Source organism: Mytilus galloprovincialis, chromosome 11, assembly GCF_965363235.1.
Source record: "Mytilus galloprovincialis chromosome 11, xbMytGall1.hap1.1, whole genome shotgun sequence".
Classification (NCBI taxonomy): domain Eukaryota; kingdom Metazoa; phylum Mollusca; class Bivalvia; order Mytilida; family Mytilidae; genus Mytilus; species Mytilus galloprovincialis.
In genome coordinates, this window is record NC_134848.1 from 14322561 (window position 1) to 14394649 (window position 72089).

At 31.8% G+C, this 72089-nt stretch overlaps 1 protein-coding gene across 2 annotated transcripts; it reads right to left on the bottom strand.

Moving 5' to 3' along the window:
* Nucleotides 1-1928: 1928 nt before the first annotated feature.
* Nucleotides 1929-35690, bottom strand: LOC143051016 (growth hormone secretagogue receptor type 1-like). Of its 2 annotated transcripts, none has more exons than XM_076224087.1 (3): nucleotides 35285-35690; nucleotides 4850-4890; nucleotides 1929-3355 (listed from the first exon to the last, which is right to left on the bottom strand). In XM_076224087.1, the coding sequence occupies exons 2-3, from the start codon at nucleotides 4887-4889 to the stop codon at nucleotides 2385-2387; spliced, it is 1011 nt and encodes a 336-aa protein (XP_076080202.1). In that variant the 5' UTR covers nucleotide 4890; nucleotides 35285-35690; the 3' UTR covers nucleotides 1929-2384. The 2 variants fall into 2 exon arrangements, with proteins under 2 accessions (XP_076080202.1, XP_076080203.1); XM_076224088.1 differs by lacking the exon at nucleotides 35285-35690 and adding an exon at nucleotides 20581-20718.
* Between the last annotated feature and the right edge of the window lie 36399 nt (nucleotides 35691-72089).

The window sequence follows — 72089 nt, forward strand, 5'->3', positions numbered from 1 at the left end:
TCAATGTCACATTGGCATTCATACCACATTTTATAAAGACTTAAGTCATTGACCACGATATGTTACAAATAAAATGTTCAACCGAGAAAATGTTTATGAAAAAGGGGGAATGAACATGAGACAATACCACGTGAATAAAAGAAGTTTCCAAAACACATTCGAAAGACACCATGAACATTGTCGCGGCAGTGTGTCTAGAAAAGTCTCGAGTATACATTATAAGCAGAACGTCAATCATGTTTCATTGGTAATAAAACCACATCTCTTTTTTATAGAGACCTCTCAATAACACCTGGTTCGACAAATAAAATTATCAACCGGGAAATTGTGCTCGATTAAAGAAGATATGGGACATATATAGTTAGGGACATCAAAAGTTTAATGAAGGATAAAAAAACTTAATTCACATAGTTTTTTTTCACTGACCCCCCAACCCCCCTCTTAACTTAATTTGGGAAAAATTGATTGACCCATATAGATATATGTAAAAATCAATGTCAGATAACCACATCTAGCAGCAATTCGCTCCCTCCCCCTTTTCACCCCCAAACTATTTGAATTAAGTTGTTTATCTTACATTGATCTTTTGATGTCGTCCTTTACGTCGATAGCCTTCTGGCAAACACAACCAAAATACATAAGGAAGGGCAGCACAGAGTAATATCACGATGGCATGAATAGACAAGTTATTTGTTTTGCACTGAAACGATACATGTCTCGTTGGCATTCATTGCACATTTCTTCTTTTTCATAAAGATTTAAGTCATTAACTCTATCGTTTACAATTAGAATTGTCAACCTAGAAAATGTGTTCGAATAAAGGGGGAAAGAAAATGAGATATGCAACAGCCCGCTTAAAAATTATGCAATATACATCTGAAAGGCAACATAGAGAATTGTCGCGGTGGTTTGTCTAGAATAGTCGCGAGTATGCTTTTAAACAGAAATGATCTATGTCTCATTGTTTACCATACCACATATCCTTAGTTTTATAAAGATCTGTCGTTAGCATTAGATTCTACAAATAACTGTATCAACGGAGAAAAAGAGTAGGAATAAATAAAGATATAGGACGAACATCTATCAATAATACAACAGCCAAATGGCAAATATAGCCGAAAGACATCAAAAAGGCTTCATAGAGTATTCTCGCGGAGACGTGTTTAGAAAAGGAGTGAACAATTACACAGAAACGATAAAAAATCTGTCAGTAACATGAAAGTCTATAAATAACACTGGAAATTGAGAAAATGTGCACAAATGAATAAATACTGTCTTCTGATTGGTTAAAATTATTATTTTGATTTTCAATGTTGTCAATTTTGATGGCTTAGCGGATTGTGCAATGTGAAGAGTCAAAAATTAGTTTTATGGTTCAATAAATTCAAAATAGATAATAGCCATTCACTAAATAAAAAAATGTATGTGACACGCATACGTCAATGAGGCCATTTAACAGCCAACTGGCAAAAAATAACCAAAAAGAAATCAAGACAGCGTAAATGTTTTTTTCGCGGAGGCATGTCTACAAAAATAATGAACAATTGCACGGATACGATCAACGATTGGTCATTAACACTAGATGCTACAAATAAATAGAAAACAATTATTATATGACACACGATAACTAGTGATGTCGACACATTTTACCTTATCTGTAAGTTCCGCCTTTGTCAGGCGCACAATTTAGATGATAATGATGATGGTGATGGATAATTGTTTAGCGTCAAGCAAAAAATTAAATACAAATCCAGGACGAGAACATAATAATGCAATATAGGCATTTCATAAGATCACTTATAATAGGATTTCATTTTGTATGCTAAATAATAAAGTTTAAACAAAAGGCTACAAGAAGGGTATATTAGTCTTTAAACAACTATCACAACAGGGAGAAGTCAGACATATCATAGAAGTCAGAAAAAAAAGACATTATATTTGTTTAATTTTGATTATTCAAGTGTGGACTTTGTACAGTAACAATTGTTTGATCTATCATGTTTCAAATACTTTTCATATTTCTGGCTTAAATTACTCTAAATAATCATCTCTATAACATTTATCACTGATAGTTTCACACGGTTAATGATAAATTAGATTTTTACGAATAGCCATTTAACAGCAAACAGCTAAAACATAGAACATACATTGTAATTATATTACAACATATATTTTGATATGCACATGCACAATAAATGACAACATAATGTCAATCGGCAACTCTCGGGTGAATCCGGTGCTCTTCTATCGCTAGATCGAGAAACGGAATCGACCGAATTAGCGACGAGTAATGGTACTTATTAAACGTTCCTATCATATTTCACACCAAATAACACGTCAAAACGATATGTCACAGATATGTCATAGTGTATGTCATATATGCACTATTGAAGTTTCATAACCTCCTCTCTTGTTCTTGTAGAAGACATACTGAGATGTCGTTCTCTTCGGAATATCCTCTTAAGTTCAAGTCGGAAAGATCGACCAGAAAGAATGTATATAAAGAAATTCACACCATAGTTACAATATGATATAACGGAGACAAACGATTGAAAAGGCATTAGAAAGAAAACCATCTCTATGTCCTGGTTCTCTAGAGTTACCTGCCATACAAATGATATTACCACCAGAGGGAGCATGGTTACGAGATATGTAAATGAGATGGCAAGTAACATCAATGTGGTTTTGTGAGATCGCTCAACAACGCGAGATCTCGTGTTACCGGAAGCAGCCTTTCTCACTCGATGTATTTGATAGATAACCATGCTATTACACACAAGTACCAGTATAAACGGTAATGTTAGAACCAGTGTAAACTGATAAAAATAAATGTGTAGATTTAGATACTCTGAATGTGTGTCCATATCGCCTTCACAGTTACCGCCGACATTTTTTATCATTATGAAACGGAATATTTGAGATATGCACATGAGAACAAAAGTTGAAATGATCATCACAATGGCTCCAGTCTGTGTTCTCAGTATTGTCTTCCTAAACGGCAAGCACATCGCTACAACTCGCTCGGCAGCCATTCCTACAATTAGCCACGACGACATAAGATAACACACGTGCTCATAAAAGCTATAAATTTGACACGAGATGTCGCTGTAATTTGTAAAGACGCCATCTTTCTTTTTGTCATGCATGAGTTGATGAATCAATGCTATCTGTCGATTTATCAAACAGAGGCTGTCAAATACTGCTAAAGCACAGAGAAAGTGACTGTAGGATTTCTTTCGGAGAGATTTGGTCTTCATTAGCAAAAAGGACATTATATTCCCCCCAATTCCAATAAGAACAATAATCGGTGTCACTATTTGCTGGGTCCACCATCCCCATCGTTCTGGTTGGCGACCTACGAAATACAAAATTGAAAAACATGATAGATCTCATAAAAAAATAATATCAGTATTCTTTAAATTTTTAAGCAGTATTCCTCTAATGGTTATATAGATTACTAATCAATCTACATATATTTTGAGTCCATTTGTCTCCATTTTTTCACCATTTTTTGGGGAGTGTTATTCTATTATTCACTTTTCTGGAAATCCCATCTTGACTCTAATAAATATGTTGGTGCTTAGTCATGATAAAGGATGTTTGTGAGTTTTCCTTGAACTCTCTTTATTTTTATCTTGGGTTACTAAACTGACGATAAATTTTACCAATATGAAAGTGTTGAGTTCTTAGATTGGTTTAATGGATATACAACAACTGTTCATGAGACTATATGTATTGTAAAGATGAATATAAAAAAAAGAAAATGTGGTATGATTGCCAATGAGACAACTGTCCATCAGAGACCAAAATGACACATTTTTAACAACTATAGGTCACCTTACGGCCTTCAACAATGAGCAAAGCCCATACCGCATAGTCAGCTATAAATGACTGTTTCGTTTGCAATACTATTTATGTGATCGCGGATCCTTTTTTTTTTTCGCGTTCAGGCTGTTGTGTCCTTTATGTACGATTTAAGGAAGAATCATTTTCGCGATTTTTAAACTTTGTTCGTGTATCAACATTACAAAGATCCTACGTACTTTGACATTTATTCGCAATATTCCTTTACTCACGAAATACGCAAAAATAAATTGGTCTCTAAAATTAGTTCATTAGCATTCAATAATTCAATGTTACATCATATATTTTTGTTAGATATAAAAAGACGTGTATGATTGCCAATGAGGCAACTGTACACAAGAGACCAAATTGACACAAATATTAACAATTATAGGTCACTGTACGGCCTTCAACAATGAACAAAGCCCATACCGCATATTCAACTATAAAAGGCCCCGATATGACAATGTAAAACAATTCAAACGAGAAAATTAACGGCCTTATTTATATAAAAAATGATCGGAAAACAAATATGTAACACATAAACAAACGACAACCACTGAATTACAGGCTCCTTCGCAAGATAATTGCAGATACGCAACTATTTGTAAACGGTATAATTTTTATTTCAATCATCTCAGGCTATTCTCGAAGACCCAGACATAAAGAAAAAAATTAAATCATGAATTATGCTTAAGAACCACTATAAACTGTTCTGCAGATGGAGGAACGAATACTATTCCCAATGTAATCTAGGATTCATATAGAACGTAAAAATAAAATTGAGGTATTTAAGAATTTTAAATCATGGAAAATATATATTACACAGAAAAGGTAAATCAAATGCACCTGTTTTTTTGTATAGTTTTAAAGCCAAACACGACATATAGATTAAATGCCAAATATAGGTTTCTGTTTCGTCACAACTCGGATAATTCCGTACCTTCATATAAAACAAAGAGTAGCGGAATCACCCGAGGATTGCCGAGTCATAAGTTTCACTTACCTATGGCATGTAATGTTCCATTTGTGAAGTTTGACTCCATTCTGAAATGATAAAACATATAATTATTATATTATACACACATACACACACACATTAAATGTATCGAGTGACTAAAATATTTGAACTTGCCATACGTCTTGTGAAGATTGTTTTACGTACATTTAACGTTTAACATTTAATTTGTACCGTATGTTTTGTTGTTGCTGCTGTCTCATTAAGCATGGATGAGATGTCTTCGATATGTGTATTTTCACTAAACAACCTGCCGAAGAAGAATACTGTTTCGACTATAGTAACAATGCTAATGAGACAACTTTTCACCAGAGATCAAATGACATAGAAATTAACGACTCGCCGTACGATCGTCAACTACATGTATAAGAAAAGCCCATACCGTATAGTCAGTCAGTTAAACGCCCACTCTTTACCTTCATAAGACTTAATTATAATAATAATTGTTCAATGTTCAACTGCAAGAACACACAAGTTCAGTCTTCACCTGGAAGTCAACCAAAAATACCCATTTCAAGAAATATTGGACAAATTTCTGGTTGATTTACCGAATACAGGGGGAAATTAGAGAACAGAAGACAAATGAAATAAGGAATAGATTATAATGGGACAAGACATAATCAAGAAAGTATTATGGGGTGCTAAAAAATAAAGAATGAAGAAAGAAAAAATAAAGAAAAAAGGAAATAAAGTATAGAGAAAAATAGTCAAAACCTTAAGAAAACAAGAACGAAAAAGCCCCATAGAGAATAAAAGGCAAACAATTAAGAAAACATAGATATCGTTCAGAAACTAAAGAACAGAAAATTATCGGATTTTTAAATATAAAGAAAATATAGAAAATCGCGTAAAAGTGCAAATAATGCAGAACTGAAGACCCTCATATTGACCCTCTTTTATTCATATTACATCGGTTATGACAATAAATAAATTAGGCTGCGGACAAAATGAAGCTAGAAGGGTTATATTGATTTAACTTCCTATGGTCATTAAGAATCTGGTTAGAAATAATTAAATGTTGTCCTTGTTGAAAAGTTTTATTGTCTTTATTGACGTCAGCTAATAGAATTAATGCAAATCGATGCCGGATCTAATTACGTACGAAAGAATAATACGTATTCGAGTATGCCGTTTTGTTCCTTTGTATTTGTCACAAATTTAGCATTCTATTGGTGTCCGTCGTTCATATTTCATTTAACTACTAACGAAAGAATAATAGGTATTCGAGTTTGCCATTTTGTTCCTTTGTATCTGTTGTAGTTTCAGTATTTTATTTGTGTCCTCATATCATGTTCTACTTTATGTATAGGAATCGAGGAAGGAAACAATAAATGTGTCAAAGAGACAACAACCCGAACACAGGGCAATGTTTGCTAAAATGTTCAGAGGCAAATATTTCATGCATATTTAGAACAAGAGTTGAGAGTTGAAAAAAATTAATTCTTTCAAAATATATGAATTTGATTTTTAATTGAATGGGTGCATTTATAGCAATAGCATTTTTTTAATTGCTGTTTATAAATTAAAGTAAATTATAAAAAGTAAAATCACAAAAATACTGAACTCAGAGGAAAATCTAAGCGGAAAGTCCATAATCACATGGTAAAATCAAATGACAAAACACATAAAAAACGAATGGACAAGAACTGTCATATTCCTGACTTGGAACAGGCATTTTCAAATTGATGACAGTCTCACTTTGATGACAGTCTCATCAAATTCCGTTATATTTACAGTGATGCGTGAACTAAACAGACATAATAAATAAAATAGTCAAAATATGAATACAGGGTTTTTCTCCAATTTCCTATATCAGAACAAAACATTGTTTAAAATAACACAAGACTGGTTGTTGTAAAATGAGTTCCCTGACATGTTTACTTATTATTCGTTTTGGCCTTTTAAGTATGACTTGTAGCAAGGGAGCATCCATTTTACTTCAAAGGGGAGTGGATTATGCGAGTGGATTCATAGTCAGACATTTTTGTTTGTCATCTATTCGACTAGAATATTTCATCAAACAAGGGATAAGATTTTTTTGGAGAAAAAACATACTCCGCCACCCTTTCCCCCTCCTTGAAGTTAAATGGTCGTCCCTTAATACAGGCATAAAAAAATAGCATGTGATAAAAAGAGTCGAAAATGTAACTTTCATTATAGCATTAGTATAATACTCTTCCTGTTACAAAAAACGTGTCCATTGAATCAATGATGTCTACTTTAATCAGTGCTTAATAAAAGTTTCCTTTCCAGTACGTTTTGGTATATTTGCGGTCATTGGGGTTACCATAAATACTAATATTTAATTACTATGGTAATGAGTTCATACAGAGTGATAATCTATTTCCTGAATAGAGAAATATAATGTCACATAAAAGACACTTCCCATGCATTTTCTTTCTTCTAATTATTGGTTTTTTAGAAACAAATTAATTTGTGTATTTTAACCATTGAAAGAGAAGACAGCCTTGGTGGGACAACTAAAATGACTAAATTAGAATTGAAATGCAAAGAAAAGAAAACAAAACAAAACATTTGTAAAACTTTGATTATCAATAAAGCCTGGTACTAACATTATAGTACATAATGCAGCTGTTCTGGAGGAAGAACTATATGGGGGTCTTGATGATTTTTTAACTCCGTATTTTTATTTTTTTAGGCTATTTTGCATTATTCTTTATACGTGTTGTCCGTTATTTTCCATTCCTAATATTTAGCACCCCATACTTTTCTATTATTAAGTTCTTTGGAGTGTATCTTTTTATAATAAGATAAATTCAATAAGGGGACGACCATTTGATATTCGGGGGGGGGGGGGGGGGGGGGAGAGGACTTAGAAAATAAATAGCTCAGCCTTGATAATCACAAAAATAAATCGTTTGTTCTGTGGTAGTTTGAAAATAAATTACCTGACTTGCAATGTATTGAAAATTAATAACTCAGCAGGTCTGATAATAAAAAACCGATCAAAAGCAAATCCTCTTGTAACCCCCCCCCCCCCCCTTTCTAGAATATCAAATTGTCGTCCCCTAACTACTAATTTCCTCTACTGCAGTTGACACACAACGTGTATTACGTGTGTGGTAAAAAACGCATCAGGTTCAAATATTGAAGATACCGACCCGAAGGACGACTTGGCATGCAGATCCTTTGCCCTTCATCCTAGTCAAATCCTAATGCAAGACATATCTATAGTGTGTTTTAGGAAAACTTAATCTCGTCCTGAATATGCAGTGCAAGAAATATTTGCCACTGAACGTAAAGCAAACACCCTCTTTTTAAAAGTGTGTGAATGTGAACGGATGGGTAGGGGTATCCAAACTCTGAGGAAAGGGTTGGGGTCAAACCATATGTTCCTACTCAAATTTATTGGTAGTCAAAAAAATAAGGGGGGTACCAATCCCCAGAAAGCACCCTGGATCTGAGTTGTCTCATTGGTAATCATACTATATCTTCTTATTTTGTATTGAAAGGGTAAACGATGTAATATGTTTCAAAAAATCCAAAACTATTAGGTCAATGTAGATAAACGCGTTCATTGTTTACCTTTACGCATTAATGAGATATACGGCGAGACTGTTTTAAACATTAATTTATCAGATATAAAGTTTAACTTATTAAATACTTTATTGATAAACTCGCATACAGGACAAAATATGTCTTATTATTCCATCCGGGTACCGTTTTTTACAAGTCACGTGATTGTAGTTGAATTACATGGATCGATATCGGGCTCGTGCTAGTCTCGTGCTGGTACTTATATTGCATATACTGTGTTTATCAAATTTCGTGCGAGTACGTAGGTTGCATACCGCGGTATATGTATGAAAACAATAATATAGAAAAAAAATTAAAAATAAAACGCTTCTAAATATATCAGTACTGATGCACTTATATAATCCGACGACAATGGAACAATTAAAAAATTTAAATTCGCGACTTCAACGCGGAACGTATTCAATTAAACAAATATGGGGCAATTTTATAAAGGCATTCAACATCCCTCGTTTTTTGTTTGGTTTTGGAGAGGAATAAGTCGTTTTATTTCAAAAATGTATATGTAAATAATTTGATTTTTCATTTCTTCAAAGAAGAATAAATTGTCTCAAAAATTTACGGTTTGTTTATATTGAATTTAGGGGGAGGTAGCACTGAGGTCTTGTATGTTAATAAAATAAATACTTTTGATGTTATTTTAAGAAGAAACTAATTGTTTTCGAGAAAAAAAACTTAAATTATGCTCCCCTAAACAGGAAACGCCCAAGTGACTGAAAAACTCCTCCACAATTTATTGCGATAGATGCATATTGCAATCAAAGTTAACACACGTATGTAAGAATAATACGATTTTCAGGTGTTTTCAATCAATTTTTCATGTCTCGTCTCAATAAGTTTTGAAAACACATCAACATTTAATTGCTTAAGATTTTTTATCAAAAATGGGGCTTACATTTGAAATTTTACATTATTCAAAAGATAATAATCAAGGTTGGGAATGATAGTATACTTTAAAATAGATATTAAAACTTATCTATTTCTCAATGTTTGACAGAAAAGAGGCTTCGAACAAACATTGGCTTTCATTTATAGAGTTTGAAAAAAGCAATCAATGGAAAATTAGACGGATCAAAAGATTTTTAACCCAGCGTCAAAGAACTCGTATGATAAGAGATTGAATAATCGAAAATAACATATAATAGTATGGATATTAAGAAGTTGTAATATGGCAACATATTTGCCCCATTTTTGCCCCATCCTCCTCCAATGAATTTGAAAATCAAAAAGTATTATAAATCTACCAAAATTACAAAATTCACGCAGAATTTCTAGTCAACAAAAGAAACGATACCATGTACTGTAAACCAACTTATTTTCGCGAGCGATTTATTTTTGCGACTTTCGCAAGTAGAAAAAAAACGCGAATATAAATCCTTATTAAACTACATTAAGAAAATCAGAAAATCGTGAAATCAAATAGCCGCAAAATGGTATAGAAAAGGTAAAACGTGAAATAAAGTATCCGTGAAAATAAGTTGGTTTACAGTATTTTCCATAAATAATGAAATTAAATACACTGCACCGAGGTAAATAATTGCACAATTGGTATATAATGTTTACTGCTTAAAGATGTTCGCTGCTCAGTATCGAAATAAATAACTTTTCAAAAAACTAGCATGTAATGATAGGGAATAAATTGAGGAATAAAAAAAGCCAAAAAAATATAGGGGTCAATGTGCTTGTTTTCGAGATATTAGCCATTGGAATTTTGGTGGGAAAATGTTCTCTCTTGATTTTTCATTGCTTTATCATTGACCAGTTAAAGTTCTCAAATACTATTAGAAAATAAATAAAATTGTATAAGACTTTTACAAATGACTTATAATTAGACATGTAAAAGATTTATAAAAAGAAAAATGGGGGTTCATGGGGATTTTTTTTAAGGCATTCAAATGGATAAAACCAGATGATTCTGAAAATCTGACAAAAATTCCAAAACATGAAAAGCAGACATCCTTAATATCTTTGGATATTCAATAGGAAGATTGCAAAGTTTGTAGGGTGAAGTATAATAAACCATGTCGTATACAACGTTAGAAAAAAACCCGAAAGAAATGTCAATATAAAGGGACTAAATGGGACTTACAGATTAGAGAATAATGGAAAAAAAGGTAAAGAATAAAAAGCAACAAATATAAAGAAAAGAGAAACAAAAGAAAAACAAAGCCGAGAATAATGGAGTGCTAAAGTATTAAGTTTGGAAATAACAGTTAAAATTTATAAAGAATAGTGAAAAATGATTTAAAAACATAAATACTACAAAATTAAAGAACCCCTCCCCTAAATCTATCATCATGACCCGCATAAAGTAAAATCTGTCACCATAGACACGTTCTCACTTATGTTAATACATAGTCATTTCCTAGACATCTTCAAGGCTTCCGAATAGATGGAATAACAGCTTCCGAACAAATGAGAAATCACTACAGGAAATTGTTTTAAAAACTGACGTATTTGTCGCAGTTTACCGGTTTCCAACTATCTTACGCAACCGGCTTTGTTTAAATTTGAGACGATAAGCCTTAAGTAAATTATCTAGCTCACGATTTGTATTAAAATGTGACAGTAACAAGCGATCTCGGAAATATATCTTGGATAATGTTTTCGAAGAGTAAAGCGTAATGATTTTTTATCCATTTAAATTCCGATTCCGCGTCACAATATAGAGCGATCTCGGAAGTATATCTTGGATAGTGTGTCCGAAGAGTAAAACATTATTATTTTTTATCCATTTACAATGATTTAATTCTGATTCTGCGTCACAATATGAACGATCTCGGAAGTATATATTGGATAATGTGTCCTAGATTAAAACATGATTATTGTTTTATCCATTTAAATTCTGATTCCGCGTCAAAATATAGTGCGATCTCAAAAATATATCTTGGATAATGTGTCTGAGGATTAAACATTCTTGATTTTTTCCATTTAAATTCTGGTTCCTAGTCAAAATATAGAACACTCTTTGAAATATATCTGAAGATTAGAAAATTCTTGTTTTTCCATTTAAACTCCCCGTCATAACAATGACTGATCTCGAGAAAATGTCTTCAAAGATAAAAACATTATTATATTTTTCTTTTATATCGCACTTCGATCTAAATCTGAATAAATATTTGCATATTTATGCTCATACATTGTCATTGATAGTTCCATGCAACTAGTCAAATGAAGTTTCTTAGAAGCAGTCTTTGTAAACACGGGTCTAAGGTCGGATAATGGTTTTGTTAAAAGTCCATCGATCGTTAGAGAAGCGAAATGTTGGCAAATTTTAGAGCTTTGCCTTGAAAAAAATAGATTGAAGTAAAAAAAAAACTATCACCTTTGATACCATTGACAAATATAACATAAACAAAATTCTTCATAGAGTCCCCCCTTCTTCCCCCAAAAAACACGTTTTTCTGTGCCTTATAACCAATCCAACGTGACTTAAGATTTAGACATTGGTTGCATTGAATAAGATTCATAATATTCTAACAGGATTAGTACAATTTGATAATATTATTTACGAAAAATCTCCCAAAACAACTCTAGGTACTAAAATCATAATCAGATTCAAACGAAGAATGCCTGAAAAAGACAACATCCCGACCAAAGAGCAGAAACAACCAAAAAGCCACCAATGGGTTTTCGACACAACGAGAAAATACCGCGCCCGGAAAAACCTAACCACGTTACTCTGCTTAACTTTAAAAGCAGAACCAAATGATATCGTTTTAATCGGGGCCTTGTACACCTTCTGTTGTTAGTCTGTGCAAGTTATGTTCATTTTCGGAAAATATATTATTTATTTTTAGGAGCTTACGAAACAGGACGAAAACGAGGCTTGCTGAGCTTTTCTAATGTTCAGTATGCATGTATAGTGTGTATATTTTAATATACATTATATTTTCCGACATTGTACCTGTATTGCCTTTATCCTGCAATTTACGCCCGACACTTCGAAACTTTCGTTGTTAAAATCAACATATCCTTGTTTCTTTTTTTTTTTCAAAGAAAACGATAACTTGCAAGGGCTGTATAGACAGACAAAGTCGTTAAAAATTTCCATACATGTGTGTACCTGTTATTTATAAATATAATAGAAAGCTAATTGCAGGATACATTTTAATTGTTAACCACCTTAAGCAATATTGGATTACAAAAAAAACGTATGCATTTCCCCGTAAGGAACCATAAAATGTCATTAAAAACAATATTACTGTATAAAGCGAAAAATGATTGCAGTAAACCACCATTTAATACATTAACTCAGTAAAATAATAGATTTATTGATTCAATTTTATGATGTCTAATGACTGTAAACTATGTCCCAAACGTACATGGCAACGGTAGCCATTTTGAAAGTTTTTAAGATTGATTTCACGCTTTCGAATGATGAGTTATTATGTCTGAAAGTTTCATTTGAAACAATTATTATATTGAATGGAACATTATAGTTGCTGTATATCATATTTGTTGTTCGTTTATTGTTTTATACAAATCAGTTCGTTGGTGTTCTCGTTATATTTAATAGCTTTAAGGTATTGGTTTTGATCACTGTTTAATACAATACGATGACCTATAGTTACAACTACGTAATTTGGTTTCTGATGTATAGGGGACTTTAAATCCGATACCTTGTGTAAAGAGAGAAAGTGCCACACTCTCTGTACTTTAAGAAACCTTGTAACAACTCTTTGAGAGGATCGTAGGTGGCCTGTTACAACGCAAAATTTCCGTCCATATCCAATATTTGCTGATTTACATGAGCAGTCAATATTTTCACGACATTATTCTCGGATAACATTTACTATACAACCTGCCTATTGTATTTATTGCTAATTTGTTCTCGTCCTAAACATGCATGATATGTTTGCCACTGGAAGTTAAACAGTCAACAATCAATCAATCAATTCTGATTGATAGATGTCTCATTTGAAACAATACCACATTTTCATATTTACAAAGAAACAGGTGATACTTTGCTCAGATACACTTTATGGGTCGTATATGGTTTCGCTCTATTCTACTGTGGATTAATTAATATTCGCTATATACTAATTTTCGTGGATTTTGTGGGTACAGGGGAACCACGAATTTAAATATTCAACGAAATACAGATTTTCCAAAGGAATGTATGCAGAATTTGCCAAAACAACAAATTTGAATATCGACGAATATGCAAGTTGTCATCAATCCACAAAAATCGGTACCCACGAAAATATTGACTCCACAGTATCTATCATAATTGAGTTGTTAGCTGCTTGATTCCAATGGCAAATATCTCATGCATAATGAGGACAACAAGTAAAATCACAAAAATACTGAACTCAGAGGAAAATGTAATCGGAAAGTCCATAATCACATGGCAAAATCAAATGACAAAACACATAAAAAACGAATGGACAAGAACTGTCATATTCCTGACTTGGAACAGGCATTTTCAAATGTAGAAAATGGTTGATTAAACCTTGTTTTATAGCGCTAACCCTCTCCCGTTGATGACAGTCTTATAAATAAAATAGTCAAAATATGGGTACATCAGTCATCATCGTGTAACAATTTAAAAAAGAACAATTTAACAGAACACAAAATATCTATCTACCAACACATTCATTGATTCGCGTGTCTGACGACAGAATTTATTTTACGTCACATATATTTGTCGACTGCGCTAAAGAAGTACTTCCTTAGTTAAAAGGCTAACCACTGACTAAGTATCTACCACATTTTCATAGAAGCAGTGTCTGATTAAAAGTTTTTGGCCTTATATATGTTCACCGATCGTAAGAGTAGCGAAATGTTGACACACTTTAAAAAAGAGGGACAAAAGATACCAGAGGGACAGTCAAACTCATAAATCGAAAATAAACTGACAACGCCATGGCTAAAAATGAAAAATACAAACAGACGAACAATAGTACACACGACACAACATAGAAAACTAAAGAATAAGCAACACGAACTCCACCAAAAGCCAGGGGTGATCTCAGGGGCTCTGGAAGAGTAAGCAGATCCTGCTCCACATGTGGCACCTGTCGTGTTGCTTATGTAATAACAAATCCGGTAAATAGTCTAATTCTAATTTAAAGCTTTGTCTTGATAAAATCGATTGAAGTATACACAAAAATCTCCGTTGTTTCCATTGAAAGTTGTAAACAAAAAATTACTTCATTGAGCCACTTCCCCCTCCCCACGTTTTCCCCCTAAAAAAATTAAAAATAAATTAAAAAAAATGCTCAGAGTACCTTTTATCCAATCCGACGAGAAAGAAGATTTAGACGTTGGTTGCCTGTAATTAGATTTATAATATTCTAATAGGATGATCACATTTTTGATAATAATATTTTACAAAAGATCTTCAAAAATCTGTTAAATAATGCAACTAGGTACTAACAATTTAAACAAATAAAAACGTAGAATACGTGAAAGAGACAATAACTCGACTAAAGAATAGAAACAAACCAAGGCCACTGTCATTTTTAACATATAACTATTCCAATCGAAAACTGATTGTAGTAAACCACTTTTTATTACATTAGTATTATAAAAATGATGGATTTATTGCTTCAAATTTAATGATGTGTAGTGACTGTAAATTATGTCCCAAACATTATTAAAACGATTATTATATTGAATTGAATATTATAGTTGCTGAATATCATATTTGTTGTTCGTTTATTGCTTTATACAAAAACCAGTTCGTTGGTGTTCTTTTAAGTAGCTTTGCGGTATTGTCTTTGCTCATTGGTTTATGCTGCACGGTGACCCATAGCTGCCAACAACTTTTTGTACCTCTATTTTGATGGATAGATGTATCATTTTCATATCAATTTATTTAAAACAGACGATACTGCTCTGAGCTATTTTTGTCGCTATTTAAGCAATTCTGATTTTACAAAACTCTTTCAAACCAGTTGTAGCTATCTGATTAAACTGAACCCTTTCGGGACTTGAGATTGTGTTTGATTTTGGCAGGTATTCGGTTTCATCAGGTTCGCAATGCATAAATGTGATATGATTGGTCTTTAGAACTACAATGTAGTTTGAATTAGACAGGTTTCCGGTTTATTCAGGGTTAGGTTAAACCAGGTTTCACTGTATTAACAACACTTAATCCAATTTGACGAGCCTGCATATTAACACATCCAGCACAGCCTAACCAAGTCCACACTTTAGCAATGTTTTTATTACTACAAAAGTACGCTTTCCAAATCTGAGAATTCAATGGACGGCCATTATTTTCTACCACAGTCTATGGATTCATGATTTTTTTAATGCAATCTTTGATGAAATTAACTTTTAAGTGCAAATTTGATCTATTTTTCACTTCAGAAATGAAAGATAAAGAATGAGTTTCAAATATGTGTAATTTCAATACTATGATGATTGTAAAGTCATTAATTCAGTGAATCAGTTATTAGAAAATCCTAATAAAAGTTAATGACGATTAAATAGATTCTTCAGATTTAAGTAATACGTTTTTAGGTCACGTGATATAAAACGTCAATAAATTGTAAATATGCGAAAGGGAAAAGTTAAAAGTCGGAATTTTTTTAAAACAAACTTTTGAGTTGTCTTCAGCTATGTTGATTTCGCATGCTGAACACACAGTATTTATATACACCCTATGGTTGCTTTTGAAAGTAAAAAAAAAACGGGAACGAGTCTAATTCGGTAGGTAACTTTCGTGTAGAACTCGCCTGTCTTTCTTTACACGAACACATAGATCATAGGAAACTTATTCGTAAATAACGACTGTATGCATTTCATTTAACATGTATGGTCTCAATTTAATGGAATGCATCGGAAATCTACTTTATTTCATGTTAAAAATTGATAAATCTTGACTTCGTTGTATTTATATACACCCTGTAGTTGCTCGTGTAAAGTAAAAACGCGGGAACAAGTATAACTCGGTAGGTAACATTCGTGTAGAACTCACCTGTCTTTCTTTACACGAGAAAATAGATCAAAGAAAACATATTACAGTCATTTCTCATAATTTATAACTAAACTCCATTTTAAACCGTAGATAACTATGAATATGAACAAACGTTGATGACGTCACGGTCACATGACTAAATTATTTCTACGGGCTGATAACAAAATAACGTCAGCCAATCAGAAGACGCGTTACATTTAAAATCAAATTATTCGTAAATCACGACTGAACGAATGCATTTCATCATTAAGCCAGACTATTCTGGTGTCAATTTTTACTATCCTCATTAATGAAATGCATCAGAAATGATATATAGAATGGCAATCTGCTTTATTTTATCTTAACAATTGATTAATCTTGATATTATATTATATTTATTTGTATACACCCTATTGGCGATATGTTTAATATTCTTTATGCGATTTTAAGCAGAGAAACTCATAAGTCAATTATAAACTTACATAGCCATTGTTGCGGGGTTGGCAGGTCCTTTTTCCTGACGTCGGGGTGGGATGTTTTAAGCTCGAGATTTCGGGATTAATCTTTTCGGAATCCGGGAATTATTTTTTTCGAATTTGGGGATGTCGGGATTTAAATTTCATGTTTTTTTTAAGCACGGAATTTCGGGACCAGGACCCCTCCAACCCTCCCCCATAGTTGAAAAAGAAACAGACAAACAGACAAACAATAGTATAGTACACAAAACAGAACGGACGGACCTTACGTAACGACAACACAAGTGAGAAACAAGTTCTATACCAAGATCTGGATAGACTGTTGATGCCTAACTATGTTAAAACTGTTAGCCAATTTGTGGTAGTAATTTTTCATTTATTCGTGTAACTAAAGCTGCCAAGAAAGTACTGCTGACTTTTGGCGGGAAAACAAAACGATCATGTCAAATAAAATTCGGGTGCCACGTCCGCAATCTCAATTCACATCCTCAGTGTTGACAGGTAATCTATTGGGTGTAGAGGGCGTGAGTTGGAATCGCGCACGTGACACTCCAGATCTTAATTGACTTGGTTCGAATTTTCATGATGAGAAAATAAATTACATTTAAGCATTTAATCTTCCAAATATTTAAAGAATTACTCTCCCTCTTTGAAAAATCATAGATCTTCCACTGCACTCAAAGACAATATTCATTTAAATCTTATCCTTGGTTAATTAATGGATAATTTCTGCATAAAGTCTAGTGCAAGGAATGTAGTCACCAAACCTGATGATAGTGTTTGCCCATTAAGAAGGTAAAAGAAAAAGTTTTCCAGAAAAATAAGTATTTTCGAACTGGAGAAAACAGCATTTTTTTAAAAAGGTCGTGGCCATCTTGAAAAACATATTATTTTTCATGGCCAGCTGTTTTTTCTTAAGAAGTACAAAAAAATAATGCTTCATGCTAATTTTCATGCTCGTATCATCATTTGCACAATTTTCTCGATTTTGCTTGCTAATATCTTCCACTATGCTAACTAAACTATATTATACAGGACATGAATTGAATGGAAATTATCTTATGGGGTGATTAACAGATATAAGAAGATGTGGTAAGATTGCCAATGAGACAACTCTCCACAAGAGACCATATGACACAGAAATTAACATATGTAGGTCACCGTACGGTCTTCAACAAGATTTTTGAAAGGAGCTGAATTTTTGCCTTGGTAACTAATAAAAGGTCCCGTTTGACCCCTGAAAGACTTGATTACGTTATATCTCATTATATATGTAAAATGATTAAAAAAAGAAGCTTCTTTAAATTTTAAGAATTTAGATATGAAAAAAACCCACAAGATTATGTTGAACAAAAACAAATAAAAACATGAGCTTTTATAAAAGATAACACTCATGAAAGTTTAATAAAGACGCATACAACACCTGCTTTAGACCTATAGCAACAATAAAAGAAATAGCTAACTTATTAAAAAACAGATCACTAAGTACTGAGAATCAGTATTTCAAATTAAAGTCAATTAAGGTGGTACCCAACACTTTCACTAAAATTAATTTGGCTCGTTTAATTTTCATAAAATTTTTACAAAGTATTTACTTTGACCCTTTAACAAAAATATAAAAAATTGAAAAAATTTGAACCAAGCGTTTTATCAGAAAAATTACACTGGTTATATAGCAGTTTGACAAACACTAATTTTGATCATTGAGAAGCTTTATATTGCCTTCACAACGCAACGTAATTAAAACGTTTAGCTGATATTACAGAGTTATCTCCCTGTAGTGTTAGGTACCACCTTAAAAGATAATGTTCAAACAGTTTGCCTAGAATTTAAATTTAAATTAAAGAAAATAGATAAGTCATTACGACGAAATGTAAACTGCACTTTTTTGTACTTTTTATAATAATAAGAAGAATTACAAATTGATAAGCAGGTGCCTTTAGAACCTTTTACAATAAAAATCACAAATTCACAGCGTTAAAACAGTTTCTAAGTAATTTTCTAACAGTTCGTTTAGAATTGAAATAATTTCAATCAAAGAAAACTGATCAGTCAATATTACGAAATGTAAACTGTACTTTTTTTGTACTTTCTATAAGAATTACAAATTGATAAGCAGGTACCTTCAGAACCTTTTACAATAAAAATCACAGGTGCCTTTAGTATCAATAAAGATGTTAATTAGAAATAAAAGACAATTATAAAGCAATGTTAAAACAGAACCTTCTATAGCAAGAATTACAAATTCAAAGAAATAAAACAGTTTTCTTCATTTAAAATCAGAGAAAATTTTAAGGAAATGTTTTTACAGTTCGCTTAGAATTGAAAATAATTTCAATCAAAGAATATTGATAACTCAATAAGACGGAATGCAAACTGTACTTTTTTGTATTTTTTATAGAAAAAAATACAAATTGATAAACAGGTGCCAGTTTTATAAAGATTTCAAGATTTTATTCATAACCTCACATACAAGTGTACAAGAAAACAATATGATTTCAAACATGAGATAAAACATAGCAAGACAGTATAAAGAATGATGATAGTTATCAATTTAAAGAGAAATTATAGTAATAAATATAAAACAGTACCTTTTATGATAACAGTGTTAAATTCACAGATATAAAACTGCTTCTAAGAGTTCATTTCTCTATTTAAATTCGCCGAAAATTAAAAAGTCATGTTCTAACAGTTTGCTTAACATTGAAAATAATCTCAACCTACGATAAGCCAATAAAAATGCGAGTTAACAGTTCTTTGTTGTAATATTAATTACGAATTGATAAACAAGTGACATTAGTATGATAACAAGAATGATAATTAACAATTAAAGACAATATACCTTTTCATATTACCGACTATACAATTTTTTCGACAGGTTACCTAATCTATGTTTAGACATCCTGGTATTCGGTCCAAGACAATGCCGTAACAGTTCGCTTTAATAGCATTGAAAATAACTATTTCAATCAAAGAAAATTGATAAGTAAAAAAAAATGTTTATAGGACCTTTTTATGATAGGAATTATAAATTAAGAGAAAAAAACTGCGTTTAAGAGATATTTTGTCTGGCGTGCTAAATTATAATCCTGGTACATTTGATAACTATTTAAATCACTGGGTCGATGCCACTGCTGGCAGACGTTTCGTCACCAAGGGTAACACCAGCCAAGTAGTCAACATTTCGGTGTTGACATGAATATCAATAATGTGGTCATTTTTATAAATTTCCTGTTTACAAAACATTGAATTTTTTGAAAAACTAAAGGATTTTCTTATTCCAGGCATAAATTACCTCAGCACATTTTTTTGGAATTTTGGCTCTTCAATGCTCTTCAACTTTGTACTTTTTTCATATTATAAATATTTTGATATGAGCGTCACTGATGAGTCTTATGTAGACAAAACGCGCATCTGACGTACTAAATTATAATTCTAGTACCTTTGATAACTATTTCTGTCTCCATTAAACCTCAAAGAAAAATTAATAAATAAAGTTTTAATTATTGAAAGAAGTACTTTCAATCTTCTAACAGTATTGAAAATAAACATTTAAAAAAAGAAAATTGATAAGTAAGAAAGTTTTAACAGTACCTTTTTATAATAAGAATTATAAATTCATAGAGATTAAACTGCACCAAAGAGCTAATCTCTTCATTTCAAATGAAAGAAATTAAAAAGTAGTATTCTTACAGTTCGCTTAAATAGTATTGAAAGTAATAGACTCTAAAAGATTGCTAATTATAACTTAAATCAAAGAAAATAGATGTCAACAATACCTTTTATAATAAGAATTATAAAATCACAGAGATAAAACTGCTTCTAAGTGCTAATCAGTCCATTAAAAACAATCCGAATTGACTTTATAATTGGGGTATACATATGGCGATACCATTTACAACTTCTACTCAGACAATCATCTGTTTGGCTAGATCAATAACCAACGATCGCTCTTTATAGCAGAGACTTGTTAAATATTGCAATTTGTTCGATTATCATATTTTATCTTTGAAAAAGTTTAGTTGAGCAGATTATTAGTTAATGAAATTACTTACAACTTAAAGACCTTCTATATAAAATTAGCAATGGAAATAGAGAATATGTCAAAGGGGCAACACAGCCAAACCAAATAGCAGAAAACAGCCGAATGGTTCTTCAGCACAGTGAGCAAATTCAGAACCCGAAGGCGGGTTTAAGCTGGCCCCTAAAAAAAAGATGTGTACTAATTCTGTGAAAATGGATGTCATTCTAAACTCCCAAATATACAAATAAACACTCGTGTGCTGCCAATGTATCGTTCATGTGCGACATGTTTAACAATGGCGCTACGATTTGATTTTTATCAGATCGAAATGCTGCAATTTTCAAATAGAAAATACGGCATAGTTCTGATATAACTATTTAACACAATTACCTTGTTTTCATCATCACACTTATAATTACAAAGTAATGTTCCCTTAATTATTGAACATTACTTTAAGCAAGTGCAAAAACGCAAGAGGTTGAGTTTTAAAAACACACAGTGTGTGTGGGCCTAATTTAAGGCCATTTTAAGATGTGTTTAGTAAGTCTTCCTAGAACAATTAATGTTCAATGGAATAAAATTTAGCATTCAAAAGACTGTTTCCGCATGTAATACTATGAACAATTAAAAGTAACAAATCTATGAAACATTTGCCACTGGATTTTAAGCAAACAATAATAAATCAATCGACGTGTAAGTTATATTTTGTATCTTTCGTCCCTCCTTCAAGGTTGAATGATGATATTATGCACATTTATAATCATTAAAACGTTAATGATTTTATTCGTTTTTTTATTACATGAACTATTTGCCACTGGATTTTAAGCAAACAATCGAGAAATGTGTAAGCCCAGGTGCATGACTAGACAAAATATCCTACCACTTAACCTATTGACGAAATAATACTTCCCCTAGTTACTACGAAGGTTGACACATGGGGAGCAATATCAGCTTAAGATTATCCCATTTTTGAGGAGTGTGTCCAGTCGACAAACATTAAGCCTACAAGATCTACATTTTGAATTAATACATGCAAATTGAATATTTACATATTTCTCCCTAATTATTAAGCAATCAATAATCAAGTAAATAATTAATCAATTTAGGTTTGATTTCATGTGTTTGATTAAATGTGTTTAATGCCACTATTTAGCACCACTTTTGAGCTATTCCGTAAAGCCCACTTTTTTATTGTTTGAGGAAGCCGGAGTGCATAAACAAAACCACCGACATTTGATAAAAAAAAATGACAGTTCTCGTCAATTAAGATTGGAGTCGAACTCAAAACTTGTTGTTAACTGGTTAGTGATTTTAGCAGTAACTACTTAGACCAAGCGTCCACTGAGGCCCCTTAATCAATTTAAATATGGACAATAAAGAGATTTAATATGATTGCAAATGCGACGAGAATCAGTGCAAGAGAAATGACAAGCATTTAACGTACGACCTTCAACAATGAGCAAAATCCATATAAAAAGGGAGACGTAAATGGCGTAGGAACAAAATTCTAAACCAATTTCAGAAAATGTCTATAGTACGCGGGTGACCAACTCGCACTTTCATTTTCTATGTCCAAAGGACCGTGAAATTAGGATAAAAACTGAATTTGGCATTTAAATCATAATTATAATTACATTAGATGTATGTTTCATTATAATACGTTATTCTGATTGGCTAACTGCAAATCACGTGTTACTCCTTAAGCAATTGCATTACACAATAAAATGCATCATTCGTGATGACAGGAGGTCCCACAATAAAGTGCACAGGTGAATTAAATAAAAACTTGATAAAAATCGTGTGTTCATGATCCTAGCTAAAAATATAATTATCAGTATTGAATGCTTCTTTTTGTAACTTAATAGGGTTGTAAAAGCGTTGACCGTGAGCACATTTTTAGAAATACAAAATGTACTTCGGTCAACGTTTTACACCTCAATTTACAAAAGAAGCATTCAATTCTTAAAAGATCGTATCATAGGGAACATGTGTACTAAGTTTCAAGTTGACTGGTTTTAAACTTCATCAATGACTACCTTGATCAAATACTTTAACGTGAAGTAGGACAGACGAATGAAAGAACGAACGGACACACAGACAGAAAAATAATAATGCCCCTAGGTGTGAAAACTAACAGCATGATTTAAACTTACATTATTTTTCGAGAAAATAATTATTCTTACGATAAACAACAATAATTGGTCTTTTTATCGGTTAAAAAAAGCATGAAATAGATTTCAAACTTTATGATCATAATTTAATGCATACTGAATTTTTATTTTTTTATTAACCTTCGATATTAATATTCAATCACACTGACTTTCTTTTGAGCTTAAGTTGATATTTTTGATTAATTGATGATTGCTAAACATTGCATTACCGGAAAGGGTTATATATACGATGTTTTTAAAGTATCATCTTATTTATTATTGAGGCCCCTCATGGGGGGGGTCCTAGTAAACACATAATCACCATTGTTTGGCCAATATAATCACATAATCATTAAATATTTGCTTATCTTTAGTAATCAAATAATCATAAACTAAAAATACAGTCCTAGGTAATCAAATAATCATGAAATATTTGGCTTAATAATCAAATAATCATTAAAAAAACGGCCAAGTAATCACATAATCAAAAACCCCATGAGGGCCCTCATTATTGGTAATAGATGAACGATAACTTTTTATGCCAGTGGAAGGAAATAAAGATGAGCATAAAATTTTTACATTTAGACAAAAACAAAAAACTCCCTTACTCTGAAAAAACAAAATAAATCAAAGATAATTTAGTTTTCTATAAAGATGAATTGTCCTTAAACTGTTCTTTTCCATTAAAAAATTATTATTTTAATGACGAAAATATGTATTAAATAATTACACAAAAAATAAAACGCTGAAAAATAAAATAAGAAGATAAAACTCACAATTGTCTTGAATAATGTTCTATATCTTATACTGTTTCTTTTCATAACGAAACGTTATAACTAAAAAACAAAATATACTTTTTATACAAAATGTGTCTTTTAGTACTGTATTTACGGAGGAAATTGTGTCACTTAAAAAACTGGAACGGATACATGATATGGGATGAAGAACTAATTTTCATTTAATTAATTTACTAACCAGTGTTACGCTATAAACATTAAAAAAACATAAAACCGAATACTTAATAAAAGTTTAGTAGGCCTTCTTGCATGTTTTTTTTATCTATTTACTTTCTAAATCTTGTTTTTCTATGACGACCAATTATAAATGTTTAGGCTAATGGATTAAAACATTGAAAAGTAATTTGGAAATGAGATTAATAATCATTTAATAAATCCAGGCTCGCATTTAACGGTTTCATGGTGAGAATTTAATTATCTATAAACACTGCTATAGCGGAGATGATTTTATCACGATTTAATTGGGCTTGCAACCATATCATAAATATATCATTAGGATCATCTGCAGACTTTTATACTTTAACATGCTACCACGTCGACACATTGCAAACAGTGCGAAAGTACAAATATCTAATCGGAAGGAGTCATGTAATTCATGGATGGGGTAAATGGAACGGATAAAGATTATTTGTGGAAATCTGTTATTAGTTCAATCCACAGACTTTTATATTCTAGCGTGTTTCCAGCGGAACGATGTTAACACTGCGGAAGTATAAATGTAAAATCAGGAGGAAGTATGTAGTTCATGGATACGGGAAATGGAACGGAGAGCAATTATTTGTGGAAGTGCTACAAAAACACATCAAACGAATGGATAACATGTATTATATCCTTCAATGGGTACATGCATTTTATTTTAGAAAATGGTTGATTAATACCAAGTTACCAACGTAGAAGTAAAAGTTATATACCTTAACCTGTTAGCAATTTTAAGCTACCAACGTCAAATCAAATAAACAGATAAATAGTAGAAATATTTCATTACAAGAAATAACAAGTATAAACCCACTTCAAAAGAACTAAGAGTCACAAAGAAACATGCACTGTCCTTTCTTTAAACCAATATCTAGAAAACTGGATACTGATTCCAAGTCTAGTTATTACTACATCATTTTATACAATACCCAATAAGAAATTCCTTACCATTTCATGACCAAATGTAAGGCCATGAATAATAAAATGTATGAAAGAAACGTGCATTGTTCTTCCCTTAATCGAATTTCAAGGAAACTGGATACCGATTCCATGCCGAGTTCTGAATACATCATTTGACATTATACCCTATAAAGATTCCATACCATCTTTATGACAACTGTTAAGGCCATAAATATCAGAAGAAAATTAGAAACAATCATCTGTGTTTAGACTCGTTTTCTTTGAAAATATAAAGCAATGGTATATTGTTTAATAAATAAAATGATTACAGCTCAAAACAAAGGCAAGATCTGAAAAGAATGTTTACCATGTTTACATCAAGTTCGTACTATTTGATCTTTTAATGCGACATTTAATTGCCGTGTTAATACTTACAATATACAAAAGTCATTATGTCAGTGCATTATAATCAAAACAAAAAAGTCATTCTATCAGTACATTATAATCAAAACAAAGTGAGTTGTTTCTTTGGCACTTATACCACATCTTCTTATATCTAAATAAAACCATGATAAAAAATGTGGTATGAGCAGGGATGGGTATTTTACTCCTTCAAACTGTTGGATTTTCGATTTGTGTGTACAGATATACTACAGAAGAGGATATGTAGTCATTTTATCAATACATTATAATCAAAACAAAGAGAGTTGTATCATTGGCACTTATACCACATCTTCTTATATCTAAAAAAAAGCATGATACAAAATGTGGTATGCACAGGGATGGGTGTTTTACTCCGCCAAACTGTTCGATTTTCGACGTGAGAATATAAATAAAGAGACGAGGATAAAAAATCTTTTACTTTGAAATACGATGAAATTGTTTTGTCTATCCACTTATAGACTCAATTTTGTCATGTAACCATGACGTCACCAACGTCTTTTTTTTTTAAAGTTATTCCTCACAAGTGGAAGATAGAATAAATTATAAGGAACCACTGTTATATCTTTTTTATAAAGTATTTTTAATGTATATTTGAAATAACCTACGCAGTTTATTCAGTGTGCATAATATTTTTAATGTTATTTCTTCATAGAAAAAAAAAGAATAGTCATTCATTAAATAGCATTTAAGAAAAATGTGGCATGCTGTTCGATTGTTAGTCTGAGTGTTAGTGAACTTAAAGCAGAATACATTTTATATTCAATAACCGACTGGAATACAATCTGTAGACACGTGAACCGTATACCACGTGACATAGTGAATTTTAAATATTGTATGAATTTAGAAATCCAAATTATTTAGCACATGTAATATTTAAATGAATTAAACGCAAAACAAATTATTTTGTTTTTAATCATATCAAATATTTGCCACTGTCTTTTAAGCAAACAGTGATAATCGATGTTTAAGCTTAAGAGCCATGATGACTTTTTCCACATGTATGATCATTTAAATGTTAATAAATCAATTTGTTATTTTCTTTCAAATGAATCATTTGCCACTTGACGTTACACAAGCAATAATTAATTCAAAAATGCATAAACAAAGGTACACGAACAAAACCCTGATCCGACCACTAAAGGTATTATCGAATGTTTACACTAAGTCGGAAGAAACATAAAAAGCAAGATCTGCCTGCCCTTCCGGAACACTTTAGATTTCAACATTTTAAATAGTTTGACCGGTCGATGCATCTTGCTAGATTTACCTCTTGAAACAATACATACAAGTGCGTTTTTGAATATGTCTGAAATATTTGTAACTGATTGTTTAACCAGCAATGATCAATTAATCAAAATAAGGATGACAAATAAAGAGATGTGATATGATTATTGACGAGACCAGATCAAAGGTCAAGCTTTTTAGCTGAAATTCAAAGTACGACCTTCAACAATAAGCAAAATTCCTATGATGTATTAAGATGTAATAGGTCTAGGAACATAGATATACAAGATATAGGGAACAAATTAGGACAACAGTTCAATAAATCAAAGTAACGGCCGGAATAAAACCTGTAATATTTATTGATCGAGAAAAATGTGACTGACGATAAACCACAATAACTGGTCTTTTATCGGTAAGAGCGGCATGAAATAGATTTCAAACTATTTTTTATCATAATTTATTGCATATTGATTTTTTCGTGATGAACCTTCGATATTAATAGTCAAGCACACTGACTTTCTTTTGAAGCTTAAGTAGATATTTTGGATTAATTGGTGATTGCAGTTACGGCGTTCCATATCACAGGGTTATATCACACCCAAAGCTAATTATTATACAATATCTTGAAAGAATCATCTTATTTATTATTGGTGTTAAATGAACGATAACTTGTATGCGAGTTTATTAAGAAGAAGATAAACAATTAAAAAAAAAATAAAACAAAAATCACTTACTCTGAAAAATACAAAAAATATAAGAAAACTCCAAGTTTTCTGGAAATTGCTTTACATGATACCGTTCTTTTCAATAAAAAATGAATATTGTTATGAAGTTAAAAAAGAAAAAGTGTACAAAAAGTTTTACAAGGACACAAAAACAAAACTCTGTAACTCTAATAAAATAAATAGAAACAACTCACTATTTACTTGAATAATGTTCTATATCTAATACCGATATTTTTCCAGAATGAAGCTGTGTTGTAACACTGTATACAAAACATACCTTTGATACACAATGTGTATTTTAGTACTCTATTTACGGAAGGAAATTGTGTCACTTAAAAAAAACTCGAACGGTTAAATGATATGAGAGAAGAACTTAATTTCATTTAAATCATTCTTAACCAGGGTTAAGTTGTACACATTAAAATAACATAACGCAGAACACTTAATAAAAGTTTAGTAGGCCTTCTTGCGCGTTTCGTTTTATCTGTTTACTTTGTGAAACTTGTTTTTCTATTAAGACCAATTATAAATGTTTAAGCTAATGGATTAAAACATTGAAAAGTAATTTGGAAATGACACTTTAATCATCTTTTTATACATCAAGGCTCGTATTTAACGGTTCCACTGCGAGAATTAAATTATCTATAAACACTGCTATAGCGGTGAGAATTTTATCACGATTTAATTAAGCTTGAAACCACATCATAAATCTGTCATTAGGTCAATCTACACACTTTTATACTTTAACGTGCTACCAACGTCGAAACAATGTAAATAGTAGGAAAGTACAAATATATTTATCAGAAGGAGTAATCCATGGATGGGGTAAATGGAACGGAGAGCGATTTTTTGTATACTGAGTTGTGATACCAACGTCGAAACACTGTAAACAGGGGGGATAACACAAATATATAATGGGGAATATTGTCCCTCGTAGAACATTTATTGCACTCGCCAGCTCGTGCAATATAAAATTCTACTCGGAACAATATTTCCCAATATTGTAATAACCCTATATTATCCCTGTCTCATTGTGGGTTAAAATTAGTTTTTCTTGATCGATTGAATTATTTTCCATGATAAAAGAAATATAATACTAAGATATGATTATTTGTCAGTTTCTTCATGTTTCTGATAGGAAAACGATATCAAACTGTTAAAAGTATGAAGATACGATAAAGTTCTCTCTACAGATTGTGATGAAATGGCACATTATTTGATTATAAGACAGAATTATATGTTTTTACTACTTTAGAATATAATTATCTAAATAAATAGAGCTATACATTTATATATATTTGATGAAAGAAAATATACAGCTACAGATTTTGTTGCAATCCTAAAAATTACAATCAAAATGCACGTATGAATGACGAAGGCAAAACATGTATGCTTAACTGTGTTAGATTGTGGCTCTCTTTTCGTATCCGACAATTTCTTTCGACTCAAATACAACACGTTCTATATTGTTGGCAAGAAAATACAGGCACAAGAACTTTTTTTCGTGTAGATCAACCTGTAGTTCATGTTTGTCTTAATTTAAATAGAAACAAAAGACAGAGACATGCCAATGTACACGGACACAACAAGACTCCCAAGATGGTGTATGCCAATGTACACGGACACCACAAGACTCCCAAGGTGGTGTATGCTAATGTACACCGACACCACAAGACTCCCAAGGTGGTTTATGCCAATGTTCACGGACACCACAAGACTCCTAAGGTGGTGTATGCCAATGTACATGGACACCACAAGACTCCCAAGATGGTGTATACCAATGTACACGGACACCACAAGACTCCCAAGATGGTGTATGCCAATTTGTACACGGACACCACAAAAATCCCAAGGTGGTTTATGCCAATGTACACGGACACCACAAGACTCCCAAGCTGGTGTATGCCAATGTACATGGACACCACAAGACTCCTAAGATGGTGTATGCCAATGTACAAGGACACCACAAGACTCCCAAGATGGTGTATGCCAATTTGTACACGGACACCACAAGACTCCCAAGGTGGTTTATGTCAATGCACACGGACACCACAAGACTCCCAAGGTGGTTTATGCACAAGACTGCCAAGGTGGTTTATGTCAATGTACACGGACACAACAAGACTCCCAAGGTGGTTTATGCATTTCAACAGTACACTTTACTTGCAATATACAAAAGTTATTATATCAATACATTTTAATCAACACAAAAGCATGATAAAAATTGAAATATGCGCAAGGAAGGATATTTCACTCCTTCAAACTTGCCGATTTTTTCGACGTGAGTGTTAGAGTATGAAGAAGAGGATGTGTATTATTTTCAATTAAATTGATTCAACAGGATCATAGTACACTCACTGAAGAGACATGTATTGTCGAAATGCTCATCTGGTGCAGGAACATTGATACCGTTAATGTTATTAGGACATTATTTTACAACAACAACAACAAAGAACATTATTATAAGTGCAATCAGAAATATGCCCAGTATTCATTTATATGATGAAGAGTCTGCAAACACCTCCATGCGAGGCGCATCCTAGCGCAAATAAGGGAATGAAAGTAAAAATTTGTTGAATAAAAAAATCATATCATTTTATATCTTATGCTGTGAAATATCATTGCTGGGTAAATAACTGTGATATTTAGATGTTTACAAAAATCTTTTAAACAATTACTTTTCATCACAATAAAACAACATTTTAGAAAACGTGGTATACGCTTGGATGGATTCTTCACTCCTTTATACTGTTCGATTTTTATTATGAGTGTTAGTTAACCAAAGACAGAACACATTGTTTATTCAGAAGAATTTCATGATTATCGACTGCAATACAATTAATCGAAACACCGGCACCACAAACCACCTGAGATAATGAATACTAAAAGATCATAGCCATATTTAGAATTATAAATACGGTATTGAAAGAAACTAAAAATAACATTGGTTTCATATAGAATAATTAAAAAATTATCAGTGAGGAAAAAATTGAGTATGTATCTGCCACCATTAAATATGGTTCATTCAATGATTGAATCTCAACGATAAATCAAAACCCCAACCACATACCTGCAACTGTCACTTTTTTATTGGAGATTTCCCTCATGGATGCCCCCAAATTGAAATTTTGAAAGAGCAATTTTGTCCGCAAGTTAAACAAAACAATTATTTTTACAATGTCTTTGGGCTTATAAAAGTATGAAGAAGCCAAAAAAAACAACATTAAAATGTATTTACAGGCCCCCTTGAAGTTTTTTTTTAAGACTATGACAGCCATCTTGCACGCTAAACCCCCCATGGGCATTTTGAAAAGTTGGCAGGTATGCTACCAAAGGCACAAGTCTGAAACTTACACTTATACGGAGTATAAGACACAACCAAATCAATCCGTACCACAATAAATGGTCAGATTTCTACAAGCAAAACCATCATCACCTGGTTTATAAAGGCAACAGTAGTATACCGCTGTTTCAAATTCATAAATCGATTGAGGGAAACATATAAGGGTTACAAACTAAAACCGAGTGAAACATATCAATTATAAGAAGAAAACAACGGAACAACAATACAACTCTCTGCTACAAGTAAGATTGCGTACCTATAGTGGCGGATCCAGAACTTTTCACGAGGGGTGCCCGCTGACTGACCTAAAAGGGGGGCGCTATAGTCATGATGCAGTGATTCCCTATATGATAAACCAAATTTTTCCCACGAAAAGGGGGGCCTGGATCCGCCAATGACCTAACGTAGAGACCTAGAGGGTTCCGTTGAAATTTTATATCGAGTTTATTTGGAGGATCTTGCATATCATGCATATCGAAGGAGACATCTGCTTGACCGCAATATTTTTTATTATCAAATTTGGGATCTGAACTTTGTTTTGGGAAAATAAACACAACCCTCCTATCCCACCAGCATTTTAAAGTTAAATAGTCGTTCCCTAACAGTATTATAGTAATGGAGCTAAACCAGTTTTTTTTTAATCGACAGAATTAATTTCCGCGATAAAAGAAATGTAATACTTAGATAAGATTCTTTGACAATTTACACATGTTTCTGATAGCAAAACGATATCAAACCGTTAAAAGTATGGAGCCGAGATAACAAAAAATATTTTTGCAGATTATTTTGAAATAACACATTATTTGATCAAAAAAAAGACAGAATTGTAAGTGTTTACTACTTTTGATTATAATTATTCAAATAACCATATAATTTAGATATATTTGACGAAAGAAAATATACAATTTGCACATTTTGTTGAAAGCGTTCAACACGAATGAATAAACATTAAAGCGATCATCTATCGAAACATCTTTTCCGACTTGTGTCAAACAGAATCTATTTATTTTATCAATTATTATAGCATATAGAAACATTCATTTTTTTTCTGCCAATGTTGATTATTTAATTGATTTCTGTTTTAAGTTTGAATGGAAACATAAAAAAGACACTTCATTGCACATGAACACAAAGAGACCACCAATGTTGTTTATGTATTACAACAATACACTGTATAAGCAATTGTAATTGGCAGGTGAAGTTAAATCATGGTTACACGCGTTTTTAATCTACCTAACACCGCATGAGGTAGATGCCTTTGACTTCCTACACCATTAAAATGTGGCCAAAAATTTGCCAATAGTGACAAAAACGGCCTTCAAAATCAGAAATTAAAAATCAGTCACCAAATATCACTAAATGACCGAAAAAGCGAGTCCATTATTATATATTAAGTAAAGACAAGAATGTTATCAGACAGTTTGAAAAAAGTCTAAGTTGAGAATTACGCAAGTTTTCTAAAATACGGTAAAATTGGATACGAAAGGACAACGACAGCTAAATGGAAAAAAAGACAAAAATGTTAGCAGACAGTTTAAAAATAAGGGCTAGTTAAGAATTATGTTAGTTGTTTAAAACACAGTAAAATTGGATACAAAGGTACAACGACAGCTAAATGAAAGTAAAAGCAAGAATATCAGAAAACAATTTGAAAATAAGGTTAATTTGAGAATTATGTAAGTTGTCTAAAATTTGGTAAAATTGGATACAAAGAGGCAACGGCAGTTAAATGGAACTTATGACTGGTCGGCAAATTATCAAAGTTGCCGTCAGTTACATTTTTGACCTGCTCATTTTTTAGACCGCGTATTCACTAATTCAAACTCATCGGCAAGTCAAAAAGGAGAAAATCTAGAGCCATCTGTTCGATTTTTGTCATCAAATTGGGGATCACAATACTTTTTTTATCAAAAAAACATACTTCCCTTTTGAAGTTTTATGGTAGTTCCCTCAAAGTATTATAATATTGAAGGTATATACTATGTTATTACTATGAGAGACCATCTACTTTTAAATTAGTACAACTGTTATCTGTAAGAAATGTCAAAGAGCTAAACAACCTTGGAAAATATTTATTTTCTGCAGAAAAAGCACGTAATGGTTAATTATTCGAATGTTTATTTTTAGTTTAATATGTCTATATGTCATACTCCGCTTAATTCTTTCATTAATTTGTATAATTTGTGTATAAATGTTATATTATGTTGTATATTATCTATTGGATATTTATATTGTGTAAATCCAATAAGCTGTATTTGCTTACGGAAATAAAGTATTATTATATATAAAAAAAAATCCGCAAAAACTGTTGTACTCAATATTTTAAACAACTTAATCGTTCCATTGCGTTGATTTCGTTTTGGGTTAAAATTAGTTTTTTTTTTAGGTCGATTTAATTAATTTCCGCGATAAAATAAATGTAATACTAAGATAAGATTATTTAGAAACTTACACATGTTTCTGATAGCACAACGATATCAAACTGTTAAAAGTATTGATATAAGATAAAAACAATCTTTCTGCAGACTGTGTTGAAATAACACATTATGTGGTAAAAAAACAGAACTAAATGTGTTTACTACTTTTGAATATAATAATTTAGATAAATAGAGCTATAAATGTAGACATATTTGAAGAAAGATATTATTCCATTTCCACATTTTGATGAAATCGTTGCAAGTATAAAATTTCACTACATGGATGCATATTTCTTAAAGGGATCATCTATGTAGACAAATAACTTTTCTGACTTTAATCAAGCATTTATCAAGCAATTATTATAGCATACAGAATAAAAAGTCTTCGATGAATTTAATTTTTATCTTAATTTATAATGAAAAGAAACCCAGAAAGACGTGTCACTGCTCAGGGACACCGCGGGACCAACAAAGTGGTTTATGCATTTAAACAATACACGGTACAAGCTAGGGTAGTGGAAACTGAAATGATATTATGCATAAGTGCGTATTTTTATCTACCTAACACAGCATATGGCTGGTTCATTCGACTCCAATCTTAATTTAAAAGGTTTGCCTGTTGCTCTGCCGAATGTCGGTTGATCTCTCCGTTCGATCCGGCTTCCGACAAAAAATTACCAAAAGTGATGAAAACGGCGTTCAATAGCAAATATTAAAAATTGATCATCTTATATCAGGTATTTGACTGAAAAAGCGGCTCCAAGATATAAAGAAAAGAATGTTAGCAGTCAGTATAAAAATAAGTATAAGTTGAAAATTACGTAAGTTGTCTCAAATCGGTAAAATTGGATAAAAAGGGACAAAAACAGCTAAATGAAACATCATGCTTAATCTTATACGTTATCAATGAGGTTAATCTTTGCAAAATAAAGAATGACTTTTGACAAAATATTTATGACTTTTTATTTTTCATTTTTTTTAGTAAAATAAGAATAGCAATAATACACACCATGGCCAAATCAGTGTCATGGCAACACAGTCAAACAACACTGTACAAAACACAACATAAAACCAAAGATTGAGCAACAAAGTCAAACAACACTATACAAAACACAACATAGAAAACCGAAGATTGAGCAACAAAGTCAAACAACACTATACACAACACAACATAGAAAACCAAAGATTGAGCAACAAAGTCAAACAACACTATACAAAACATAACATAGAAAACCAAAGATAGATCAACAAGATATATTCGATATCATTACATTGAATCGATTAATGTTTTTTCCCTCCAATCGGCAAAATATATATATGCAGTAACACGATTTCAATTATATCATCATTTTAAATATATTTTACATATGCTCTAATAATTGTAAAAATAAATAGATTTTGTTTGATTAAAGTCTCAAAGTTGTTTGTTTCAATAAATGATCACTTTGATAGTTATTCATACGTGTAGTATGCTTTCAACACAATGTTCAAATTGCATATTTTCTCTCGTCAAATATATCTAAATTTATAGCTCTATTTATCTAAATTATTATAATCAAAAGTAGTAAACACATATAATTCTGTCTTTTTTTATCAAATTATGTGTTATTTCAAAACAATCTGCAGAAAGATTTGTTATCTCATCTCCGTACAGTTGGATATCGTGTTGCTATCTGAAACATGTGCAAATTGTCGAAGAATCTTATGTAAGTATTACATTTCTTTTATCGCAGAAATTAATTCTATCGATTAAAAATTTTTATTTCAACCCACAACAAATCAATGCAATTGGACACCTGTGAAGTTGTTTACCTTATTGGAATCGGTTATGATCAGAAACTTACTGATAATGCATACAAGGTGTAAGCTTTAAATTAAATTTACGTGAATTATATCAATGATACAAATATTCCATTTAGAATCGAAAAATTTAAAAATTAACTTGTAAATCAGTACTTAGTTATCAAAGGTACCAGAATTATAATTTAATACGCCAGACGCACATTTCGTCTATATAAGACTCATCAGTGACGCTCAGATCAAAATACTAAATTATGCCTTTGGAGACATTAATCCTTAAGGCTTATGTACAAAACCAGGATAGGCATCGATCGATAAATTACAGATAATTTTTATGTTGAATAGTATACAATTACATTTACCCAAAGTACATGACCTATATATATATATATATATATAAACATTCAAATACAAATTAAAAAGTTTGAAACATAAGTGAAAACAATACTAAATTATAACTTTACCTTTTGAGAAAATAATCCTAAAGTCGTACAAATTCAGTAACAGGTATCCATCATCACATATGCCAACTTAGGCCGTTTGTCTGTCTATGAGAATAGAGTCATTGCAATTTGTCTTATCTGATCGATACTTAGAGGTAACGAGCTCTATGATGAGGTATGTCAAGATCTCGTTAATATCTCGTTTTCATACTTTACTTTAATACTGTTATATTTTCATGATCGGCATTGATCGGTAAATTAGTTATAATGCATACAAGGAGTATGTTTAAAATCTCATTTTACACAATGGAAGTCTAATTTAACGGTAAAATATCAGTTTCATCTTCCAATAGTTCTACTGCTATTACAATTTAACAGTCAAGTAGCAGTTTGTCTTGCAATTGTACTCTGACAATTTAACTGTAAAATAGCAGTGTATCTTCCTATGGTACTCTGACAACTTAACGGTAAAATAGCAGTGTATCCTCCAAACGGACTCTGTCAAATTAAACAGCAAAATTGCAGTTAAATCTTTTACTAGTGTTATCAAAACAATTCTTTAGCATGTAGATGCCAATCGTGTAAAATATTGGTCATCTTCGTACATGACCAAAATTGTGGTTGTTTTTTTATGCCATTTGTCTTCGATAACTTTGTTCATTTAAATCAAGACGACGACTTGATTAAATAAATCTAAAAAAAGACAAGTATATTAATCAGAAAACGTACACTTCTCTCGTTAAGTTGTTACAAATTTTCCCAATACTCATTAATAACCATTCCCAATTAATTTAATAAATTAAGAAGACCATTCAGTTAAATAGATATCTTTTAATGATTATGGTCTGGATAGGGTTGGGGTTTTTTTTTGCCATTTTTTACGTTTTTATTTTTGGATGAAATGATTATTCTACATTGTTCTAGGTGCTTAAAGTTTATATTTTTGCACCCAAATTTGCTCTGTTTACTACTTTTGTTACCTTTATTTTGCAATAAGTATTCTGCAAACCCCCATTAGGATCCTTATTTATTTAAATATTTATTTTACGTCGCCAATTTATAAAGTGCATAGAGTTTGAAAACAAAACTTTACGACAAAAGAGATGATTTCAGCTTTCCAATTGTGAACTTTCCATTTCTAAGTAGTAACATTCCAGCTGCACCTGCATACGGGGTATATATCTCCCAATTAATACGATATTCCCGTGCTTGCATTTCCTATCATGATTTTCTTGATAATGGGTTGCTGCTCACAAGGAAGCTATTAAACCAAGAGTTCCAAGTGGTGAAGTTGCAATCATCCCTTCTCAAATTTTACGGACGCCATCGCGAGTTGGTCGACGTTATGGAATAACCGTTTCACAAATGATAACGGATATGTTCCTTACGTCGTATCTACAATCCCCTTCCCTTTCATGAATGTGACCGACCGAATTAGACTATTTACCGGATTTGTTATCACATAAGCAACACGACGGGTGCCACAAGTGCAGCAGGATCTGCTTACCCTTCCGGAGCACCTTAGATCACCCCTAGTTTTTGGTGGGGTTTGTTTTGCTTATTCTTTAGTTTTCTATGTTGTGTCATGTGTACTATTGTTTGTCTGTTTGTCTATTTCATTTTTAGCCATGGCGTTGTCAGTTTATTTTCAATTTATGAGTTTGACTGTCCCTTTGGTATCTTCCGTCCCTCTTTTATGCAATATACATCTTGTGCCACTCAGCATGTTCGATTGGAAGTTTGTTGCTAAGTTCTTGTCATACGCCATGTTTTGTTTGAAATTGATGAAAGCCTGTGAAAATTATTGGAAACATTCAATTTCGGTCACCGACAGAAGCAAGATTTTCGTAAGATAGATATATGAAGAGGTAGTAAAGTGCCATTTAGACAACTCTCCATCCAAGTCACAATTTGTAAAAATAAACAATTATGGGTCAAAGTACGGACTCCAAAAAAGGAGACTTAGTTCACACCTAACAACAAGATATAAAGGGCCCCAACATGACTAGTTTAAAGCCATTCAAACAGAAAAATAAGTAATGAAAGTTGAAATAGTATTTTTCTGATACACAGCATGAATCACCACAAATGTTTGACAATACGACAGAACACATCAATCACCAAAATATGACAAAAGCAACGAATGCAACAAGCTCCAGATAAGATGATTAGGTGGCAGCAAATTCTGTTTTCAGTTAACACTAGTTTTATGTCCTCATAAATCGTCCCTCTACGAGTGATATAAATACTACTTTCATATCGACAGTGAACACTAGCTTGCCAATACTGAGGTTGTTATAAATCACACTTGTGGTGAAACCTTTCGGAATTTTAGACCCTAAGCACTTTTGATATACTATCCGTTTACTGTTTTAGACAACGATTTGTTAATTTTTTTTTCTAATTGAATTTAGGACTCGTACGGAAATATTGGAGATGCAAGTGAACGTATGTTTCGAATAATTTAAAAAGAACTTCATTAATTCCAAAATAATCACGTCGCGTCTAACTATCAATCAAACATGTTGAATTATCCATCTACACCCACTGGATCGATGTAAATGCTAATTCCGGTGTTCTCCTCGAGGGTATCACCAGCCTTGTAGTCAGCACTTCTGTATTGAAATGTCACTGATATGGTGAAGATTTTAAATTAACTGTTTCTTAAACTTCGAAAAACGAGGAATTGTCTATCCGATTAATAGATTACCTTATCTGTATGTGGCAAAACATTTTGGAGTTTAGGTCCTCAATGCTTTTTCAATTCGTACTTTATTTGAGATTTTTTGTTTTTATCAATCGAGTGTCACATCACTAATCAGTCTTTAGTAGACGAAACGCGCATCTGGTGTACAAAATTATCAGCCTGGTATGTGTGACGATTTTTGTTAATTAATATTCGGCTTATAATAGTTAGAATATAGATTTCGTTTCGACTAATACTTCATCCATCTCAAAAGTAATCACAAGAAATAGTACAAAGTGCATTGTTTATAGTATTTTTAGAATACAAAATACTACTGATCATATAAATCTTTAAGTAAGAGACGATACAACAGCAGATTTCTTCTCTTCTCAATTGGATGCTTTGGTAGACAAAACGCGGGTTTGTCCCATACAATTGTAATCCTGGTATTTATGGTGAGTGTATGAGGGGAAGGTGTGTACAACTCCTATTTCATTAGACTATGATTGTCAGTTTGCTGCCGAAGTTCGGTGTTTCTCTCCGGGCACCTGGCTTTGTCCATGTTGTCCGTAAAACAAAACCGGCCACCAGCGCACATTCAATTAATCTAATTGTAGCTATTTCATGTATCAGATACGGTATCTTTAAGTATTGGTTATGCTTGAATGGTTTACACTATTCATTTTTTGGGGGCTTTATGGCTTACTGCTCGGTGTGAGCCAATGTTCCGTGTTAAAGACCGTACTTTGACCTATAATGGGTTTTGTTTACAAATTGTGACGTTGATGGAGAGTTGTCTCATTGGCATGCATACCACATTTTCTTATTTATATCAATAATATTCTATGGTCTTTTGATCTATGCAATTAATCAAGATATGTGGAGGATTGCCATTCTCTCACCCCATTTCAATCTATTTTGCATTATTGTTTTCGAGCTTCCTTTTTGTAACTGTGAGCCTTTATCTGACAACTTGAAGTTGTGATGATAGTTTCCAAATGTACTATCAATATAGGTTTATGTTTTGTTAACAAAATCACGTTGCTTCTACATTTATTCTATCTTGCATCGATGTGTTTTTCTTATTTATATTCTTAACATTTATTCTTTAAATTCATTCTTTTTTATGTTTAATTATCTTTCCTTTGATATAGACAGAAATGTATGATTTCCATTTTGAAATAAATGACTGTTTTCTATTTTCTTTCATGTTACTGTATAAATCTATATTGCACATATTTTTTTCTTTATTTTTTCTTTCTATATTAATTTTAATTAATGTCTTTTTATACAGAAAGTTATACGATTTTCCTGATTTCTAATCATGTTACTTATGTGCATCTAATTTGCATGCATTTGATTCTTTATGAATTTGATTGATTTCGTTTGAAGCAAAATGGCGTTTTTTGTTAAATTAGTGCTTCTACTAAATGTACTTTCGAGTTACTGTATAAATCTTTTTCTTTATCACGCATACTTACTTATAAATAAACTCATCATAGATACCCAGGACTAAATTTTGTATATACGACAGACGCGTGTTTCGTCTACAAAAGACTCATCAGTGACGCTCGAATCCAAAAAAGTTAAAAAGGCCAAATTAAGTACGAAGTTGAAGAGCATTGAGGACCAAAATTCCTAAAACTTTGGCCAAATCCAGCTAAGGTAATCTATGCCTGAGGTAGAAAAGCCTTATATCTACTATGTTTAGTTTCGTATTTTCTTTCTAAATTAATTCTAATTGATTTCATTTGATACAGACAGTGATATAATTTTCTTTTTTTTTTATTCTTTTCTTTGTTTTTATTAAATCAGTGTTTTTCTATCGTTTCTTATGCGTATTTGTAATTTTTTCATCGCAAATAATATTATATTATAATGTGCCTTTTTTATTCATTGTTTTCTTTTATTATTTGATTGATTTCAATCGAAGCGGAAAGTAAAATGATTACCTTTGCTTCTTATTCTGTTCCATCAGGTTTTTTTTTTAATTTAGGGATTTTTCTAGCAAAACCGATTCAAATATGAGGTAATAGTCCGAGTCAGCTCTTACCGCAATTTGTTAAACCCCAAATATCTCGAATAAAGGTCCATAACCTATCAATATCATGAATATGTTTAGCTTATTTTGTTCCAAAACAAATGTATACATGTAACTGAATAAATCTATATCACAAATAACTGGTGATGGTACACTATTCGTTTCCTTCAATATACAGTCGCAATGGTTTTGATACAGAAAGTATATTTTGAGTTCATTTACCTTTTTTTTCTGTTTCTTCATTTTTGTAAACAAAAGATTTTATCTTATTTGTTTGCACCTTTATCGAACATAATTACTTATGATCTACTATTTTCTTTTATTTTCTTTGAACATGAAAGTCATATTTCCTATGTTTCTAATTCAGTTCCTTAGTTTTTGTCAAGTCAGTAAATTTACTATATTTCTTTTACGATTCTGTAAAAATCTTTATCGCTCATAACAATTGATGATTTTCTCTCTGTTCAATCAGACGCTATCCCTTAAATACTTCCGTTAAGACAATTATTTCTTTATAACTGCATTTAAGCTTCCATTATCTTTGCATTGGCGGATCCTGAACCTTTTGTAAGGGGGGCCCGCTGACTGAACTAAGGAGGAGCCCGTTCCAGTCACGCTTCAGTGATTACCTATATATAATCAACCAAATTTTTCAACAAAAAGGAGCCCCCCCCCCCCCCCCCCCCGAGGCCCCCTAAATCCGCCTTTGGGTATGAGATAGAAATTATAACGATCATATTATTTGATCATACATTACCAAAACGATGTATATATTCTGATATATTAAATATAATAAATATGATAGGTCACCGAGATTTGTTTCAAGCTACAGGTGTGCAAAAAATTACACATTGTGGAATGATTATACAGGACAAAACATCATTATGTTAACAGAAGTTAAACTTTATGATAGAGTTATGAACAGAAAAACTAAAAGACAGCTTTTACAAAATGCTTTCAGAATCTCAAAAGGAAAGATGGATGTGTTTTCCTGCTGAAACATAAATTATAGCAAAAGAATACGTAGATTCCGTCAGAAAATGTATTATTTCGGAGTTACCCTTTACAAAAACATTGAAAGTTAAGGAACACTAATCTACCTTTGTAAAAAAGAGGTAATCTTCAGTGAAAAATCTTATAAATGCACTTATCTAAATGAAATTTCACATTAAGCAATTCATTCCTGCATCAAATGTTGCTTATACTTAAGACAACACAAAGGAAAGTAATTGCACGAAATATTACAAATTTCGTACGAGATTTTAATCCTGGTATCTATGATTTTTGTATTATCCTTGACTTTGAATTATTAGTTCGCATTTCTTTCATACAGAAAGTTATTTGATGTTCTTTACTCTTCTTCTGTTTCTTCATCTTTATTGTAGCATGTTTATATCATTACCTCACTTATCGTTATCAACTGATGACAAGCGCAAATCTTTATCGAGTACATCCATATTTTTTCTCTTCGTTTTATGTTCATGATATTCAATATCCTTCTTTTGAAACTAAAGTAACTATATTATGTCCTTTGCTTTTGATTTTATTTCTCTCTTTATTTTTTTGTAAATCCGTAATTTTACTAAATTTCGTAAAGTACATTGTATATGTTTAAATCTTTTTTACAGACGCAACAACTAATTGCTTTGGTTTACTGTTTTTGGTTCTCTTTACAAATTTGTCTGCCTTCCTTTGACATAGAAAATATATATTACTCCTATGCTTTTTATTATAATTCTATTTTATTTTTTGTATTGCTATTACACCTTTATTGCACATAATTACTAATGATATACCAAAACTCTCGGTCTGAAGCTTTACAGGTTTTATTTTTGTTTTCATTTAATTTGTTGTCTTCCTTTAAAGCTGATAGATGATTCCCTTGATTTTTGATTTCTTCATTAATTCCTTTTGTAAAAAGTATAATAACAAAAATACTGAACTTAGAGGAAAATCAATTCGGAAATTCCATAATCACATGGTAAAATCAAATAACAAAACGCATAAAAAATGAATGGACAAGAACTGTCATATTCCTGACTTGGTGCAGGCATTTTCAAATGTAGAAAATGGTTGATTAAACTTGTAAATTAGTGACATTACTTTATTTTCTTACACCTTTATCGCTCATAATAATGTATGATCTACAATATTTATTCATCTTGCTATTATATGTTTATTTATTTGCTTTTACTTTTTAGCTGAAAGTTAAATTGCCTCCTTAACTATTTAATCTGTTCCTGTATTTTTTCAGAATCAGTTAGTTATATTTTCTTTCATGGTAATGTATAGATTTTTATCGTGCATAATTATTGACGATGCCTCTCAGCTCGATCGAACGCTATCTCTGATAGATTTCCTTTTAGACAATTATTTCCATTTAACTGGATTTCGATTTAAATTATCTTCACATGAATAAATAAACTCATCATAGATACCAGGACTAAATTTTGTCAATACGCCAGACGCGCGTTTCGTCTAAAAAAGACTCATTAGTGACGCTCGAATCCAAAAAAGTTAAAAATGCCTAATAAAGTACATAGTTGAAGAGCATTGAGGACCAAAAATCCTAAAAGTTTTGTCAAATACAGCTAAGGTAATCTATGCCTGAGGTAGAAAAGCCTTAGTATTTAAAAAAATATATATTAATCATAAATTGTTGAAAACATAAAGTTGATTTTCAATACTGTACATCTTTTCTTTATACTGCATAACTATGTAAAAACACATATGTTTTAAGGTGGTAGCCAACACTTTGACTGAAATAGATGTGCTGTTTTTAATATTCATAAAATTTTGACCAAAAATTTTCTTTAAATGTGAACAATTCGATCTACAATATTGCATTAAAAAGCACCTACTTAAGATTATGATTCCCAAGCCTTACGAACATGTAATTTATTTATGTCTCTTACCATCCATTTTAATATTACATTACTCTAAAAGTCCCTATAGTAATGCTTATATATAAATTCACGCTTGTACATACACTGGTTTTTATGTGGAGGAAACTGTTCATCATATTTTACAGAGGATTTATTGTCTGTTTTTTGTACAGATACTGTTAACATTTATCGGTCTCATCAGAGTGCTCCTAAACAGGAGGGAATTAGGAAAGAAGTAGAAAGAATGATTTTTTTAGATATTTAGTAGTTTACCATCACTTACTGTGATCTTTTAAAAGTATCTGGATTTTTCTTTAATAGTGATTAAAACATTTGCCAATTCTAAGATGAGTTGACTCCCTTACGTGTTATGTACCACCTTAATCACGTGACCACAATACGTGTACTCTATACTGCACGATACATGTACACAGTACACAACATAACAAAAATCAAAATAGCATTATATATAAATTTGACATGTTCTATGCTTGCACTTGCTTATTTAAACTAACTTCTATCAGGAACTCTCAAACTCTCAAATGTTCGCTACTCTGTTTAAATCAACAGGCTTTTTAAAAGACTGTTATAATTTGATAGTATATAAATAAAGAAACTAAAAAAGTAGAAAAAATGGAGGGTCCGTGTGCTTTCGAGATGTAAGCCATTGAAAATTTGGCGGGAAATAATTCTCTCTAAATTTTTCTTACATTCTACTTGGACACCTTTTTTGTTTAAAAAACAATGAAAACATGACAAGGATTTTATAAGATTTTGAAATATGGCTTTTAAACTATATGTAATGAAGATATGAAAAAAGGTAGGGGTTAGCTGGCATTTTTTTAATGTCAAAACATGGATAAAACCAGAGGATTTCGAAAATCTGGCAAAAATACAAAAAATAGAGGAGCAAACATCCTAATCTCCGTATTTGAATGACCTTTATTTGTATCATCTATTTCCAGCTTGGTTTTACTGTAAAACAACTTTGTTTTCCTTTGTTTTACCATACAGCAAAGTGGGACAAGGAAACAAAGCTTTAAATGAGGGAGGTAATTAAACATGTTATATATTCCTAAATTTAAAAATATTTTTCAGTATTACATCTTTTATGCTTGAAGACTATTTATCATTGTTTTTTATAGCAGTACCGCAGCCAGTGTCACATGTGGATCAAGATCAGCCTCCCATTTTTAGTGGGTTCGTGTTGTTTATTCCTTAGTTTTATATGTTGTGTCATGTGTGCTGTTGTTTGTTTGTCTTTTTTTCATTTTTAGCCATGGCGTTGTCAGTTTGTTTTAGATTTATGAGTTTGACTGTCCCTTAGGTATCTTTCGTCCCTCTTTTAGAGCAACTGAGATTACCTCCGGTTTATAGATTGGTTTATGTTTCTCAGTTCTCTATATTGTGTGTGTTTTTGAGTGTCGTTTTTGATTTATGAATTGAATGCCCCTTTGATATATGTTGCCTTTTTTCCAGTATCACTACATCCTTGTTGTATCTTTTGCACTAGTGTGAGCAGTCACATTTACTATCATACACTATAAATTGCTTTAAACGTAAACAGGAAGTTAACCGTATTGTCCGATTTTGACAATATATATTTGACAAATATCGGGAAAAACACTACGCTAAATTATTATTGATGTCATTTGAGTAATAAATTCCGGTTGATAAATGTCCATTGCTAAATTTATTATGAACTTATTTGTTCAAAATGACTGTTATTTTCAATTAATGAGCTAGATTCCTTGAAATGTTCATATAATGTTACAAAAAAAATTCTATATCCAGACGTAACAGCAATTTATACTAGACTGAATATATACATAGGGACTCCGTGTACTTATAATTGCAATCGTTGCACATTTTTGTTGTCGAGTTGAACAGTGCTTGTATGTAAAAAGATTCTAAACCATCTCGGTTAATATCCCTAATAAGTATCGAATTAATAACTAATAATCCAAAAGAAGTGTGTAAAAAACCAAATCTCTAGACGTGTTTCAAATTAAACAAGTGAAGGAGCTGAACTATTTTTGCTGATGTAGAGAGCAGAGGAACATGAAATATAGTTGTAAAAAGGATAACTGATATATAAAATAGTTATGATTAGTGTGACGTCCATTTTCACTGAACTAGAACACAATTTTATTCAGGGGCCAGCTGAGGACCACCTCTGAGTGCGGGATTTTTTCGATGCGTTGAAGTTCTATTGGTGGCATTCGGCTGTTATCTTGTCTTTGGTCGGATTGCTGTCTCTTTGACATATTCCCATTTACCATTCTCATTTTTTTTTTTTTATCAAAAATGCTGTATGAATCGACACCCATGTTTCTATTTTATTCAGATGTTTCACTATTCTTTGAAGGAATTAATTAAAACAAGAAACAATTATTTGACCAAAATTAGGTACCATGTGTAGATGTCTGGACACAAAAATATTAACTGGTATACAAAATAATTACGAGTAGTACATTTCTTAGAAAATAATAGTTAATCAATTTTTCATTTCAAGCTTGACCGATAAATACCATGCATATTTTAAATAATGCTTCATCTCTTGCAAAAGATCAGATAAAACTGTGGAATATCAATGATAACATATTAATTTGTACAGTATCTCTGTACTGTAGCATAGACTATTTGAACACAGAACATATCACCTTAAGTAAGATATAAACCATTAACCTGATAATTGCCTCTTGAAAGGACTTGATACAGGCTGGTATGGTTTATTGTGTGTCAATGTTTGTTCTGTCAATATTTCTCTCTCTGGTAAGGTGCAAAATTGTTGTTTTATTGGCATACCATCTGCTTGTTTCCAGGTTATTTTAAGTTTCGTCACAAACGAGGGTCTGAATAGGGTGTACAGAAAAGATAATAATTGGCAAATGTGCAGAATATATAGTTTACAAAATAACAGATAGAGAAAAGAAGGTAAAACAATAAAGAATAAATAAAAGTAGGGTGCTACATATGAAGTTTATAAGATACTGTGCACAATTTATGATAAATATAGAAAAATGGCTTGCATAATTAAAAAATACAGAATTAACGGACACCCCTTGAAAGCCATCATTAAATGAAAATAAAAAGATCGAATATTGCTATATCAAGAATACAGAAAAGTAGGCCAAACAATGAATAATAGAAAAAAAATAGGGTGTTGAATATGAAGGATAGAACATACTAGGCTCGATTTATAATAAATATAGCAAAATAGCTCAAATAGTAAAAAAAACAAAATTGAAGAATCAAGACCCTCATTTATCAAAAACATGTCAACACAGCACCACTATTTAAACACATGTTAATTATAATGTATTTACCGATAAGTTATAAGTTCTAACTTGTTCAATGACATTTATTAAAAAACATAATCTATATTAATGGAGGTGTAAATAGGGTTATCAGAATAGATACAAACAAATCTCATATAAATAATACTAATATGGTAAAATATAAAGAAGAGAGGATAACAGACCAACAAAAACAAAGCAATTTACATAAAAATTACAGAATTACTAAAAGATGATGACCATTCTTCAAGGTCCTCTTGAACAACCGACTAAATCTGTGTTTGTTTCGTCCTATACGTATATATTAAATTTTGGATGTAACGCGTCTTTTGATTGTCTGACGTTATTTTGTTATCAGCCCATAGACATAATTTAGCCATGTGACTGTGACGTCATCAACGTTTTATCGTGGTGTTCTACAATTTAAAATGGAATTTAGAATTAAATTATAAGAAATGACTGTAATATTTTTTCTATCTATTCGAAATAACATAAAAAATGTGGTGCACACTGTTAAATAACCCGCTACGCGCGTTATTCATGGTGCACCAAATTGTTATTGTTATTTCTTCATAGACAAAAAAATATTACAGTCATTCCTTAAATATTCCCTATTTTAAAAAAGGAATTAGGAATGTAATTTGTGTTCTTTCTTGTGATTATTCAAATTAATTTGGGTTGTATATAATATTAGTCGAAACCTAATTGATTTGCCTACGAACCATTCTGATCAGAATACTATAATTGATTCTAATTTATAGAATTCTCATCAAAGAAACAGGCTCACAATTTCATTCACCAGATGCGCATTTCGTTCACAAAGCATATTTGGAAGCACAAATAAAAAACTTTAAACGCCAAATAAAGTACGAAGTTGAACATAATTGATGAACCATCAATTCTAATGCAACAACGTTTGTAACGTTCATTTTGATTGGATAATGTCACTTTCTTACATGGCATCAATTGACAATTGATGCTATGAGACGTACGCGCAAGCGCAGACGGCATATGGCAGATTTTAAATGCATGTTTTAACGTTGTTATTTGTCAGTTTCATTAGAATGGAGATAACAATATTGTATTTTAAGCTCTGACGGCATCAACTTGGGAAAAAGGTCAAACAAACAAATTCCAAATAAACATGTACAAGATCGTCAATTGAAATGAGATAAAAATAGAGTACGTCAAACAAAGTTCTTCATACTAATTGCAAATAAAAAACGAAACTGAAGGATCCTCATTTGCCTGATTTAAATACTAAGTAAATAGAATATTCAAAAAACTGAAAATTAAATCACAAAAAGTTGTAACCACATATCTCACATGTCTTAATACATTGAATGAGCCTTAATTCATTGAAAGTTTTCAAATAACGATTAAACACTACAATTATTCCCTACCCCTACCTCTTGAAATAAGATTTAAGATTCAAAAAGAACCTTTAATAAATTAAAACCTGTAAAATTTAGTAATATTCTCTCAATAAGGTTGTGACTAGGAATTAGCTGATATGAGCAGCAAGGTTTTAAAATGTGAAATGTAATTCAACCATGTTTCGCTTGGTCGTGTGTTTTTATGTGCTTGAAGCGTTATTTGAATCATTTATCAGATTCGTAAAGAAATATAAAAGGCGGAACGGTTGTAAATCAGTGATGTTTAAGATTTTATATATGTAAAGAGCTATACGCAGCTACATTAAGGCCGTTTTCACACTACTTTCGACAAGGACAGATAACTCCGTTCAATCTCATTAAATATTCATGCGTCGTTGTACACGCCGCCATGATGGAGAAGAAAAAATGTCCAGTTCACCATCTTTTGATGAAGCATCGTTGAAGCAATCGTTGCCTTAGGATGCGGAATGGTCCAAGTCAGGGTAATTATAGAAAAATTGTAAAAAGTCATGGATAAATTATATGATTTAGGCGATTTTCTGTCGAGTATTAAGCCCCGCCCTCTCCGAATATTTAGCCAATCAAAAAATACCTGCTTCATTTAGAAGCTTGCATTAATATTTTTCTCGAGCACCTGTAATGTGACGAAAAATAGGAAATATGGACAGAAATGTGGAATTTGTGTTAATCTAGATAGATATTTAGTAAGAATTAACCCAACAACATCACAAAAAATGGAAACGGTACGTTTAAACGGAGTAGTCTGTAAATCTCAGGCCTCCGACTTGTGATGTTGTGCCTCCGACAGTGTCGGGGGTATAACTAGCCTAATTTATGCATTCTCTCGGTTAAAAGAAGTTATTTGCACTGATTCATTCTATTGTTTTCACATTTTTGTTGATTTTAATGAATGTTTGATGCATTTCCTTTACAAATGAAGATATACACAAAAGGGGGGGGGGCACATTTGTTACAAGATGGTGAAATTATACCCCCTTATCATGTTTATATAGTCTTCAAGCCAGGAAAGTGATATATTTATACCATAATTGGTGCAGTTATGCAGACCATCTTGCTGATTGTGTGGTCATGCCCTTTCAGTCATTCATTTTGTGATAGCTATGCAGCAATTAACTTTAAGCTTCTCTCAAAATTCTAAAAGTAATCGTTTAATAGGCGTAGCTCAATATTATCCTCGTCTCTTGGTTGTTCTTGCCATTAAGAATTGTGATGTCACGCTTTCAATACTTGTTATTTTTACTTTGGCACTTTCCTATGACCGATTGGAATAGACTTAATGATTAGTTTAGTTAGCATATGTTTAAAAGCTGTACAGTATATTGAGTCAGTAGTTTCTAACGATAATGATAATTTGAGATACATGTACATGTTATTTTCACTATTGTCTGTTTGATACTTTTCTTCAACTGATTTGTAAACACTTGTTGATCAGCGTTGTTAACATGTTACACATATGTACCGTAGTTATGTGTAATAATATTTTACATGGACTTTATCTTCAACTACTTGTAAACATTACCTTGTAAGGTTAGTTAAGCTGTACAGTACTCCAAATAATAATAATACTGATATTTGAGATACATGAAAGATGTTATTTTTACATACATGTAATTAGGTGACACTTTCCCATGACTGATTTGTGAACACACTGTGCTTGTGCTCTGACAGCCTTGTTGACATGTAACACTGTTACCATGGTTCAAATATTGATACTAGACAGATTCGTAAACACACTCTATATATGTTCTGGGCCATATGAGTATTTGGACCATACATGCTTATATATATAACTTATATGGTCGGACCATACATTGTATGAGTATATACTCGTTTGGTTATGAACGGGCCGGACCATATGAGTATTTGGACCATTCAGAACAGGTATTTTTTCAAATATGCATTAGAAACATTTCAATAATACAATAAACTTTGTTACATTATAAATGTATTATTTTTATAAATCATTGGCTATACATATACATTAAATATAGATACCACAGTCAGCTGATCTAAGTTTTCATCTCTAACTGTATTTTTGCTTGTATGTTTAGGATGGCATTTACTTCCACACGTTTATATCTTAGCTTTTTTGCATTTGCACGTCTTGGTTGTGCACGAATCTTTTCATTAACATCTTTTGCATGTTTTGCTTGTAAGTGACAATTGAACTAGCATTCTTTGCAGCTGCGTGCAGTGATATCAAGGTCTCAGGCCATACCGATGTGTCTGCAGTGTCTTTAAGAGGCTCTAGATCTTCAATATCGTAACATGACTGCAGTACACTTCTAGTATATTCACAGAAAAAATATTTATAAATTAACTTTAAACTATGGTCCTTGGCGGTGATGTCATCTACATGTACTTTACACAATAAACGTGGTAAATCACCAGACGCCCTGTTAACATGGTTAACCACCGATATACGCAACATAACAAAACTTCATTTTACAATAAGTGCAATTGATTTTTGAGATCTTCTTATTGTTCTTACAAGTAGTGAGTAAACTTCAATGTGTGAAACTGCTTTTTTTTATTTAGTTAAAAAAAAATTCTTATAAAAATATAATAAAATTACCATTTTAATGACATGACAACTAGAAGGGTCTGACATACCTTACGAAGAGTTTAGAAAACGTGTTAATTACCCAGATCATATGCGTACAGTTGGACCATATGAGTATTCATCTTACCTCCTATACATTTCTAGGAATATGATTGGTTAAAAGCGTCCTCGTGGAGACTGTGTATATTTGATACCAGGTTAGTAGGGAGGCGTGGCTTATTTCATACACGGTTAGTAGTAGTGTTTTGTCCCTTTATATTCTATATTAGGCAAAAGGGAGGCAGGGCTTATTTCATACACGGTTAGTAGTGGTGTTGCTTCCCTTTATAATAACAAAACGGTACTAAGAAAAAATCTTAAAGGTTTCAACAGCTACGAAATTGATGATTAAGATGGAAATAAATTCATGAAACGCATTTAAACCTAACAAGTTGTTATTATTGGCATCTGTTTTTTTAGGATTGCCAGAAAAGCTTCTTAATGCTAACAGTATTGAAGACTTGCTCATTTTGTTAGTAGTTTAAATTTCACACATTAAGACAGTCGGTAAGATAAATTCGTTACATAGTGTGCTAGTGACGTGATACGGTATATACATGTATGGGGTCAGTAAATTCAATATGGGGAGTCGAGCCTCGCTCTCACCCCATATGGAATTTACTGACCCCATATATTCCGTATTACATTTAGGTCACTAGCACACTATGTAACTAATAATACCCATATAGTCATGACCATACTCATAAGGTCCAAATACTCATATGGTCCGGAACATATATATATAGTCAGTTTGAGTAATAATTATCACATAATACCCTATGGACATGGATATGCTTTTCATATCATCATTTTTGAATGCGTTTCATTTCATACTGGATAAAAAAAATCAATATACTGTACATAGGCACATACATGTATATGCCAGAAAAGAAGTCATGTGCCAGCTACACTGTATATATACATTTACATTAATTAACATTTCCCGTCATCTATGTTAAAATAACTTTTAATATGGACATATCTCTGATTGTCATGTCATGATGTCACTATTAGAACGACTCCATGAGAGCTTCAGTCCTTTCACTATAACTGGGTACAATTTTCTATATCCAGAAATTGCATGCCAGAAAGGAAGGCAAGTGAGAAATAAATATTAAAATTCAAATGTATGCTAGGTTAGCCAGCTATGTTGACATGTCAGCTTTGAGTTAAATACATTAATTGTACATGTTCGTACATTTGTACATGTACGTACATTTGTACGAACATGAAACCTACATAAACAGTATGTACATGTACATTGTACATCTTGAATATAATAAATTTGAAGCCGGTTCTGGATGACTACCAACTTACTAAAATGATCTAGTTATTTAAGCAAGATATTATATACAAAAAAGAAGATGTGATATGATTGTCATTGAGAAACACTCCACAAGAGACCAAATGTAACAGAAATTAACAGCTATAGGTCACTTTACTGCCTTCAACAATGAACAAAGCCTATACCTCATAGTCAGCTATAAAACCATATAGGTGTTCCAGACATGTAAGCGGGTCCAGAGTATTTGGACCTGACCATACATGTATTTGAATCATATGGGTTAAATTGATTGATTGATTGTTGGTTGCTTTACGCTGCATTTGGGTTAAATTGAAATAAATATTTATCAAAATCTTTATTTTTAGTTTTAAAAGTTGAAATTATTACCATTAGATGGATAAAGTGAACAAGCGAACAATTGAAATTAGATATTTGATTAATTGTAAATCTGAATGCTATTTTTGTTCTCTCGCCCAAGGTGACACTTGCTACCACAAGTAACGTAATATTTTTTTATATTAACATGTTGCAGTTCATGCATGATCCTAAGCATTTGCACTTTTTGTAAAGTTGCTAAATATTATAAAATAATTGCCCTCCCACATTATATTTACTTCCCATAACTTCAATTTCAGTGGCCATAATTCAAGTAATGAATTACTGATCGACATGCTAAATATAAGAGATTAACAGATTTAATAAGCGTGACTTTTTTTAAATAGTTTGAATATAAACTTCTTATTTCAATTACAATTGAACTTTTTATATTAATTTGAGAGTTAAGTTATGTTGATCTGTTATATGCATTTGTATCCAATAAACTTGACTAACTTCTTAATACTAGTCGGACAGTTGCGTACGGTCGACCATATGAGTTTTTAAAAAAAGTATGCATACAGTCCAGACCCTACGCGTACGGTCCAATTACTCATATGATCTGGTACATAGGCATTATATAGTTTTTCCACTTTTGTTTATATTCATTATGTTATTTAGTTTTGTAATTCAATGACATTTGCTGATGTAAACTTTTTTATTCAACATGCACATGCTATTTTTACATTTATATATAGCTTCCTAGAAGATCAGGCAGGATAACTCTTGGCATTATGCCATATTACCTGGCTGGTAACTGTTCATGTGCTATTTACATTAAAAATGTAGCACTTTACAGTTGCTGGGTAGGTTAAAATATCTCAGCATTAAGAACATGGCAGCAATAAAGAAGATGAGGCATGAAAAAATGAAACTGAAATGATTAGTTCCTTGGGTCATTGCCTATTTCAATTGTTGATGTAAAAGAAGTCCATACTGACCATGTACTTGTAAGTTTTACTATCTGGAATATGCTGTTTTACTTATATTATCAGCACTAACTTATTTAAGACTGTATGAAGTCATATAATTGCTTATCGCCACTTCATTTTGTGTCTGATCATGTGTGGTAATCATACCACATCTCATTTTTGTTGAGTCTCCGACTTTTGTCATAGAAGGGAGACATCACGATTCTACATTGTGTTGGCAGCAGCTTCCACAAATATTCACTCTGCGGTTAAAGTTTTGTAAAAAAGAAACTTGATTATCCCTATTTTACTTATAAATGGAGTTTTTCTTCTAGTAAACATAACATACCCGCTTACATGTTTAACCCCGCCACATTATTTATGTATGTGCCTGTCCCAAGTCAGGAGCCTGTAATTCAGTGGTTGTCGTTTGTTTATGTGTTACATATTTGTTTTTCGTTCATTTTTTTACATAAATAAGGCCGTTAGTTTTCTCGTTTGAATTGATTTACATTGTCTTATCAGGGCCTTTTATAGCTGACTATGCGGTATGGGCTTTGCTCATTGTTGAAGGCTGTATGGTGACCTATAGTTGTTAATGTTTGTGTCATTTTTGTCTTTTGTGGATAGTTGTCTCATTGGCAATCATACCACATCTTTTTTATATAACATTTACTCTGTGGTTAATGTTTAAAATTTTAATAACTTTCTTAAACTATCCTGGATTTGTACGAAACTGGGACAGAAGGTTGTTTATGATCAAAAGCTAAAAAAAAAACTTATGGAGGAATTTAAATAGAGAAAAGTAGTCAACAACTGACCGAACAACGCATTAATTTTATATCACTTGGAAACCACGGTAATTCATTGTAAGCACTGTAATAAATGTATTCAATCGTAGAAAGCATCATACATTTTACATTGTACCACAGACCAGTAACATTCAAAATTAAAATTAAACTGTAGAAGATATGTGTGAGGAATGAAAATTATTTGTTCTTATTGCTGACAATAAAAAATTATTTAATATGACAAAACACAAGAATCCCTAGGTTACTCGTTTGCATTTTAAAAGTAAGGGTAACAGATGTTGAATTTAATATATTTGAACATTATTTTTTTCTATGTAACAGTTAATGATAACTGTTAGTTCATATCGTTTTAATTTAAACCAAATTATAGGACCATGATAGTTTTTTTATATCCAAACTTAAAAAACATATTGCTTTGATCCCCTATACCAATGAGGGGGGATAGGACCTTTATCGGGAGTCCGGGATCGGGTGTTTTTAAGCTCGGGATTTCGGGATTGACACTTTCGGGATCGGGGAATTCTTATTTCGACTTTCGGGACTTCAGGATTTCGTGTTTTTATGTCCCGGATTTCTGGATCTCGTGTTTTTATGTCCCGGATTTCTGGATCTCGTGTTTTTAAGCCCAGGATTTCTGGATCAGGACCCCTCCTACCCCCTCTCACCAATATATCAAAGATACATTACGATTTAAAAGATGGTTAAATTTGTGCTTTAAATATAGCATAAATTTGTAACAATATTATTTCATAAATTAATTGTTTAAATTCTTGGAAAACAATCTGACCATGCAATTTTAAAATAATCAAATATACAATTAATGGGTGCAAAATTCATTCTATAACATTAAAGAGATGTTAAAGATATATTTATTTCTATATTTTGTTTAGTATTTTTATGTTGCAAATATGTCAATGGTTGATTTTGCGGTCACAATTTAACATATAGAATTTCTGTAAATTTATTCTTGCATATCTGACACTGATTACTGGTATAAATGGGGTTGCAAAAAAAGGGTTATATTATGACTGAAATTTGGAGATTTTGTTATTGCATTAAATTGTTAGATTTGTTAGATGTATTATCACAGACTGAAAACTCATAAGTTTGTAAAAGTAAAATCTATTTTTTGTCTATGTTCATTACAAAATGTAGAGTTCTTCCTTAATTTCTGTTGGAATATTACGCTTGCAATTTTTTTCAGATATATCAGAGTATACATGGTATACACTTAAATGTATCTGGTTAAGTTTAAAGATTATAGGTCCTTTTGAAATGAAAAGTCACATGTTGACAAAATTGTATTTAACATCATTGCAGATACATGTAGATTGAAAGCTTTGCCGTTTTTAGTAAATCAATATCTTAAAATTATAGTTTATCTTCCATTATTTAAGTGTCCTGCAGATATAAAATATATGAAATGATTTAAGTAAGATCCCTTAAATAAAAACGAAGACATCGTATATATGTAGGACTCAAATCTATGGCGGGTTCCAAATCTATGGCAGATTCCTAATCTATGGTAAACGTGACGTTACGAACGCCAAACAACTCAAATCTATGGCAGATTTTTGTTTTCTCCAAATCTATGGCAGATCTACAGAGAGTAACATATAACGTCACAATTGAATAACGCCATATTACATCTTCGCCGCCGCTAACGATGGCGGAACCCATAGACTTGAACACAATTCAAGATGAAGTAATTTTCCTGACAAAAATTTGCTGGTGGTTTAAAGGAAGATGTGACCTACTATTCCAAAGAGGGACAAGATGTGCTGTACCGGTCAATGCCCGTGATTAGGTCACCGCTATTTTCAGTATCGCATATTTATGAAAATGATTTTGGTAGTAGTCGTCTACGGTTTACGGCTGGAAAAGTTTATAAATTGAAAGATCAAATAACCGGATACAAATTTGATTTAAATCCACATCAAATAAAAAAGATGAATTAACGATATCGCTGAAATTAATATTATTTTCCTGACAAAAATTTGCCTGTGGTTTAAAGGAAAATATGACCTACTTTTCCGAAGAGGGACAAGATGTGCTGTTCCGGTCAATGCCTGCGTTGTGGACAGTTGTCTCATTGGCATTCATACCACATCTTCTTTTTTTATATGAATAAGGGCACCGCTATTTTTAGTACCGCATATTTTTAAAAGGAGTTCTGGTAGTATTCTACGGTATACGGCTGGCAAAGTTTATCATGTGAAAGATCAAATTACCGGATACAAATTTGATTTAAATCCACATCAAATAAAAAAGATGAATTAACGATATCGCTGAAATAAATATTATTTCAAAATTCAAACTGTACTTTATTTTTATTTGTTACTTTTTTATTATTTTTTTTTATACAAAAAGCGGTCTTCTTTTTTGTTAAACGACTTATTAGTTGGTTTAGTGAATGGATTAAACAGATACCATGCACAGATTGAAAAAAAAACAGTTTATTTTTTACAGAGCACATCATTTCATCTTGAAGTCTGTATTAAGGTTTATGAATTTATAATTTATGACTTTTTTTGTTGACCATTATGGAATGTTTATTTCACAAATGTTTATAGACATGTTCCCGTTGTCGTATATTTCCTCTTTCTTAAGACAAGGCATTGGTTGAAAATGTACAGCATTAATTGTTTTCCATTTGCAAAAAATTGCCATAGATTTTGAAACAATAAAAATCTGCCATAAATTAGGAAACTACAAAACTTGCCATAGATTAGGATTGTAAAAAATCTGCCATAGATTTGGGATGGCATGACGTCACATTTACCATAGATTAGGAATCTGCCATAGATTTGGAACCTACCATAGATTTGAGTCCTACATATATCTTGAGTACTTTTATTCACTCACACAAAGTGTAAATATTCTTATAAATGTTAAAAACCTCAGTTAAAAACACCGGCTTTTATATTTAAAAAACGTATTATATCATCTCTCGTTAAGCGCGGAAACAACCCTCGCTTTCCCCGGTACCGATTCGAAATCGCTATCTTTGTTGCGCTTTAAAATATTGCCGACGATAGAATTTTCGTTTAATTTTCAATATTTTGGCCTAGCACAACCTTTTAATCTCAAACAAATGCCACCAACTGAAGAAAATTATTTTAAGAATTTAAATACGATCATGAATCTTGCTGGGGGTTTCTCCAATTTTATTTCTGAGAGTCATACGAGGTAAGCAAAGTTGACAAAATCACGGAATTTGACCTTCAAAGACGTAAAATCATTCTAAATAAACATTTTTAACAAACTGTTCTAACCCCCAGCACTTTTAAGTGACACTGATAGTTGCTTAACCTACTGTTAAAATTTGGATGAGAATGGTGAAGGGTAAAAGGTTGTGCTCGAGCCAAATACAGACGACAGTTTTAACATATGAAAATGGCATGTCACGTGACAGTGTTGGGGTCACGGGGTCATATTTTTATGTTCAGTGATGAGAATTCAGACGGCCTTTTGTTATTGTCCATGAACGACTATGAAATATTTGACACTAAGCTGATTCTGACAATTCCGTTTCCACCCCCCTTTTTTCGTCAAATTTACAAAATTGCGTCCTTAATGTAGCTGCGTATTACAAAAAAATTATACTATCAAGCCGACGAGCTACTAGAACCAAAAATGCCGAAAGGTTTTGTCAAATACAGCAAAAGTCACAAATGGATATCTTAAATCATGGGAATTACCTTATGTAAAAAAAAATAATCTAATTCATACGTTGCTCTAGCGAAGGTGCTTTTGACTACGATCTGAATCGACTAGAATTACCGGCTTTGCTGCCAATGATCGTTGTTAACCAAATTATAAAAAAGAAGATGTGGTATGATTGTCAATGAGACAACTGTCCACAAGAGACCAAACTGACACAGACATTAACGACTATAGGTCACCGTACGGCCTTCAACAATGAGCAAATCCCAAACCGCATGGTTAGCTATAAAAGGCTCCGATATGACAGTGTAAAACAATTCAAACGAGAAAACTAACGGCCTTATTTATGTACAAAAATATGAACGAAAAACAAATATGTAACACATTAACAAACGACAACCACTGAATTACAGGCTCCTGACTTGGGACATACATAAATAATGTGGCGGGGTTAAATATGTATGCGGGATCCCAACCCTCCCCTACTCTGGGACAGTGGTATAACAGTACAACATAAGAACCAACTATAAAAATCAGTTGAAAAATAATCGCATTACACTGTCGCAAATCTAATATTTTTTAATGACAGTTAGTAACTTTAAAACAGTTTATGTACCTCATATTTTTGCTTCTTCAATAATATATCTGACATCTGAGTTTTACTACCTTAAAAATTGACAGTCATGTTTTCGAATAGGAATCATTAAAAAGTTTGCTATGTTTAACATGTATAATTTTTACCTTTGATAACGTTTTGTACCTTTTAACTTTTGATATTCCATGTTTTTATAAAATTGATTGGAAAATTGACCCTACAATCGAGGAAAAACAATTGTTTTATGTAATACTAGTAAGAAAATTGCGTCTTTATGAATAATTTAAGTAAATAGAGATCTGTATTTTTTTATCAGAATGATGTAATGGTGTAAATGAGAAAAAATACATACAAATAATTCGTTGAAGAAACTTTGATATTTTCAACATGTCGCCAAAGTAACGAGTGTTAGTGTCGTAATTGACAAATGATTTACGTTATGGTTCCAGGGAAGTTGCTATTTAGAATTTCCATGTTTTCCTCATTAAACTTTACCCGTTGACAGATAATTCTTATTAGAAAAACTCGGATAAAATAGTTAAATGTAGATTTGAGCAAAAAGAGTACTATATCATTTGTATAATACAAAATATTTGAATAGTTGCTGACTCGGGACTGTTTAACGCTTACGTTCATAGTTTGATGTAGATTTTAACCAAAAAACATGTACTATAACATTTATATAATACAAAATAGAAAAAACTTCGTGACAAGGAAATATGATTTACTTGCATACATCAAAACAGTATAGCCGGAAGGATTATTCTGCAAATTTGTCCAATGTTTACTCATTAAACATTCCCGTCGACAGATAATTCTCATTAGAAAAGCTCGGATGAAATAATTAAATGTAGATTTGAACAAAAAGAGTACTATATCATTTGTATAATACAGAATATTTGAATAGTTGCTGACTCGGAACTGTTTAACGCTTACGTTCATAGTTTGATGTAGATTTCAACCAAAAAACATGTACTATAACATTTATATAATACAAAATAGAAAAATACTTCGTGACAAGGAAATATGATTTACTTGCATACATCAAAACAGTATAACCGGAAGGATTATTCTGCAAATTTGTCCAATGTTTACTCATTAAACATTCCCGTCGACAGATAATTCTCATAAGAAAAGCTCGGATGAAATAATTAAATGTAGATTTGAACAAAAAGAGTACTATATCATTTGTATAATACAAAATATTTAAATAGTTGATGCAAAATACAAATGATGTAGTACTCTCTTTTACGTTTGCATACACGTTAGAGGTATAGGGGGAGGGTTGAGATCTCACAAACATGTTTAACCCCGCCGCATTTTTGCGCCTGTCCCAAGTCAGGAGCCTCTGGCCTTTGTTTGTCTTGTATTATTTTAATTTTAGTTTCTTGTGTACAATTTGGAAATTAGTATGGCATTCATTATCACTGGACTAGTATATATTTGTTTAGAGGCCAGCTGAAGGACGCCTACGGGTGCGGGAATTTCTCGCTACATTGAAGACCTGTTGGTGACCCTCTGCTGTTGTTGTTTTTTATTTGGTCGGGTTGTTGTCTCTTTGACACATTCCCCATTTCCATTCTCAATTTTATTATAATTAGATATAGATTTAAACCCTGGAATGTACTATAACATTTATACGATATAAAATAGTTGAGTACTTGGTGACAAGGAAATGTTATACAATTGCATATATATCAAAGCAGTTATCTGTACCAAGTCAGGAATATGACATTTTTGTTTCATTCGTTTGAGGTGTTTGACCATTTGATTTTTCCATTTGATAAGGGATATTTAGGTCTGAATTTCCTAGGCGTTCGATATTTTTTTTAATTTAATTTTTCAATGTTTTTATTAGGTGTTAGTTATTTTGAATAGATACTGAATATACTGAAAGAACTGTAACACGTAAATTAATATGTCTTCTGAAAAGTACAGATTTAAATACAATTGTTCACTGTTATGATCTTCACAAATGTCAGTGGTGACACTAACAAGCGCTATAACAAATTACTAGATTAAGATAAAATGATAGGTGGCCTCTTACAGCTAAAATATTAAATCATTAATGGACGTAACGCTATAGAAATAGTACATTAACTGTCAATTAGCAGCTTAACTGTGTCAGTTAAAATGATTGATAGTGCATTGACTTAATACTGTAACGAAATGGGGTCCCTTGGAATGGAACTTGTTTTCCCTAAAATTGTGTGATGATGTTGTTTAAACCTTACCGTTAATTGACTGTTTTTATTATATATTTCTTGCATAACACTTTTTATTATCATTGTCCATGTTTTTACAATCGGAACACCTATGAATTGTTTACTTCAAATGACGTACAACACAACCTATTTTTGTTATGACGTTGGCTTTGGATTTGGTAATTTAGGTAAATGGTAAGCCGAAATGGTAAATGGTAAACCATTTCGGTAATGGTTTACCAACGTATAAATACAGAGGAGAGAAAGGATAAGACTTTAGTACGACTTTACCCTGGGCAAGTAACACACGCTAATTCCAAGCGATTTAAATATACATGAACCGAAACCATTTACCAGACTAAGTAATAACCAGACTATTTCCGTATAATGTGGGCTTGTTAGTTCCATAACAAGTTGTATTTACAGAATAACTTCTCGAGAGAAAAGTTATCTTTTGACATTGAATTTGATTTACCATTTGCCGATTTATACCAAACTAAACTTTCGAGGTATTTATATTTCCGCTATCGATTTTCTTTACAATATTCTAATTAAGTACGGTATTTATTTGTTAGACTGAAATACTGTTAAGTTATATACTATTTGTATGAATTGTAGATATTTAACGCATCTTAAAGTTAATACAAGTTGATTTTTATTTAACGAGTCTGTTATTCTTACAATAACCTAAACAGAACCAAACTAAGATCAACCAGAATACCACTAAATACCACAAAACCTATACAGAACCAACCTTAGATCTACCGGAATACCGCAAAGTACCACGATACCAGAGTACCACGATACCAGAGTATCACGCTACCAAAGAAGGGTCGCCAGTTATAACTTTAGTTCATATATACTTATACATTGTTATAAAACACATTCTTATAGCAACACACTAAGGGTTACACATTTATAGTTTTACATCAAAGCCTGACCGCTCGGTTTTCGTTACAATACCATAACATTAAGTGACATATTATCTTAACACCATAAAATTGTAGATTTTTTTTTGGGGGGGGGGTTCAAAATATTCGATATTTTATGAAGAACAAGTGATAACTGATCGTTGTAAAATATTTTTTCCGATAAATGTGTAGGACTGGAAACAGCGATGGTACTCCGAACCGCGATGGTCACGCCGGAGTGCGATGGTTCTCGCTGAAGACCGATAATGGCATTGTGACGTTAGCTTTGGTGATAGCTACGCTCAAGTGCGATGGTGGTTACGCTGATGTACGATTGTCTGCCTGTGACATTGATTATACAAGCAAAATGGACACGAGATGTTAAATTGAAACAGTATCATTAAAGGAGCAACCATTTAATATATTTAACTTCTTAAAATGGGGTATGGTATTTGTCGTGGTCAGAATTTGTTTTTCACGCATTGCGCTTACAATTTCAATTACAATTTTCGAATTTCAATTATGTTTTACCGATTAGCACGCATTAGTATGGGGATGATAAATTGCTTAAAAGTAATTATCACAATAGCCACAATAAAAACCTTCATCTACAGCCCTATCATCCTTCTTCGAATCTATGTTGTATTTCAAAACGTCACAATATTTTAACATCATGCTAAACCATCGCACCTCAGAGTAAGAACCATCGCACTTCAGCGTGACAGCGCACCTCCGAGTCCTACAAATGTAAGTTGGTGATATAAACTTATTATAGTATCTTAAGATGTTGTAACACTATAAAATTGTAGATTTAAAAAAAACATCTTATTTTATATACATTAATTATAAAAATCTTATTACTTATCAAAGGTATCAGGATTATAATTTAGTATGCCAGACGCGCGTATCGTCTACACAAGACTCATTAGTGAAGCTCATATCAAAATATTTACAAACCCAAACAAGTACAAAGTTGAAGAGCATTGAGGATCCAAAATTCAAACAAATTGTGCCAAATACGGCTAAGGTAGTCTATGCCTGGGATAAGAAAATCCTTAGTTTTTCGAAAGAGTCAAAGTTTTGTAAACAGTAAATTTATAAAAATGACCACATTATTGATATTCATGTCAACACCGAAGTGTTGACCACTGGGCTGGTGATACCCTCGGGACGAAACGTCTATCAACAGTGGCATCGACCGTAACACTATAAAATTGTAGATTTAAAAGCAAAAACATTTTATTTAATATACGTTGGTTATAAAGATCTAACAATGTACAGAATTTGTTTGGGACAAAATATTCGATATTAATATGAATAATAACTGATAACTGAATATTATCTGACTAGTATACATTGATTACAGACCTTTATAATTATAGCATCATAAGATCTTAACAGTACAGAAATTCTAAGAGTGCAATCTGGGTTTTTTTTGGAGGTCAAAATATCCGATGATTCTTTTTATGAACAATATTAAAGTGATTAATTGATCTTTGTAAAATAATTGATTCCGATTTATATACGTTGATGATATAGTTTTATTTTAGCATCTTAAGATGTAACAATGTTCCGAAATTCTAAGAGTGCAATCGTGATTGAAACGAACCTCTTCGAGACTTAAGATTATGTTCGGTTTTGGCCGATGTTCGGTTTTATTAGGTTCACAACGCATTCAAGTTGATAAGACGGTGCTTAATAATATGTTTGGTTTATACGAGTTTTTGACCATTTGCTGGTCAAGTTTATCTTTCATGCGCTTTGCTTCCAATATATTACCTTCACGTGTGATGCAACAAACTTTCAACGACTTAAAATGTTTGTTTCTTTCTTTTTCACTCCCTTTCCTCATTTAGCATGAAACCTTTCAAAACGTCACAATATTTTAACGTCATGCTAGACAATCGCACATCAGAGTAGGGCCCATCGCAATTCAGCGTGACCATCGCACTTCAGAGTCCCCATCTCACCTCCGAGTCCTACAAATGTACGTTGGTGATATAAATTTATTATAGCATCATAAAGATGTTGTAACACTATAAAATTGTAGATTAAAAAAAAACATTTTATTTAATAAACAAGAATATTTAACGTCACAGTTTAATTTCAACCAATCATTTGCCCAAGAACAGATTTTTCACAAGTGAGGAGAAATATTTTTCTCACACCGGTCAGGAAATGTGAAAATAGCACAAAAATTGGAAAAGCATGATTATGCATCCACCAAACATGCAAACTTCAAATAAAAAAAATCAATTTTGGTAAAGACGAAAATAGAAAATAAAAACTTAAATGGTACACTTCGAAGGCTTATATACTACAGATAAAACACCGACAAAAATAAGAATCAAATAACATTTGGTATTCAAATCACGTATACAGTTGGTCGTTATTTGAAATAAATAAGACTCCTTTTCTTATATAAGTTAAAATTTGTAATTAAATTTCTTACTGATATCACACAATTTCGCACATTACTTTAGTTTCGAAGATATACAATTATTTATCTTATTCAAACAGCCATAGCTAAAACATGTAAAACTTACATCATTTGAATTTATGTCAAGATCAAATAAATAACATTGGGAGCAAATAATCAAATAAAATGTGGTATTTGGTCAGTGAGACAAATCACCACGAGATACCAAAAAGATGTGAAAAAAAACATCCATTATGTCACTTTATGGCCTTCAGTAATACGTTGTATGATAAAAAGCAAGAAACGATCGCTAACCGCTGATTACAAGCTCATGACTTGGGACAAGCACATACAATTTGTATTTAAAAATTCATCATTAGTAATAAATGTTTCGTGTTAAATAAAAATCTGCTAAACAAAGTAAAATTAGAGGTGAGATAGCTAAAACGATCAATATACATCCAAATTACGAAGGCACACAGACATAATATTGCATTTTTATTCAGTATCTATGATGAGTTTATTTGCAACCACTTGGTCGATGCCACTGCTGGTGGGGATTTATTTCCCCGAGGGTATCACCAGCCCAGTAGTCAGCACTTCTGTGTTGACTTGAGTTATCATTGATATGTTTATAATTATAAATTAACTGTTAACAAAACTTTGAATTTTTATAAAACTAAGGCTTTTCTACCTCAGGAATATATTACCTTAGCTGTATTTGGCAAAACTTTTAGGATTTTTTTTCCCAATATCTATATCAGTATTTTTCAAATTATAGTCTTCAAGAGGGGCGAAAGATACCAGAGGGACATTCAAACTCATAGATCGAAAGTAAAATAACAATGCCATGGCCAAAAAAGAAAAGACAAACAGACAAATAAAAGTACACAAGACACAACATAGAAAAAATAAACTTAGCAACAAGAACCCCAAAAAAACTGGGGATGATGTCAGGTGCTCGAGAATGATGAGCAGATCCTAATCAACATGTAGCACACGTCGTGTTACTCATGTTATAACAAACCCGGTAAATAGTATAATATTCTCCTCAACTTCGTTTTCGGTTAGGCCTTTCAATTATTGTGATTCGAGTACCAATGATGAATTCAATGAAGAACAATATTTCATGATTTGTAGCTTAGATGAATTGCAAAAGGCTTTTCTTCTATCTGAATTTTTTCTTCTATCTGAATTTCCAGGAGAATCCTAGCAGGAATTTAGATAGATTAGAAAGAAATAGACAAAGATTCTGAAACGTTATACAGTGAAACCTGACTAAACCGAATCCTGCATAAACCGAAAACCTGTATAGACCAAACATGTTCGTAAGCACCGTCATATCAAATAATGTGTGTTGCGAATCTGATAAAACCGAACATATGTCAAAACCGAACAAAATCTTAAGTTCCGAAGTGGTTCGGCTTAAATAGGTTTCACTGTACATTAAACTATTAAACAGACACAGTATAGTTCAACAAAAACATTACAACGATCAGTTTTCCTATGAAGTCCTGTAGGATTCAAGTTACATAATAAACTCATCATAAATTCCGGGAAGATTGCACTTCTGCGTCTTTATCTGTCTCTTTTTTTATTTCTTGTGTTAAGGCATCGTTAACAAATACTTTGTCTATCATGACAGTCTAATAATGCATTCACACACGAACAAAACAAAATGCTTAAAAACACGAAAATGCAAATAGTTTGATGAGGTACGGATGCTCTGATATTTTGGCGTCATAAACATTTTTTTACAGATCTTTGTAGTTCATTATCACGAATTAAATCCGTTATCACCGATTTCCTGATTAAATCCATGGTAAATAAGTCCAAAATTTGCGATAAAGATATCTTCATTTCGAAAACCATTTGAATTGAATTGAAAACTATATCATTCATTATATAATTTTTGGTAACGATTTTACCCCGTCAAACCATTTTTTTAGTTGTGTTTCTGTATTTCAAATTCCAAAATGTATCTCTATGATAGTATGTGAGGTAGACTCACACGGATAGAATATTTTTTATTGCAATTGTCTTTATTGGAAGTCAAGTTATACAGTATAAAGGGAGGAAAACAAATTGTGTTGCATATGATATTGATCTTAAATAAATTAATCATGTTTATCGTGATTGATATTTTCTACTCCAGGTTTACAAAACTTTGAAATTTTTGAAATACTAAATTAAAGGCTTTTCTATCTCAGGAATATATAACCTTCCTCAGCTGTATATTGCAAAACTTTTAGGAACTTTGGTCCTCAATGCTCTTCTACTTCGTACTTTATTTGGCCTTTAATAACTTAGGCATAGATTACCTTAGCCGTGTTTAGCACAATTTTTTTTGGAATTTCGGATCCTCAATGCTATTCAACTTTGTACTTGTTTGGATTTATAAATAATTTGATATCAGCGTCACTGACGAGTCTTATGTAGACGAAACGCGCGTCTGGCGTACTAAATTATAATCCTGGTACATTTCATAACTATAATGAGTCTTTTGTAGACGAAACGCGCGTCTGACGAAAATACAAAATTGAATCCTGGTATCTATGATGAGTTTATTTGTACGCCAGATGCGTGTTTTGACTAAAAATAACAAATATCATCCGTGACTCTCGAATCAAAAAAAGATATAAAGGCCAAATAAAGTACGAATTTGAAGAGCATTGAGGATCCAAAGTTCAGAAAGGTTTTGCCTAAATTGACTGAGTTCATCTATTCCTGGTGCAGAACATTTTTACTATTTCGAAGAATTGAAAGTTATGTAAACTGTTATGACTAATTGAAAGATAACAAAAGACAATTCAGAAGTGATGACTACTGAGCGGATTGGGAGGATAAAAGAGGGGCGGAAGATAAAAGAGAAGCGGAAGATACCAGATTCATTTAAGCTCATAAATCGAAAACAAACTGACAACGCCATGGCTTAAAAAGAAAACGACAAACAGACAAATAATAGCACACAAAACACACCATAGAAAACCAAAGACTAAGCATCACGAACCCCACTAGAAACTAGGAGTGATCTCAGGTGCTATGAAAAATGATTTCCAAATGATTTTTCTCTCTCAGTTTTTCAGATTGATAAACATTTCTGTCACTTTTTCAATTATCATTGATCTTGATCATGTTGATGGTTTTTAAAATACTTACAAAATGGAATCACTTGACAAAAATACGCCTTACTTAATTTTTAATTTGAAAATGTGAAACGGTTTTTAAGCTTGACACTTTTAATCTTAACCAGTATTTTCCAGAGAGAATATTACATGATTATCTTATAAAATGGTAATGACTTTGACACAACTTCTGTCCCATAAGAGACACGATACATAAATAGTTTGTTAATGAAACCAGACTGGTCGCGTCTTCAGGTTAACTCATTTTATCATTTGTATAAACACAAATAATACCAGAAGCTGTTATATAATATGACGAAAATCTGCGTTCCGATGAAAAAGGAAAATCCTAAAAATGTTTCATGAACTCCAACAAAAGTTCGAAACGGAAAATCCCAAAGCAAATGGTAAAATCAAAAGCTCACACACATCAAACGAATGGACAACAACTGTCATATTCCTGTACAGCAATTTTCTTATGTAGAGCATGGTGGATTAAACCTGGTTTTGTAGCTAGCTAAACCTCTCATTTGTATGACAGTTGTATGAAATTTCGTTAAATTGACAACGATGAGTGAACAAACAGACATAAAAGGTAAGAATATCAAAAATAGTAGTAAAGCAGTCAACGTTTTATTATTGCCTTAACTAAATATATGCATACATCATTGTAGAATTTGTAATTAATTAAAAAATATATTGGAATAACAGAAAATATTACAACTTTTAAAAAAAACGTCATAGCCATAAAGATAATACTGTAAACCAACTTATTTCCGCAAGCAATATGTTTTCGTAACTTTCGCTAGAAAACAAATAACGTAAATATAAATCTTCGCAAATACGTAAAATTTGGATCTTTCCTCATTTAAGTAAATATGAAAGTCGCGAAATTAAATAGCCGCAAAGTGAACAAGAAAGGATTAAATGCAAAATAAAGAATCCGCGAAAATAAGTTGGTTCACAGTATACTTTCAATATTTAACTTACAGAAGTTAATGTTATTATTAGTACTTGGGCGATACCACTGCTAGTATATTAACCCCCTGTATATCACCAACCCAGTACCAAGTATTACCAATGTTTTTCAACTGATCGGGCGGAGCTTATGTTTTAATTTACATAGGGACAGTCTATTTGAATATGTGTGTGATACGGATGATTGCCGTTATAATTATTATTGAATTCTAATCACCTATCAGTGTCACCAAACGCATATACAAAAAAAACTGAGCGTTTGATATGGGAAGTATAACTGGACAATTCATTGATGAGTTTATCCCAAAACTCCTGTCTAAAGATGGACTGGTCGTAACTAAGCAAACTTCTTCAACCCCGCCCAGTCAAGTGGAATAAATCTAGTAATAAATCGGCAATGTCGATTTTTGGTTTGATTAAAATGAGCTGAAATAACAACTTAAGGTGGTATGGAAGTCTAAAATAAAAATGATAGAATTTGTTCATACTTTGCCAAAACGTAGTATCTATTGATGCATGTTGAAAAATATAATAAAAATGATAGGTCACCGCGCATTTTCTCAAGCTACAGGACCAGACAAAATGACACATTTTGTATGGATTATACAGGAAAAAACACCATTTTGTGATCAGAAACTAAACAAAATGATAGAATTGTTAAATACTTCAGGAAAAGATAGCTTTCAGACACTGCTTTGAGAATATCAAAAGAAAAGATAGGGTCACCATACGTTTTTCTCGGCTAAAATACAAAAAAGGAAAATTCCATGTAGAATCCTACAGAAAATGCACTGTTTTAGAGTTATCTCCCCTTAAAATGCTTATTTAAAAAAATTAAAAACAACCAAAAATAATTAACATTTGCAAAAATATTAATATTTATAAGTTAAATTCTTATAAACCGGTTCTTATAAATGAAAATTCACATTAAATATCTGCATTCCTGCATCAAATTTTGCTAACTTGATGGAATATCTGGACCTTTGGTTCTCTGTTTTTTACAATCAAAGATGGAGGAAGACACCCATACCACCTTAAATATAATTTAAAATAAAGGAATGTATCTCCCTTATGCGAAGCTCTGATTTTATTTTTTTTTTGACGGATTTGGCTCTTCTTTGTGTCTGTTTTTTTAACAACTCTTTATCATTTGTATTATATTTGAAATTTGTGACATTGATTGTCGAAATTCGCATCTTGCTCAGGAATTAAGGTATCGTTTATAACGTGAGAATCCAATTTAACAGAAATTATATAAGTATATTAAACTTCCTTTGTAGAACATCACAATAAATGTTTAGATTATGCGAAATAGTATGTATTTTGATCATTGTTCAAGGCCATACGGTAGCCTGCATTTTTTGTTACACAGTGTGTAATTGTCCTAATACGAGAATTTATCGGGTCAATAAAATTCATATCAGGTGAGGCGAAATTGAACACTGGGTAACGAATTTATCCTGATTTTGTTATGTAACATATAATTATATTCAATTTCAATATTAGGATAATATCAACCAACTATATTCTAGATATTTAATCTAAAACTGTGAAAAATAAAAAAATACAAGGACTATAAAGCAACTCAAATTTTACTATTTTTTATTAGGTCAATCGTATAAGGGAGCTAATTTCAATTAACGTAATAAATAAGGGAGATAATTCCAATTGACGCAATAAAAAGTGTACTGAAATTTATTAGGACAATATCAGCCAATCAAATTTGCGAGAAATTACTCTTAATCAGGATAAATATTTTATCAACGGGATCTAGTTTCTGTTGTTTCTAAGTATTTCATTTGCAATTGTATTAGATTATCTTCTATATATTGATGGAAAAACTTCAACAAACGTATTACGAAACTCTGGCATTTATTTTTTTAATTTTCATTTTTTCTTACAACAAGCAGATGGTATTTGAAGTACCAATGAGAGATTATGTCCTAATACGTGTATATATTTTATTTGTAGACATTATAACTCTCAACACACGTCCCCCTTTGTAGATGGATTAGTGCAGACAGCTGTTGAAGCAGACCCACCCCCTCACACGATCATTCATAATTTGGAATTCAAAGAAATATATTTAAATCTGATGATTTCTATCGAAGTATTCTCAAAGGCTGTATAATTTCATGTTATGTTCCTACTAAAATATTTGATTATATAAAAATGATTTTTTTGGTGCTTCAAGGTTAACAACATTTAGATGAGTGCATTTTAATAGAATTTACAGATGGGGTAAATATCTAGATATTACAGAGATTGCGCTTTATGATAATTTTATGGTGTTCTTGAAAATAGTTCTTGTTATTCGCTCTTTCAGATTTTAAAGGACTAGCTAGGGTTAGCTTCATTGTTCGTACACCAAAATATAATGACGTTACCTCACTGATTGACTTAGGACGATTTCAACCAATCACAACGTTTTTGCGTTTTAAAATATTATCAATAATGCATCACATTCTGGAACGGCGAATTCATCTCTAACCAGAAGTAAAATCTGTATTGTATTTTTCAGATCTCCAAGTTTTGGTTCTAAAAAGCAATCGTAGGCTCTTATACATCGAACGCATTAATTCCATATGCAAGTGATGACTTATTACGGGGTTTGAGCAACAGTACAAATATACATTAAGAATTTGTAAACTTCCGAAGCATCTGAGATCACTTCCTATTTTATTTATTTTTTTGAAAGGCCGGGGGTCCTGTTGCTCAGTCTAGTTGTCTGTGTTGTTGCTTAAACTGTTAGTTCGTAGTTCGTTTTAGAACTTTATGTTTAATATTTCTTTTGTATATTTCGCCTTTTTACAAATAAATTGATCTCTTTTCCCATATTATTACATTATTTGATCTTCTAGTAAATCAATTTCAGTCTGAAACGGTCATTTTGGTCTGAACAGCTCAAGGCAAACTGTACAATAATTTATGTTATTATACTATTTTGATAATTAATCATTTAATGTTCAGACATATTTACTAAGTATAGAAAAGAAGATGCGGTATGAGTTCCAATGAGACAAATATTCGTTCAAGTTGCAATGTACAAAAGGTAAATCATCACGATTGTAATATTATTTTTAACTGTCAACTGGTTGTTATTACACGTTCAGTTAAATAAGAAATTGTAATTGTTTTTTGTGCTGTTGAAAAATACTGAAGTGACTGCAAGCGTTCAATCTGAAAAGTACTTAATTGATTTTAAGCGATCCAGTATTAATTTACTTTTCGTATTTTTCTGTTGATGTAAGTAGCAAAATGACCGCTTCAAAACAAAACTCTTTTAAAAGTTGCGCCCGTTATAGACTGTAACAGACAAACGGACAGCTTTGGTTAACCCAATAATGTTGGAAGTTAAGAGCACATTGTTTCCATACCCTTAGTAAATCCCAGTGAATAACCCTTACAAAGACATAAAGGTAAAAATACCCGTTGATTAAACAATGTTCCGTGGAGTCCCATTAGTCGAAGATATAATGCAAAACCAAAAACGACGAAGAAGACAAACAAGTCCACAAAATACTAAATAGAAAACGGCTGACTGAGCAACACGATTCCAATAATAATTTGTCTATCTCTATCATACTTTATATACATTGACATCAGATGTCATTTTTTCTCGTATTCATACTTATGTTTCTTATTAGTGGCCATACGAAGTCAAAGGAGATCTATGTAAGCTTGTAATGCTTATATTTATTTATAATTCCCATTGGTATGTAGATTATTTACAATAATTGTATTTCAATCATATTTATCTTGTACTCTGTAACCATTTCGCGTGATGAGACATCACGTGACTCTCTTGATAAAACATCACGTGACAGACGTTTTCAGAATGTCACTTCGTATGAGGTGATAGTAATCATTTTTGTCACAAGAGAGAGACAAGCCAATAGCTAAAGTTGATCCTGATTTCAAAAATCTACGGAAAGCAATCAGAGTAACCATTAAATGACTCAATATATACATTTTGGAACCGATTCTCGCTAGCGTACCGATTATACATGAAACAAAGATCACGTGACAGAGGTTTCCAAAATATCATATTGTAAGAGGTGACAGTTTTGTCACAAGAGAGAGTCAAGCCAATAGCTGGAGTTGATTCTGATTTCCAACAAAAGACATCATCTTTAGAGATTAATCAGAGTTTCCATTACCAGACTATAAGATTATTTCAATTCACTTGACGTGTAACACAAGATGTTTTTCTATGTATAAATATTTTTTTTATTATTCATAAACAAATATTATCATTATCATCTATTTGTACTAATGCATCTTATCATCTTTTCCAATAGTCATACTAAATAACTGTTTTATATGCATTTAAAATATTTTGTTTTTCTATGATTCGCATACTATGTATGTCCATAACTAATTGATCATTTGGAGTGATTTCCTAGATGGAGAAAAGCGTACATACATATTGACTTTTTTTAAGTGTCCTTAGAATATAAGAATCCTTTTGGTTGCTTTTCCCGTTCCTTGTGCAAATACTATGATATCATGAGGGGTTTAGTTAATCGAAAATTTGCCCCCTGGGTAAAAAATTGCCAATCAGTTTGAACGGTTTGTTTTTTAATGCTTTGTAACTATGTTTTTTAATGTTGC

Excerpts from the sequence above, each read along its gene's own strand:
- LOC143051016 (XM_076224087.1), bottom strand. The coding sequence starts at position 4,889 with ATGGAGTCAAACTTCACAAATGGAACATTACATGCCATAG. Across the intron at positions 3,356-4,849 it reads TGGAACATTACATGCCATAG|GTCGCCAACCAGAACGATGG; the intron begins GTAAGTGAAACT and ends TGTATTTCGTAG.